At 46.0% G+C, this 71884-nt stretch overlaps 3 protein-coding genes and 1 pseudogene across 3 annotated transcripts; 2 read left to right on the top strand and 2 right to left on the bottom strand.

The window, feature by feature from the left end:
- Positions 1–10707: 10707 nt before the first annotated feature.
- On the top strand, positions 10708–13238 carry LOC136491184 (rop guanine nucleotide exchange factor 3-like). Its single transcript, XM_066487419.1, has 7 exons — positions 10708–11359; positions 11446–11562; positions 11663–11817; positions 11906–11980; positions 12086–12373; positions 12469–12801; positions 12895–13238. Exons 1-7 carry the CDS (start codon positions 11041–11043, stop codon positions 13012–13014), a joined length of 1407 nt encoding a protein of 468 aa, XP_066343516.1. The 5' UTR covers positions 10708–11040; the 3' UTR covers positions 13015–13238.
- A 290-nt stretch (positions 13239–13528) lies between these two features.
- Positions 13529–19245, bottom strand: LOC136491183 (uncharacterized). Its single transcript, XM_066487418.1, has 7 exons — positions 18325–19245; positions 17528–17711; positions 17336–17388; positions 15194–16664; positions 14820–14914; positions 14477–14726; positions 13529–14393 (listed from the first exon to the last, which is right to left on the bottom strand). Exons 2-7 carry the CDS (start codon positions 17661–17663, stop codon positions 13816–13818), a joined length of 2583 nt encoding a protein of 860 aa, XP_066343515.1. The 5' UTR covers positions 17664–17711; positions 18325–19245; the 3' UTR covers positions 13529–13815.
- A 7656-nt stretch (positions 19246–26901) lies between these two features.
- On the bottom strand, positions 26902–59646 carry LOC136492177 (branched-chain-amino-acid aminotransferase 5, chloroplastic-like; annotated as a pseudogene).
- Positions 59647–62827: 3181 nt separating this feature from the next.
- LOC136493364 (U-box domain-containing protein 70-like) lies at positions 62828–65448 on the top strand. Its single transcript, XM_066489440.1, has 2 exons — positions 62828–64197; positions 64520–65448. The coding sequence occupies exons 1-2, from the start codon at positions 62836–62838 to the stop codon at positions 64706–64708; spliced, it is 1551 nt and encodes a 516-aa protein (XP_066345537.1). The 5' UTR covers positions 62828–62835; the 3' UTR covers positions 64709–65448.
- Positions 65449–71884: the final 6436 nt, after the last annotated feature.

The following is a 71884-nucleotide window of genomic DNA, read 5'->3' as shown; positions in this document are numbered from 1 at the left end:
TGGCAGTGGCTTGGCCCCCGCTTTAGTGTGGAGTTCTCTTGAGTCTTCTGGAACCTGTTGGAGTTGATTTCACTACGGATAAGTGTAATTTTATTTGACGATTTGATCCTCCTTGATGGTTTAATTAGATTTTATAAAAAAATGTTATCAACATTTATATCCCCTAATATGGTTATTACAAAATTTTAATCTACTGTCAACATTATTACATACCACAAAATTAGTACTTTATATATATATATATATATATATATATATATATATATATATATATATATATATATTCAGCTAGCTTAAAAGAGTTTAACTTCTCAAAAAACGAGATGTACATTTATTTTGAAATGGAAGGAGTACCGTTGAAAACATAAGCACCGAAATTATCGAATTTCGTGAAATTCGGCCAAAATTTTTTTAGAGACCAGCACATGAAGTATACTTTTTTACAAAAAATAATTAGATCTAAATAAATATTAGTATGATTTCTGATTGCACATCTATTGAATAGAAAAATATGCAATATAAACAATAGAAAATATGAGTATAAAGTTATATAACAAACGTATTAGTATATTATGAAATTTCGGATTTTTCTTTCGGCCACCACCGAAATTCGTGAAATTTCGGCGAAATTTCGTCGAAATTTTGAACCCTTCTCTACGTCATATTCATAGTTCTCCTCTTTATAGTAACTCAATGTATGTCTTTAATATGTGTTTAGTTGAAAACTCAGTTTCAAGTTATATCAGGTCTTTATGGTAGCCCATGTGTTTGTGGTACATAGCTAGATTCAGTGACTACTCTAACAAGTCACCGTGTGACTAGTACTCTCTATGGCATACACCCATTCCATATCCAACGGTTCCGGCGAAACAAAGAGCAGAGGCCACCGTGCCTGCCATCGGCCTCCCGCGCCGCGCCATGGTGCTTTCCCACGCGTCGCGCCGGCCGTCCTGCCCGCAAGCCGCGCCGGCCGTCGCGCTGCCGACTGTACCGGCCGCGCGCTGCACAAGTCGTCCTAGAGGAGAGGGAGACATGCTGTCGTGCTGAGAGGATGAAGTGGCCATCACCGGTGCCAGACGATGGTGAGAAAGCCGGTGCCATGGAAGGAGGAAGTGACACAGGTCACCCGTGACCCTATCACCTCAGGTTAGTCAAGTGAGATCAGGCAACGGAATGCTAGCGGGCATCGGTAGGCGCCGCGGCCATCACGACTCACGAGCGGCTCCGGTGGCTAGCTTCGGTACCTCGCCTACTACCTGGCGACGGCCGCGTCCATCACGAGCGGCTCCGACGGGTTTTGTGGTCGTGGATAGTGTACAAATGGCAACCGGTCACGCGGTGAAGGCTCTATATCTAGCAGTTCAAATGTCCAGTGCCATGAGCTGGGGAGACTGGAATGAATCAACGATGATGATGGCAGGTCGAGGCTGAAATGCTGAATGCACTTGTCATATGATTTAGAATTGGAGCAGTGAATCGATTCAGGAATCCAGGAAATCGTTCGAGTTGAATCAGATAGGTCTAGGTGAGATTGTTACATACAAAAGGGGCTAATACCCATGGTACAATAACGCAAGCATTTGTGTCGAAAAATAAATAACGCAAGCAATTTCTATCTCGTATATACAGGTCACATAGGTCTGTCGTAGTGTATATGTTTGAATGTGCTTTTGTAATCGACTTAAGTTCTGGCTCAACTCGTGATCTAGGATTGCTAAAAAAATTTCAGTCAAAAGTCAAGGAGGTGAGCAGAGCTTCATTTTTATTTCTTCGAGAGGGTATACTTTCCGTTCTGATTGTTAGCTAAGCTGTATGTTTTCAGGGTCTCGGGTGAAATGGGCTCAGGTATGAATGACATATAAACAGCTGCAATAATGGTCATAAAAGAAACAAGCTAGCTACCTTTTGTGAGTTCCCTTCCTAAAAGCGTTCAAATTAATACAAGTTTCCACATTCTGACTACTTTTATCTACTGCTGTTCTTTTGTCAACCGAGTTTACGCTTCATTCATGCGATGATCACAAACATTACTAGTGTGATAGTGTGAGAGTGCTGTTCAATTTCTGTCATCCTTCGTTAAAATGTCGGGTTTTTTCCCCGAGAACACATCATGGCGCCGTTAAGAAGATTAAAATGCCGTCCTATTTGGCACTTAGGATTTCGGTTGTATCATTTGTTCCTGCACATGGATTATTATCTCTTGTTCGATATCTTCGACAGTAATCGAAAAATTATTATATTCGCTAAAGGAGACACCTAGAATGATGCCTTCCATTGTACAGTGCTTAAAGGGACTGTGCTCTTGCTAAGAAGAACATTATATATTACTCTCTCCGTCTCAAAAAAGTGATATTCTAGATTTTTTAAACAGATTAGTGGAACTCTCTCCGTCTCAAAAAAGTGATATTCTGGATTTTTTAAACAGATTAATGGAGACGAAAAATGTTCCTGCTACCTTTAGTATGTTACACATGATTCCCTTAAAAGAAGCGATATCGCGTGGTTTACTTCTTAATTAAGACGCGCTACAAACAAGCATGCAGAGATCGTGGGAGGCAACAAACAGTAGCATATCTCAATTGGTAATTTAGCGCCGGATCTGTTGCATATGAATGAGTCGATATATTCTTTTAATCTGTTGCATATGAATGAGTCGATATATTCTTTTAAAACTCATAACATCATTTTTTGTACAAATTTTAAATCACATAACATCACTTTTTTTGGGACGGAGGGAGTAAGAGGAAATGTATGATGCATGAGAGATTATTCAACTATTTAACATGTTCTAAACAAGCTCTCGGAATCAATATCACTATTGGATTAAGGCTACAAGCGCATGTTATTGATGATTATAGCCGCAAAACATGAATGTGCGCACGTTAAAAGGGCATCACAAGTATCATATGTGTCATGGTGTTGTTCAATTTATGTTACTATTCAAGTAGTACTCATTAAAAATCCAATTTAAAGTATTATTTGGCACCTAGGATTCCAAATTTATCGTCCATGCCTCCATGTGAATCATTTTTAGCTTGTTTTTCTAGCTGGAACAGTATTTTTCTCTCACAACAAATTAGCCGGAATAGTTTTTCGGCTTGTTTTTTTAGCCAAACGAACAGAGCCATTATGCCTTGTCCGATGTATATCTCTGTCAGACAATGCATATTATCATATTAGCTAAACCAAGATACCTATAATGATGTTCTCTAGTAGCTACCCTGCGAAGAACATTATGTTAATGAATAATAACGAGAAATGATGCATGAGGGAATTAGTTATTCAAGGTAAGCCATGTTTAACACAAGCACCTGGAATCACATCCCCACTATTGGACTTGGGTTACAAGCTGTAATTTTGTACCTTGATTTTAAAAAAAGGGGTGACATTGCCGCCACAAGACACCAATGTGCTTACATTATACTAGCAACTGAGACATCACGGTGTATATAGATAGATTTTCACTACTACAAGAAAATCTTTTGCGAGGCATTTGGGAATGGGCTTCAGAGGCGGGTAGGAATTCAACCGCCTCAGTTAATGTCTCGGATTAACCGAGGCAGTCGTTTTTTATTAACCGAGACGATTACAATCAACCGCCTCGCATCGATTTACGGAGGCGGTTACCTAAAATCTATTAACCGAGGCAGGCCTCCTCCAAAAATACCTATATTAAGGCCCGCCTCCGTTAATGTGGCCGAGGCCCAGCCAAAGCCCATAACGACCCCTCCTCTCGGGCTTATATAAATAGCAGAGTTAGGGTTTCACTCCTCACCCTCACTCCCTCTCTCCCAACCCGACAGCCGTAGCCCGACCTCCCTCGTGAAGTCGTGAGTCGCGGCGCGTCCCTCTCCATCTCCCTCCCAGGCGTCGCACTCCCTCCCCTCTCCATCTTCCTCCCAGGCGCCCTCTCCATCCCACCACGCCCCCTCCCCTCTCCGCTGCCCCACGCGGTGGCCTAGCGGCGGACGACGCGGTCGCGGGCCTGGCCGAGGCGGCGGCGGTGGCGAGCTTCTCTTCAGCGGGGCGGCAATGGCGGCGCACGCGAGCAAATCTGGCGCCCTTCGTCGGATCCGACGAGCCTCCTCAGCGGAGCGACAATGGCGGCACCGCGCGTGGGTGGAGCGGCAATGGCGGCGCACGCGAGCAGATCCAGCGCCCTTCCTCACCCCCGAGCGCAGCGAGCCACCTCGGATCTGGCGTGGGCACCTCCATGTCGGCGGATCCGTGCAGCAACAACACATGCTCCTTCCCCGGCAGCGGATCCGGCGCCACCACCTCCACGTCAGCGGTCGCGCGCATCGTCATCAACCCGTGGTGGCCGGATCTGCCGCTGGAGGCCGGATCCGCGCCCGTGGAGGCCAGATCTGGCGAGCAACGGGCGGATCCGATGAGCGGTGGCGTGACCCGTGGATGGGCTCGGTGGGCCTGTGGGTGGGCTCGCTGGGCTTAGTCCACGGGTTTTCATTTTTATTTTATTTTGTCGACACAAAATTTCGTCCCGTGCCAAGGGCACACGAGCAAGTAGGAAGGGTCCGCTCGATAGAGCTGGAGATCCGCCTAGCTTCAGCACAGGGGTGGTCGATCCTGTGCACTCCTCCTGAGACGTGCCAATCAATTTGACCCTGCAATTGATAAGGAGAGAAAGTTTATCAGTAATTTAGGGCGGAACGTGCCGGTATTGCCATACAGTCCTGAATGTGTGGCTCTGAGAGCCGATATGAAAGGAGACTGACTAAATAGTTGATTCCGACATATTCATAAGAATAAAGCAGTTAAAGTTCATGGGGTTGTGTAAGAAGAATCGGTTACCATTTAGGATGAATATCATTATTAAGACAAATATCGGTCAATGGCAAAAGGATGTCAACAATGATTAATTTATGCTAAGCCAATGACTGCAAGTAATCGAACCCTTTTATATAAAAGAAATAGCTCATCATCATTCAACCATTTAATAAAGATAAATCTAATGAACATATTAGATCTCATCTATCGCTATGACTAGTGGGGCATGAGGCAGAATCATGCAAGCCGTAGAAACAACAATAGACTCGACGACCCTAACTTATCACTAATATTAGTGGGGCATGAGGCAGAATCATGCAGGCCATACAATAATAAGATCATGGGGCTAACATATCTTTTAGCATATCCCTACTTCAACGATCTCGTGATGTGAACTGGTCGTGAAAGCGCTCGATATCAGCTAAAACAGCCGATTCAGGCATAGCGCACAGTTAAGGTCATGCCCTCTCAGGAATAGATCTACCAAATAACGATCCTCACTCCACGGTGCTAACAGTGGGGTGTGAGGCAGAATCACACAGGCCGTGATAACGGGCCATGGAACAGTTTTCGCTAGCCAATAGATCTACTCAAGATCAGACATGCCTTAACAGCATGCTATGCACGATCAAGATTGATATAAAACAGCCAATAAAACATAACTCATCGTTTAAAGTGCAGATCAGATCAGTTTAAATTAACAAACGATGGGTTAAACAAGATATAAGGCCGATCTAGATCAATCCCAATCGGACGAAGTGATATTGTTGTAATTAAATAAATAATGGAAGCAATAAGCAATATCGATAACTTGATGAATCTATTCGAAGGAACGCTACCCTTAGATAGAGCCGATAACTTGACCTTAATCTAGTTCGAGCAGTGGAGGTCGACCGGATCGATGCAGTCTTACTTGAACTAGACAAGAATCGATAACTATACCAGAGTCGCAGTAGAGGTCGACCGGATCGATACAGCCGTACGAACAAAAGTATAAGCCATGACGGTACTTACAGACAAGCAGTGGAGGTCGACCGGATCAATGCAGCCGTACTTGTTGAAGAACTCGCCGAGATATACTCTACTCCTACTTCTAAGAGTGGCCGGAGCCGAAAAAAGTAAGTAACTTGTATTGGATTGATTATGTGTCTTTTTACCATAGCTGGGGTTTGATATTTATACCCGAGACCTACGTATGACCCCTATCTAAGCACGACTCATCACAATCTTTGGCCCTAGAGAAAACATTCCTAATTTAAGATAAATTGGACTTTAATTTTTCTCTTTTTTAGAGTCCATCATGTCTTATTCCAGCGCCGATCATAGCCTTTGTCGTTATCTGCTAGCGCTATCTGAGGAAAACTGATTCCAGTGTAGCATCCGAATCAGCTGATACCGACATGTTCGTAATTGATTCCTTGATGACATGATCTTAGAGGCATTAAAGTCCTTGCGATTCTTCTTCCTAAATTTTGGTGTAAACATATCTTATTAACCGAGGCGGACATTTGAACCGCCTCGGTAAATCACTGATTTATCGTGACCTTTCGTCCGAGACGATTACAAAAACCGCCTCGGTTAACCATTTTTGTCCACCACAGTTAAGATTCGTGTAGTGTTTGTCCTATGAATATCACTGGGAAGTACATTTAAAGAGTTGATCTTGAAAAGCCATACCCCCACTTTCTGAATACTTTTTTTTTTGTTTTTTTCTATTTCAAAAACTTTATCGGTTTTTTTTTTCAAAATATTTTTTCTTTCTACTAGTTCATTATGTGAAAAGTCAAATTGTCCTTGGTTCCACTTTGCTTCCTGCAAGCTTCGTCATAGGGTGCTGAACTGCTGATACGCGTTAAACATTATTTGCAGCCAACGGGCAAAAGACTGAATACCTTATTAGAGCATTAATAAATTGGCGTTAGAAGGTAGTCATGCTGGCCACACAGAGCTCACTACTGAGACGCATGGTGGCTGCATACCTTCGTAGTAGTATCTGGCATGTCAACTGCTGCTGGTGGTGCATGGATGCAAAGAAATATTAACAAACACTGAACCTAAACGCAATCTGGATATGTAAAATAAATGACGTCTGCTGGCTTGTATCCAGCTTGTCATTCTACAGTTGGATTATTGCGTAAATTGCTCTGGTTGGGGCTGTGAATTTGAAAATGAAATAGCAGTTTATCTGAATCACTGAAAATATTGAACTAAAGATTTCAATATTACTACTCAGTTTGCTCTTCCATTCTCCCTAGTCAAACAGAAGTATAAACCCATTACTAATGATGCAGTCATATCTTATCCAGGATACTCACGGAAAAATTATTATCCAAACAAGAAAAGCTCAAGAAACTGAATCCATTGTCCATTGGTTTTTATAAACTGACGACAGAATTCAGCACCACACCAGACGGAATAGCTTATAGTGTACTAGTAATTAACAGTTTACACAAATCCATGAGCATTAACAAGCCTAAGGGCCTAGGCACGTGGCGCTATTCCGTAGGCTATCATGAGCCCACACAGCTCAATCAAAGAGTTGGCATAAGCGTGCTTCCGCTTAGGATAAACTAAAAAGAAGCCTCATCAGCTAAGCTCGCCAGACTGCTATTGTTAGTTTATTAGTTACTAGGATCGCGCGTTGCAACGGGAATAAAATAACATCACAGTAATTTTAAGCTTAATCATACATATTAGCCTGTGAGTGTTATTTCTGTATGTGATTGTAGCATTTCATCAGATTTTCTTCAACAGTCTCCATAAGGAACCTGTGTGTTATAGAGATATGATTTTCGACGTGGAAGAGTTTGTTTTCTGAAACGGTTTTTTTTTGCTGTATCTTTTTTTCGCAAACTTTTTTTTGCCGTATTTTTTTGGAAACAGGGATGCGGAAGAGTTTGATTTTTTTGGCCTTATATATGTTTTTTTGGAAACGTTTTTTTGCCGTATTTGATTTTTCGGTTTGAAAACGGGGAGGCTGGTTTTTTTACTGTTTTTTTTACTGTGGGGCGGGCGACGTAGATGATAGCTGTAGGAATTTTTTAGGTGTAGATAGATAAACAGAAGATAGCTACCTATGTGGACGTGGTGATCGTGTACACAATGATCATCTTCTTTTTTTGGGTGGTCCGATCTGGATTGCATGTGGACAAGCTAAGACTGATCCGGAATTTTTCTTCTGGCCAAGACCAATCCGGATTTTGCATGTGGGCATGCACTTGCACCGTATATCCTGGTGGGCGAGCGTCCGAAATTTTCTTTTTGGCAAGACCGATCAACGTATTTTCGGGGGGCAAGCGTTTACACTCGAGGTTTTTTAGGTGGTACTAATTGGCGGCGTGGGGTGATCGCGTAATTAATCACGATTGTTATGGGGATTGAGTTGATCACATAGAGCGAGTGCACGTTGTCTTCTTGATCTGATTGCATGGAGGGAATTGATTTTTGTCTTCCTGATTTGCTGTGGTTGTTACGGGGATTGAGCTGTTCGTATGGAGCGAGTGCACGTTGCCTTCCTGATCTGATCGCATGGAGGAAATTGATTTTTGCCTTCCTGATTTGCTGCGACTGTTATGGGGATTGAGTTATCGCATAGAGCGAGTGCACGTTGCCTTCCTGTCTGATCGCATAGAGCGGCTTTGGTGTAGCCTGTGGACGGAATAGTTATGAATGTTTTAGTTGTAGAGATAATCTTAAGCTTAATTATACATATTAGGCTATGAGTGTTATTTCTTTATGTGATTGCAATATTTCATCAGATTTCTCAGCTTTTCTTCAACAGTCTCCATAAGGGAACCTGTGCGTTGTAGAGATATGATTTTCGACGTGGAAGAGTTTGTTTCTGAAACTGTTTTTTTTTTGTTGTATCTTTTTTTCGCAAACTCTTTTTGCCGTATTTTTTTTGTGTAAGAGTTTGATTTTTTTTGCCTTGTATATGTTTTTTTGGAAACGTTTTTTTGTCGTATTTGATTTTTTTCGGTTTGAAAATGGGGAGGTTGGTTTTTTTTACTGTGTTTTTTTTTGTGGGGCGGGTCGACGCAGACAATAGCTGTAGGGATTTTTTAGGTATAGATAGATAAATAGAAGATAGCTACCTATGTGGACGTGGCGATCGCGTACACAATGATCGTCTCTCTTTTTGGGTGGTCCGATCCAGATTGCATGTGGACAGGCTAAGACTAATCCAGAATTTTTCTTTTGGCCAAGACCAATTTGGATTTTGCATGTGGGCATGCACTTGCACCGTATATCCTGGGGGCGAGCGGCCGGAATTTTCTTTTTGGTAAGACCGATCAACGTATTCTCGGAGGGCTGTTTACACTCTGAGATTTTTTAGGTGGTACTAATTGACAGCGTGGGGTGATCACGTAATTGATTATGATTATTATGGGGATTGAGCTGATCGCATGGAGCGGGTGCACGTGACTATTATAGAAATTGAGCTGATCGCATGAAGCGAATGCACGTTGTTTTTCTAATCTGATCGCATGAAACGGGTTTTTGGATAGTTGAAGAGACAAAACGCAGCCTCTCCTTTGCATGAACTCCCTTCGGCCAGCCAGTACTCTGCCCGTACTGTCACAGCTTGCGACCCGCGAGCAAATGTGGAAACCCTGAAATGCCCTTGCACCAGAGTGTACCAGTTGTCTCGTTTACAGAGTTCTACCCCTCTTTTAATGTCCGGTTCTTTTAACGTTATGATTTAAAATATTATTGGTTGATTTGCTGTGAGGAAAAAATACTGTTTATTATATGAAAAAATATGATTTATAAGCTAAGTGAACGGAACGTAAGAATTTGGGGTCCCTTTGAAGTTTTCTCAGCACAACTGGGAGTTGCATGTTGCAAGGGCTGAATGGCGAACGCAAATTGGCATGAAGAAGAAAGCGACGCCTCCTTTCGTTCCGTCCATGTCCATGGATGCCAGGGAAGGGACGAGTGCGACGAAGACGACGAGGTAAAAGACGGCACTAATTGCCCCTTTGCGTTGGCAATCCGCAGGGGGTCCCCGGCGCACGCAGACCGCCCGGTCATGATCGGCGGTCCTCCCCTTTCGCCTTTGGCGTCCGTAATGTCGCCATGATTCTGACGACCGGCATGCTTGGCATCACTTTGTGTCAGGCCTCAGAGAGGAGGCCCGCGCGACATGGCCCCCGCTGCCACATGCCCATTGGGGCTTCTTTTCTTTTTCCTGTAGCACTAGCAGTCTGTAGACCGTCGTCCAGCTCCAGCCCCCCTGCCGGGCCCGAAATGCCAGCTCGGGCAGAGCGCCCGTGGCTATTCTACTGCACTGCTGACACTGCGTCGTCAATGCCGTGCTTGATTACCGATGACAGTCACAGTCGCAGTTCGTCGTCTGATTAGCTCGGTGTAACAGTGCTGATCATGCAGAAGGCATGGAGTACTGTGACTGTGAGCCATTGGAATCCCATGGTTCGTGCGCTGTTTAAGGAGACAAATGGTGCTCTTGATCAGCCATCAGCGTGCTTAACCGCGGTGCTTTTGTGTAACGGAGCCCATGATCGTCTGTCGGCAGAGTGTGAGCCAGCCCCGGCCTGTCGCTTTGCGACTGCTAATTGTGTCAGCCTGTCAGACAATGTAGTACTGCAGACGCAGACTAATGGCAGAGTGTGTTGGATCAGCCATCAGCGTGCCTTTTTTTCACTCTCTTCACATCAAATCTTTGACACATATATTGAGTATTAAATATAGATAAAAAATAACTAATTACATAGTTTGATTATAAATTACGAGACGAATCTTTTAAGCCTAGTTAGGTCATGATTAGACAATAATTATCAAATACAAACGAAAGTGCTACAGTGTTCAATACCGATTCCTAACCTCGATCTATACGAGGCTACACGTTTCAAAGAAAATTTTGGCGGGTGGACAGAGGGAGTACTCGTGGATAAGCAGAGCGCGCGCGCAGGGAGGGGAGGGGCATCATCGGCATCGAGAAAAGCGAGGGAATCGCACGCTTCCCTTTCCTTCCAGCGTAAAGTAGAGGCCGGGCGTACCTCATCGCCGTCATCGTGGGCCTCCGCTCGCCACGGCAACTACTTCTGCTGCAACTGCTGCTGCTCATTCCATTCCATTCCCTGCGCTCACCGCTCGCTCGCCCTGCCGGCCACTCCCGCCGCGTGCTGCCTGCCCTGTCCGCCACTGCGCGAGCACAACCGCGTGCACCGGCCGGCCACCACCCGCCCACCGCACCACCGGCGCCGGTTGGTCCGGTCGGTCCATGCCAGGATGGAGACCCCGTCGTCGACGTGCGACGAGGGCTCCGAGCTCGACGTGCGCTCGCAGTCCGACTACGCCGACTTCGACGACCTGGACCGCCCGCCGCTGGGCCGCCACCGCCGGGAGCCGTCCTCCGACGTGTCCTCCGAGTGCAGCGGGGAGCCCGGGAGCCCCTACGGCCCCTCGCCGTACCCGCGCTGGCCGTTGTGCACGCTTGCCACGAGGGCGCCACCGCCGGCCGCAGTGCTGCTCAAGAGGCTCAGCACCACGCGGCGCGGCGGCGGCGGTGGCGGTGCCGGCGCGCGTGACGGGAAGCCCGGCGACGGTGGTAGGACCCTGTTTTCTGTGAATGTCTTCTGGTTCCAAGTTTTGGTGTTCGGTGAGGTGACGCGAAAAATTGCTGTGAATTCGCAGAGCTTCAGCTGATCAAGGAGAGGTTCTCCAAGCTTCTCTTGGGCGAGGACATGTCGGGGAGCGGCAAGGGGGTCTCGACCTCCGTGGCCATCTCCAACGCCATCACCAACCTCTATGGTCAGCGTGCTTACACTTGTTCCAACTTCCCAAGATCAAATCTTCAGCACGCCTAGGCTAATGCAGTAATGCTAATGCTCGTCGCCTCCTCTGCTGACAGCGACTGTCTTTGGGAGCTGCCACAGGCTGGAGCCCCTGCCGCCGGAGAAGAAGTCCATGTGGCGGCGGGAGATGGACTGCCTCCTCTCCGTCTGCGACTACATCGTCGAGTTCTTCCCTTCCAAGGAGATCTTGCACGACGGCACCACCCGAGAGGTGACAACTGAATCGCCATGGGCTGATTGTCTGAAGCATTTTGATTCTGTCCAGCCATTGGGTCACTGACGCATTTTGATTCTGTCAGGTGATGGCGACCAGACCGCGATCCGACATCTACGTCAACCTCCCCGCCCTCGAGAAACTCGACGACATGTTGCTTGTAAGATCAAAGATCCTTCGTACATTGCCATTACATGAAATTGAGCCATAAAAGTTGTTGCTTGCTCAAATTTAGTGGCTAAACTGTTCTTCTGCGCCTTCACAGGAGATTCTGGACAGCTTTCAGAAGACTGATTTCTGGTACGTCAATGACAAGGGGCAGAAAGATGATTCCGTCGCGACGCCGTGCCGTCCAGTGAGCCACCGCGGCGAGGAGAAGTGGTGGCTGCCCGTGCCGTGCGTCACCAAGCCCGGGCTGACGGAGACGGCGCGGCGAGACCTGCAGCAGAAGCGCGACTGCGCGAGCCAGATCCACAAGGCGGCCATGGCCATCAACAATGCCGTTCTTGCGGATATACGGATCCCCGACCTGTACAAGCAAGCACTACCCAAGGTACCATCAAACAAATCATTGGATCCCAAGAATTTCGAGTCATCAGCATCGCTGAATCTGAAGACGTATTCTCTAATTCTGAATTCTGATTTCAGTGCGGGCGGGCCAGCGTGGGGGACCTGATCTACCGGCACATGTCGTTCCCGGGCAAGTTCTCGCCGGAGTACCTCCTGGACTGCCTGGAGATCTCGTCGGAGCACGAGGCCCTGGAGGCGGCGGACCGCGTGGAGGCGGCGATGCACGTGTGGCGGCGGAAGGCGAGCCAGAGCCACTCGAGGTCACCATGGAGCGCGGTCAAGGACCTGATGGAATCCGACAAGAACGTGATGCTGGCGAGCCGCGCCGAGGACGTGCTGCTCTGCCTCAAGCAGCGGTTCCCTGGCCTCTCGCAGACCACGCTCGACGCCAGCAAGATCCAGTACAACAAGGTGAGCAAACCTCAATGATGCAGCAGCATCTGCATCGCCATGGGTGCGAGCTTGAAGTTTCTCATAGAGCTTGTGACGTGAATGAATCTGCAGGATGTTGGGCAAGCAATACTAGAGAGCTATTCGAGGGTGCTGGAGAGCCTGGCGTACAACATCGTAACCTGTATAGATGATGTTCTCTTCGCAGATGAAGCCGCCAAAAAGATAGCATGAGTGATCACTTGTTCATCCTTCCTGCCTGATCCGGAAACCAAAAATAAGGGGTCCATATCCATGATCCATCCACAGAATGTACATTATGCCATAGCTTGTAGCAGTAGTACCATCTATCAATGGATGATAACACGAGCAGTTAAATACAGTACTCTACTCACCTAGGCAGCCATGTCTTGGTTTTCATCACAATGGTCCCTCAGTGCCTTTGCATCCTCTTTCCTCTGTCATCACCAATTCACCATGGATGTCAGATGCCACAGCTGTGTGATTGGCTGATTGCAGTATCAGCTCAACTGAAGTAGTAGTGTCTTGTGAATCTTTTGATACAGGGCATGGGCATGTCATGACCGAGTGACCGGCACAAGTTCATAGCTGATATATTCACAAAATGTTTCAAGTAATTCTTGAATAGAGAAGCAATAGTGTATCTCATAAACAAAGGAAAACAATATTATGCTCACAATGAAAACAAAAGATTTACCATAAATACTGGGGCACTTTATATACAGCTGCACTTATTTTGATGTTTCCATACCTCTACAGAGAACAAAAGGAGCTTAAAGAAATCGAACAATTCTGAGGTTAAGATCAACATTCAATCAGGATCTGACTCACAATAGGCACAAATTCAAAAGAAAATGGAAATCAACTATATTGATGAACTGCCTAGCTCTACAATATTTGGCAACTGCCGAACTCACTTTTCCCTATCCTTTCACAAAAGGTTTCTGTATCTATTAACCCCATGTCAGTACTAGTCGAATATGCTTGCATGGATTACTACAAAGCACTACAGTATCAAAGCCACAGATCAAAAACCACTTCCTCCAGTAAGTCATCAAGCAAACCATCCCACAACTCAACTACAACACTTTCAGTATCACCTCGAAGATCCAGCCACGACCCACTGTCCAAGTCTTTCATCATCACCTGTTCTAAAGTGTTTGAAATTTTTTTACCGACAAGAGAATCGATTCCCCTAGCCACCTCTTGAACGAGCTGTCTTCCTACTGGAGCTGGTCGTACATTGTGTTTCAGAAAGTTAACCCAAGGGTCGGTACCAAAGAACTTGTCCCTTATCTTGAGAAGAACTTCTTCCACACAGTCAAACAAAAGCACTGCATCGTCTGTCAGGCAGTACAAATTTCCTACTTCAGTCAATACAGATACATCAAGCAGTGGCTCTTCTGTGTACCATCTCTGTGAATTTTCCTCGGACAGCAATTCTGAAGCTTCTAGCGCAGCCTTGATGAAGGACACCCTTGTGGCTTTGTCATCCAAAATGGCTACTTGTGGTCCATTCCACAAAGTTAGGGATGTTGAAGGAGCGTCAACCTCTTTGAACAGCACTCTGGAAGTAGGCATGGAGAATTCATCTGCAACAACATAAAGTTTTGCTCTATTATGTTCAGGTTATAAAAGGCACCAGATGAGAAATTTTTTGTTTTGAGTTCAATACCTCGATTTGGAGTTTTGTGTCTAGGACTGGTAACTTCTCCTATAATGGGATCAAGAACAGATTGTGGACTCAATTTCTCCTCTTTGTCATTAGTATTTTCCGGTGAGTATGGAAATGTCAATACAGATGGTTTGACTAATTCAACAACTTCTGATGGAATATGGTTTTCTTGTTCATTAACGGAGCCATCTGGAGAATACAGGGCCAGTTCTGGTGACAAATTCATGGATTTTGGTTCCTCCATTGAACACTTCAGCGGAGGAGGCAAAAGGAAAAAAAAAATAAACAGTGTTAAACACAGATGTCATCAGCTTTCTTGAATTTGCTACAAAGTATGTCTTACTTCGTCTGGATTTGTCTCTCCCACTCCTTCCTGCGAAGTTCCAGTCTCAGCACAGAGAGGTGAGTTCTCCATTGTATCTGGCATGATCTTAACCCCTGCGAAAAAAAATTGAATATTTTGAACAGAACAAGAAAGCTGAAAAAAAAATATCTAATATAAGCATATCTTACAGTACAATTTTTTTACAACAACAACAACAAAGCCTTTAAGTCCTAAACAAGTTGGGGTAGGCTAGAGTTGAAACCCATCAGAAGCAATCAAGGTTCAGGCACGTGGGCTCCAGCAATCAAGCCTTTAAGTCCCAATTTTTTTAGATTAGAATAAAACATTCTGGCCTCCAACTATCTTACAGTACAATAACATGAACAAATTACCTTCACGGATTAACTCCTGTGAGATAGCGCCCTCATTTTGTTGATGGCTACCATGATCTATCGTGGGCTCAATCAACATTTCTGTACCTAAGCTGTTAGTGTTGGCTGATTCTGACTCCTGGTACAGCCTTGTTGAGTAAGGGCTTGCTGAACCATCCTCTTGCTCAATAGTATTCAAGTTCAACGATTCTGTAGCTTCATGTGCCATGCTAATTTTCTCCTCTTGAGGGCAATCACTTGGAGAAAATCTATCATTCTCGGGCAGTGAAATTAATCTCTCAAAAGATTCAGATTTCTGTACAATTTGATAACTTTCTTCGCCTTGATCATTTAATCTCTCAATTATATACATGTTAGCTTTTTCATAGGAGAAAGAGCTGAAACCGACACCATGAGCAACATCATTTCTCATCCCACTTACACTATCTTCCGTGACTGTTTTCTTGTCAACAATAGATGGTTCCTTAGCCCTGTCAGAAGAATCTGTACTTGCCAGACTCTCCGTCTCCGACATACTTGCGACTGGAAGCAGTTTGCCAGAATCAGCCTCAGCTTTATGAAAATTACTACTCGTGGAGTTTAACTGGTGATCCTTCCGATTATCGCTAATAGCAAGCCTTAGCCTCCTTTTAAGCTCTCTAAGTGAGAAATGACAATCAGGTTTATCACTGGCTTCTTGAACTTGCAAATCAATATGATTTGATAGTGGTGACGAAGTTGCGCTACCTGAGATAAGACTGCTATGACCTCTTGCAGGACTTGGCTTCAAGATTACTATTCTGCTAAGACCACGATAACTATCATTTAACTTTGGTGGTTTCCTCATTACCAACCTATCCTCCTTCAAGAAAGAATTATGCCTTCTTTGAACCTTACTTGGAGAAGTCACTGACTGCTCTAGACAATTTGCCATACCTTGCAACTCAGTTTCTTCGTCATATTCTTCAGAGTCTAACTTACTTCCTAGTGACATGTAAAGGTTTTGGAGACATTCTAACAACCTAGAGCTTGGGTCTTGCATAAGCATCAGAAATAATTCCTTGTCTGAGCTCAGTAGCTGTAGGGCATCAACGAATTCTCTGGACCTAGTTTCATTACCGCTGTTTATGTATTTTTTGTTTGCAGATTGATGTCTTATAACTGCTTCAGCAACATCTTCTAGAGCTCTCTGGATACTAGATGGGATCTGATAGAGATGATCAGGAGGGTCAGTATTGTTCTCTTTGTCAGTCGAAATGGAACGGCGACCTGACTCGATTGAATTCCTGATTTCTTGTCCTTCAGTACGAGACCTGTAGATTTCCATTAGACTTGCAGCCAAGTTTAGATCAATATCTTCAGAGCATATACCAGTTACATTGCTTTGTGCTTGCTTCAAGGGCTGTGTGTTGCTGGACATCTCTTCTTCCATCAAAGTTCTAATACTTGATCTACCAGCATAAATCAATTCAACCCTGTGGTCTTTTCCATTCTGAGAAAAAAAACAATAAATTCGAGTTTATATTGCTGCACTCATCAGCTCGAACAAAGGTTTGAAAAGCTTATGTTATCTTGCATGCCATACTCAAATATTATGTAGCATCATAACTTTATTACTTCATATTTGGCATTAAAAACTTTCCGATTCTACTTAATTTTTTCGTAGAGAGGTGTCTTCAATTTGAAAAGCCTATAAAAAAAATCCTAAACTTCCATATCCGGATACTCGTAGTACTATTTTTTTCTTGAATGTGTTGCGAATCATTGCATTAAGGAGGAGGCTTGTAATACTATATACTGTTATTTACTAGGAATATTTGTGTTTTAGGAAAATACATATCAATTGTTTTATAAATCACAGTTCAGAATCAACAGGACAGTTAGTGTTGGTCAACATTATCTAAAAATGTTAGCCTAAGACAAAATTATGCTGACAGAAGCACACATTATACCAGTCTGAGCTTTGTAGTACAAGCAGCAGCATGATCAGCTTTATAAATGGAAAAAGGTTTTCAGCTCAATACATGCCCTAGAAGGTTAGATATGTAATGAGCTTGCAACTTCTTTTTCATTATCAGTTGTTAGTTGAGTGAGCAGAAGAATTTTGTAGGTACTATAAGAAATACTAGATACAATAGTTTTGGTTTTATCTTGAAAACTTACAATAGCAGATTTGTTTCCATGGACATCTTCAAAACCTTTTGGATCTCTTTTGACTGCATGAAGCACAGAAATCACTGTTAGAGAAATCATGAATCTCATATTATTTCAATTAAAATTAGCTCATACTGCTATATTGCAGTTAACATCTTCATCTTGTTCACATAAAAACTGAATGTTGGTGAATGCCCTCACCTGTCCCATCTGAAAGAAGTTTTGGACTGCGACGGAAGTCAAGCATGCGAATCAGCCCAGACATACAGCCCACCTGGATTTTCTCAGATTTGGAATGCTGTTTGTAACTCTTCTTTGCCATGATAGCTGAGAACATGGTCAGATAACTTTCCTTCTAAGGGCTTGCTTTAGACAAGCTTATAATCTGAAAGCAAGATGCATGAAGCGAGTAAGAATAAAGTTGTAGTAGTATGAACGATGTAAAATTAGAAATACAGACGCAAAAAAGTTTCCCATTTTCTGCACTAACAAGTTCATATTTGCTCATATCTTCCAAGCTCCAATGAATGGTTTCAAACTCTAGTTTCATAAAGTACAGTTGTCTATGAAGAAAACAAACATGGAAGAGACAAGAAAACCAGTTGGACCCCACTTATGCAAATGCTAATTTGGACATACTCATGTCACATGCATTTTTTGTACTTAAAGTACGTTCTACCCGCATGATTTTCCTTTGTGTAAACATATGAGACAAGATGTCATAAGAACTGTAAACACCAACTAAAATTAGATAAATGGAACAATTCGGAGCATCCAAAGGGACCAATTTGATGAAAAATCTTTACCCCTCGAATTCCTGTTGCACTAAAAAAATCTGGAATACGCAGAGAACTGATAAGAACAAATTTAAGTGTATCATTAAGCCTGAAACGGATTAAGCATTTCCTACATTGACAAAGTAAAATATCGACCATTCAGATGAATGAATCGTCCAAATTGGCGAGCACCTTTTACCAGTACTTGATCAGAGAACTCACCAAGCATAACAGCAGAGGCGGTCCTGCTACACTTCACAGACAGTGCCCAAAACGCCAAAAACCACCAAAGGAAGATTTGGTTTCAGAGATCACTCAATCCAATCTTTGAGTCTTCAGAACAAAAAAAATTCAGGCAGGAACAGGTTAGGATGTTCTGATAGCCCCAAGCAAACGAAGGACCTTGAAATTGCCGTGCTTCCTCGGTTTACACGAGATGCCGATACCAAGTCGGAAACAAAGAAACTCTGAAGCGGCAGGAAGGGATATCTCAAAAGGATCAGAACACGCAAAAGAAAGGAAGCGGAATTTTTTTCTTCCTTTATTTTATTCCAGCTAGTCGTCTTCACCAAAACAAACACGCAGAGCACACCAACCTCTCTACCTTCATTCTTCAGCAACTGCAGAATCTGATGGGCAAGACAGACCCCTGCCTCAGAACAATATCAGAATTCAGAACCCAAAACCAAGGAAAACCGACGAGAAACCCACTTTTTCCCCTTCTGATCCTCTGGTTCTTCACAGGAACCCCTCAAAACACTGAGGCCAGCGCGAAGATCAAACTTTCGGCCTTCAAAACTGAGAATGGACCCAATAAATAAATAGCAAACCAGCGGATACTCACAGCCAAAAAACCAGCCTTTTTTTTTACAGAATCATATGAATGCAACTGAATCGTAGTTGCCCTTTCCGATCCTCCCTTCCTTGAAATCCTTCATTCAAGACGCGGAAGCAGAACCATGCCCGGCAACAGCGCATGCAGCGCTCCTCGCCGACGGAGGCTTTGCCACTGTGGCCGCGCCAACCTCTGCCGCTGCCCGGCTGCCGCTACCTTGTCTCTCTCATTCTCGGCATTCGCGACTCCTCTCTAATGGCGGAGCGGATGGAGAAGGTAGGAATGTAGGATTTGGAGGGTGGCCGGGCCTGTACTTTTGGTTTTGTAGATTACTTCTGTGGCTCGTCGTAAATAATTATAAATTTTTAGTTAAAATAGTATTTTTTTCATATAAATTAGTCAATAATATTTTTTTTACGAACTAGCAACCATACGAACCCGTAAACCAAACAAACTGTATATTGCAAAGAGGGAATTCGGATTTATCTTTTGTATCTACTGTGGCCTCCGCCTCTTTTTCTAAGTCAACAGGTGCGCGATCCAGATCAAGATCAGCGCATGGTGGCATCTGTTCTCGTCCTATTTGGTTTATAAATTATAATAGTTAATAAATAATATTTTTTATATCAAACCAACTCATCGTACTTTTAGTTATGACTTATACGTCAAACAACCCTAAACACACCAGACGAAAAAATGGGAGATGAGAACAAGAACGGACAGCGCTATGTCATTCGCTCGGCAAATCGACATATATACAATACAACCTTGAAAATTTTACAATTAATTAATGCTTGTGCCAGTTGGGTGGCCTGAATTGGAAATACAGATAAAAAGGATCTCTTGATTTTTAAAATATTTTTAAAAGCCTCAAGAAAAATAAAATGGATATACTGATATCTTCTTTTCCAAGTATAATAATGTAAACGTGCATAGAAACCGCCACGTGTGCACGAGGGAGAGGGTGTGTCACGAACACTCAGCTGAATACTCCATGTATGCAAAATAGATTGAGTATCCAAATCAAATGTGTCTATATATTCTCAAGTTCTGATGACAGTGCATTGGTGCTAGTTTCTAGAGGATTATTAAGTTGAGGGAGTGTTCGGCTGAGGTGGATTATTACTGTTCATGCTGGGAAACACTGTTTATGCTAGAATGTTGTGAGAGAAAAACATTGTTCCGGTTGAAAAAAATAAGCCGAACAAGCTGGCTTAAAGTGCAGCCAAACACTCCTAGTCAGGGCAAACGTTTCTCTCAATCTTTCTGACTTTCTTTTTTAACTTTCAGATCGTTTCGGCTGTCTCCATTGAATTGCGACCGCCAGGGCTGCAGCTCGTGAGGCCAGACTCTGAATATGGTGCCTGACAATTGGTTTACCAGAAGTGAAAAGGATTGCAAGACACCACAAAGAAGCGCAGCAGTATTTTTTTAGGCTAAAATGCTTGATACACTTCATTATTCATGGAACAATTTCTAATCAACCCGGCAGAAGAATAAAGGGCGAATTAATTGCGATATCCCCTATGTTACTCTGTACATATATAGTAGTGCACGCGCTGATCCACTGAAAGCCTCAACAGTTAGCAACAGTCGTCGTCAAATTCTTTAATTAAATGCCAGGATCGATGTGACAAACCAACTAATTGAAAAGATTCGCCAGAAATCAGTTGGATTAGGATGCATAACAAACCATTAAATAATTCCCCTGGTCTTTACGCTTTTCGTCACAAACTAATCTCAGTAATAGTACGGTATCCAAGAATTATAAATTATTCTTGAACATTTCCGATTATAATAATACCTCACCTAGACAGCAGAGAGATGTTTTATACGCACTTTTCAGCTAGCTTTCTTGGAAGGAACTACGGTCGTTGCAGTATATATGTACGGGCAAGTTACGTAGACGCTACAGTCATCTGAGTACACACATATACGGACATCTTTTTTTTTTTTTGGAAAACCACACACATACTGACATACTCCTAGCTAGGGGCCTATGTACCTGACACGTCATTATCTAAAACAAGTACCTGATACGGACAAAATCTGCATGCCGAATATACATCACCCATACACGGCTATACCGCTATACGTAGAATGTATGCAGTCCCAGGTACACGTGGGTGCTTCCAGAGCCGTCCGATCAAGAATCAAGCGACATTATAGTTTCCTCCAGCATTTGGCCATCAGGTAGGGAAAGGTGCTCATGTATCCCACGTACTTGCGGACGCCGGATCGGAGGGCGACGTCGCCCTTCGGAGCTGTCGGCCGCCGGTCCAAACGTGGGAGAAGTAGTCGTTTTCGTCATTTCGTGTGTGTCGGCTGGTGGTTCTCCCAAGTTTCTCAAGAAAAAAAAAACTCTCAAGATCGAGGTAAGTAGCTTTGTATGGATACATACATACAGTCTGTTCCTTTTAGATTATTTACTGCTGGCTGATTTGGTGGGAAAGAAAAATATTTTTCTAGCTTATAATCCACGATCGTATACGGTCATCAGCAAAATTGTATGCCTCATGAGCGGTATGCCCGACAAGGATCGCTGATTCTACACACTCTGCATAACCTGAAGGGGAATTTGAAACCAAAACAGTCTCATCGTTTTCAAGCCCTTTCCTTGAATTGAAATCGATGCTGCTATTGATTTCTTTGAGCCCTGCAACTCCGTCGTCCTGAAACTTTAGTACGGCGGCTTTGTCGATCATCCTTGTTGCCTCCTCGACGGACCTGGGCGCGATCTTAACGTCGTCGTTTCCACCTGCATCCGCTTCGTCATCGGCCCTGCCTGCACCTGTAACACAATCACGTACTTGATGCCTACCACGCTGCAATCCTAGCAGGTTTTTCCACACAAGAGGCTAGTGATTTCGTCCGCGAACAGAGATTTGGCAAAGCCACTCTGTTATCAATGGTGAAAGTTCCTAGTTCCGACAACGATATGCGCGAAAAATTCTGGATTGACATTGGTTTTCCTAAAGAAACAAGATGGTGGGAAATTGAACATCAACCATCGGTACAGAATGAAAATTCTTCAGCCATTGAGGACATGGCCATGCCACCTCAACCTGAACCCAAGAATCAAACTTCAGCAAGACCTCTTGGACGAACGGTTCCAAAACGCGGAATCGCGATCCGTCCATGGAAGGGCCGTTTGCCGAGGCCACGTTCGTCGGCGGCGGTAACGTTGGCAGCTTTCATGCCACCGGAGGGGAACAACAGACCACAAGCTAATTTACGGCATGATCAGCAGACGTTTCAAAATTCAAAAGCTATCTCTAAACGCCAGAGTAAATCAGTTTTAATCGAACGTGCAAAACATTACGGCCGTTCCTGGTGGGACCTATTGCCTCGTGGGCCCAGCGATCAGCTAAGGAATCGTGTGGCTTCCAAATACGATGCAACCTTCCCTCCGATCGGCAAGATCGCATCGACACCTCTCTTGCATGCAGCCTCGCGCCCTGATCCAATTGCCGTCGCCGCCACACACCCCTCGTACGCCGACATGGCTGGACGACAGCCACCCGCCAATCGCCACAACTCCAGTGGGTTCAACTTCAATCGCGAGCCTCCGAGGGACCGGATCAATGACCGCTTTCGTCATGATGGGCGGGGTCTAGGTCCGAGCAGAGGCCGTGGTGACCATGGAGGACCAGGTCGAGGATGTGGAGACGGTCACAGTCATGGTCGTGGCAATGGAAGGGGTGGGCCGGGGCATGGTCCCACCGCACCTCAACGGGAGACACAACAACAACAGCGCTATCAGCCGATTGCAGGGCCACCACGTCACAACGTCGGTGCTGATGCCGCTGAATCGAGTCTGTAGGGTGTGGTTCGAAACCAGCAACATCAACAACCTCAGCCTACAGAATCTGGTATGGCAAAAAAGAAAAGACCTTACTGCTGGAGATGCAAATGTAGTGGACATTCTAATGAGGAGTGCAGAGCTGACCTTGATTGCATCATATGTAATAAGAAGAACTCGCATCTATCATGGAAATGTCCAATTTTGAAGATGCCAAAACCACATGCTAATTTTTTTTTTTGGCTCCGGTAAGAAGGAATTTGGTTTCTTGCGGATCCCTGATATTGACTACAAATTAGAGACACCTGATCTGGCTCCTACAGCATTGGTCAAGGTGACAGGTAGTAAACTATCAGTAGCCGTGGTTCAGTCTGAATTGGCGAAAATCTCACGGACGGATTGGACGTGGGAGGCCTTGCCCCATGAGGAGGATTTATTCCTTGTGGCCTTTCCGTCAGATGAGAAGATACAGCGGATGGCATCCATTGATTATCATCTAAAGAATCATGGTGTCACGATAACAATTTCAGCATGGCAAAGCTCTAGTGATGTGAAACCTACTTTTGTAAGGCTGTGTGTATCCTTGTTATACAAAGACCGGAAGTGTTGCAAGGTCTTTGTATCATCTTGATGTAACGCTCTTGAAATTAATAAAGCTTTCCTTATCGAAAAAAATACGAGCAAGCGAACATGACATTTCAACCTCCCGTTTCTCAACCGCGTAGTTCGCTTTCATAATTTTCGACAGATTTAGTCAGCGATGCATGAGTGGTGCATGCAATACTTTTCACACGAATGGATTTTAGAATTGGTGACGATTTATGTGGTAGTAACCGTCCACACGCTTCGTGAAGGGCTAGTTTCAGCTGCTGCTAGTTGAGGTGTCGTATTCAAGTCGTCTGAGAATCAGACAACCAGACCTGAATAAATAACAAAAACAGAAAACAATAAAATACTCCATCCGTAAAAAAATATATAATTCTAGCTCCGATCTGCACACGACGTGGATAGAGAGAGTAAAAAATATGCATACGAATATATATGGTAAAGGAAATAGCCTGAACAAATAAAGCTAATTAAGATATTCTACCGGCTATGACAAGGATACAGACGCCATGATTCGTGAGCTTCTGGATAGTGCGAAGGCACCCGAAATATACCTTTAAGTCATTTTTTTTAATAATCCTAACTTTTACTAGTATATAGCTGAGCTTTTAACATGGATAAAATATGTGCAAGAACTTAACTCTTATTAAGAGCTAGTTTTTTTTTTCTTTTCTATTGAAATATAAGAAAAATGCTTAGCTTAAAAGCTAATTTTATGGAGCTGGCAGCCGCGTCACGTACCACGTCACGTCGCCTGTTCCCTCTCGCCGCTGCCGGGAGCGCCATACCATACGAGCGGCAATTCTGCCGGCATATATCAGGGGGTGTTACCTGCTTCTAAATTTCATATCACATCGAAGGTTTAAATATTAATAAAAAATATTAAATATAGATTAATTATAAAATCAATTACATAGATAAAAGTTAATTTGTGGGATAATTTTTTAAAGCCTAATTAATCTATCGTTAGCGCATGTTTACTGTAGCACCATATTGTCAAATCATGGACTAATTAGGCTTAAAAGATTCGTCTCGTAAATTAGTCGCAAGTTATGTAATTAGTTTCGTAATTAGTCTATATTTAATACTTCATGCATGTATCTAAATATTTAATGTGATAGGAATTTTAGGAGCGCATATAGAAACCAAACATGGTCTTAGATTGGATAGGGTCTGTCATGTTGCATTGATAGATGTGATTCCATGGACGATGCCAAAGGCTGCGTCGATAGCAACCTGTTCATTTCGTTGTAAAGGATAATGAATTATATACTGCTGGTTAATTTAATATGAAAAAAAAATAATATCTCAATTTATAATTCACAATTATATACGAGCAAACGAATAGATCTTTGCTTTGCTCGCCACCAACTACCCAGAAAAACTCTATTGTTTCATGCATGGATCGTCACCGATCACTTACCCTTTGGTTTTAGTGCTAGTAGTCAGTAGCCACCATGTACTAGTACGTATTACTGGCCACATCTCTGAACCACTGACGCGGTTCTTGTTTGGTTGTCAGAAGATTCTTACTTAGGGCGTGTTTAGTTCCGAAATTTTTTGGCTTTTGGCTACTGTAGCACTTTCGTTTGTATTTAGAAAAAATTATCCAATTATGGACTATTTAGGCTTAAAAGATTCGTCTCGCCAATTACAGGTAAACTGTGCAATTAGTTATTCTTTTTACCTACATTTAATGCTCCATGCATGTGCCGCAAGATTTGATGTGACGGGGAATCTTGAAAATTTTTGGTTTTTGGGTGGGATCTAAACAGGGCCTTACTCCAACGTGTCGTCAAGGATAAAATACGGAGGAATCCAGCTGGTGCAGAGAAGGTTGCAGTGAAAACCTCACCGATCGGCTAAAAAACACATGACATGCGCCAAGTTCGTTTAAGCTTTTAGAAGCCGTATTTTTTTAGTCAATAAATAATATTTTTCTCTTACATTGAAATGGTTCTCAGTACTTTTAGTCATGGCTTATCAGTTCAAACAAACCCAAACGAATAGGGTAGGCGAATACTTCATGGTAGTAACTGTAGTGCCACGGATGGAACTGTCGCCTTCCGTGCTTGGAAGAATAAGAACTGATTGTTAAGATGTTGATGTCGCACTAACTAGTCCAATCTCCATGCAACTGCTAATCTCCTTTCACATGTCAGAAACAGTAGCAGGTAAGCTAAGCTTTGCTCTCATGGCGTGATGCGTCCTCGCCAACAATTCGACAGGTGGTGGTTTGTCCAGGAAACGCACAAGAGAGAAATAAGGCCCCGTTTAGTTCCCAAAAAATTTTACATAGTAACCATCCCATCAAATCTTGCGGCACATGCATGGAGTACTAAATGTAGACGAAAAAAAACTAATTACACAGTTGGTCAAGAAATCGCGAGACAAAACTTTTGAACCTAATTAGTCCATAATTAGACACTAATTACCAAATACAAACGAAATGTTACAGTGAGCCAAAATCCAAAAAATTTTGGATCTAAACGCACCCTAAATTAAAGCTGCTAGTGCTAGGCCGCCTCTGACCAGCTGTTCATGGTGACATAATGGAGCTGCCGATTAAGGTTCCTGATGAATTGACAATGTGCGCCATCACGCGCTGATGATGCTCCTGTGGTTGTACTTTAGAGACCAGATGGCCCCAGGTGTACGTACAAGTGAAGTGCAGGGCTCTCTGTTCACTGTTCTGCCTCCTGTAGCCATTATTGGCAACATGCTCTCATGTCTGCCGTGTTGCAACTTGCAACCTGACGAAATGTAATAACCAGGCATGATCCTGAATGCACGCCCCGTAGCCATGCCTATGCCCCAGCAATCCAAATGTCAATAATTTACACGCCACTACATCAGAGAGCCACATATGTACACAGTGTTTATGGCACGACCTGTTCGTTTGGGCCGGTTTGGCTTATAAGCCATGGCTGAAGGTACGGTTGTCTGGTTTGGTATAAGAGAAAAATATTGTTCATTGACTGATAAATCATGACTTATAAGCCAAATACGACCGACGAATATAGTTTGGGACACGGCTACACAGGCAAGATAGATCCACTTTATTTACACACTAACAGTGTGCCCAATACCTCTGATCCCAGAGTAATGATATGATGTGCGCGCGCGCTGCACGACAAATGGCTGTTGATAGAATTGAGATTTGTTTAGGAAACGGAAATAAGAGTTGTAGAGCTGAATCAGCATGTGATAGAAGCTGCTAAGGGAGTGTTTGGTTTTTTTAGTGGCTCCTAAAATCCATATCACATTGAATATTTAGATATCAATAAAGAGTATTAAATATAGATTAATTACAAAACCAATTACATAAATGGAGGCTAATTTGCGAGATGATTTTTTAAGTCTAATTAATATGTCATTAGCACATGTTACTGTAGCAATCCGTTGTCAAATCATGAACTAATTAGGCTTAAAAGATTCGTCTAGTAAATTAGTCGTAATTTATATAATTAGTTTCATAATTAGTCTATATTTAATATTTTATACGTGTATCTAAATATTCCATACTACAGGAATTTTAGAAGACCCTGAACATCCTCTAAGTTAGGTGAAACGTCCATCCCATGCTGTCCTCGTGAGACCTTTTCTGGATAGCTGTGAATGCAGCGTAGAGTCGCTGAGACACGACCCCGGCCTCCTGCTTCTTCCCATACTCCACTCTGCAATGGACAGGGAATCAATAAACAATGAGCATTTATTGGTTTCAGGTTTCATGAAAGCGCAACAATTATTTGATTGAATTAAGGAGCACATTTCTTTTTGTTAGTAACTCTTTTTCATAGGATTCACTTAGACGAGTTAGTTGCTTTGTCATTCAGTTAGTTCTGCATGCACACGAGCACTTATTTGTGGTCGCCGTGCACATAGGAGATAGTGGCATCGAGAATAGCTCGCGCATGTACCTAGGCGATTGGTTCTAGATGAACATCACGGACGTGGGGATGGACACGTCGTGAGCATGGTGTGCGGCCAGCCACCAAGAGCTTTGCTCTTTGTATTGCACAATAAAAAGGAGAAACGAAGATCAGAAAACATTGCGGTTTTTTGGCAACACCAAATCTGAGTTCCAAGCGTTCTTGAGTTTGAGTGTTTCTATGTTCCTGCGATTGTCATCGCGAGCTCGCCGGTCATCAGGAACGTTGGTTCAGAGCTAACAATTGGCATCGGAGCTGTGAGAGAGGGCCTAGCGCGCCGCCATGACGTCGCCGAAGGGTCGAGGCCGTTCGCCACCGGCGGCGGGCACGAAGGAGAAGGGTAGTGGCTCCGGCAGCAAAACTCCACCACGCATGCCATCTTCAAGCCGCTCGTCGTTGCGACGTTCGCGGACCCGCGACGCCCGCCGTTCGCGAACGCACCGTCCACGCAAGGTCGTGATCGAGCGCGTGATCCGCGAGACCAACGGGTCCAGCAACTGGACGCAGCACACCAAGACCAACTACGACTCATGGTCGTCGTTGATGAAGCTGAAGCTCCAGGCGCGTCACTTGTGGGACATCATCGAGTCCGGTGACGGCGAGTTCCTCGATGACCGAACCGCGCTGGAGGCGATCTGCTCTGGCGTGCCCCCAGAGATGGTGCCCACCCTGGCGACCAAGCCGTCAGCCAAGGAGGCATGGGAGGCGATCCGTTCGATGCGCATCGATGACGAGTGCGTGAGAAAGTGGACGACGTAGAGTCTCCGTGCTGAGTACGAGCAGATCACGTTCCACGATGAGGAGTCCATCGAGGACTTTGCCCTACGCCTCTCCAACATCGTGCAGAGGCTGGCGATCCTCGGTGACCCAGAGTCGGAGCCGAAGGTGGTGGCCATGTACCTCCGCGTCGCTTGACCAAGGTACAAGTAACTCGTAATTTCCATCGAGACCCTCCTCGACATCGACACACTCTCCGTCGAGGAGGTCACTAGGCGGCTCAAGGCGGCGACCGATGACGAACTGTCGCTGGCCCAGGACATCACCGGCAAACTATTGCTCATGGAGGAGCAGTGGCTAGAGCGCTACAAGAAGCGGGACAAGGACTCTGGCTGCGGCGGATCGAGCTCCGGTGGCCACAGCAAACGTCGGGGAAGAGGCCGTGGTCGCGGCAGCGACTCACGGGTTGGCTCGAACTCGAGCCAAACCATCCCCGACGACGCGTGCAAGGCCTGCGGGAAGAAAGGCCATTGGGCCAAGGACTGTCGAAGCAAGAAGAAGGTAGAGCAGGCCCATGTGACCTAGGATGATGAGCCCACTCTACTCCTTGCAGTTGGCTGTGAGCAGGAGGACAGGATTTATCCCCAAATCAAGCCGCCGACGCTGGAGACAAGTACGGCGACCCTGCTGCTAATCTGTCATGACAACCAGCTCCACTTCACCGAGAGCAAGGTGTCCGCTGCCTTCGATGAATTTGGCGACCGGGACCTAAAGTGATGGGTCCTGGACACGGGCGCGTCGAACCACATGTCCAGGGCGTGGGCGGCTTTCTCTAGCATCGACACCGGCGTCATCGGCTCCGTTTGGCTTAGGGATGGATCCATCGCCCGCATCGAGGGGATCGGCACCGTCCTACTGTCCTGCAAGAACGGTGAGCACCGCGCCATCACCAACGTCTACTACCTGCCCCGCCTCACCACCAACATCATCTTTGTCGGCCAACTCGATGAGATTGGGTACCAAGTGCTGGTAGAAGATGGCGTGATGCAGGTTTGTGACGAGGAGCGGTGTCTCCTTGCCAAGATTCACCGCAACCCAGGGCGGCTCTACGTGCTCGACGTCGACATCGCACGGCCGGTCTGCCTAGCGGCGCGGGGCGACGAGGAAGCCTGGGTGTGGCACGCCCGCTTCAGCCACCTCCACTTCGCCGTGCTGCGCAAGATGGGCAGGGATGGCCTTGTCCATGGACTGCCCCTGCTTACCCAGGTGGAGCAGGTGTGCGAAGCCTGCCTAGCTGGCAAGCACCGGTGGTCCCCGTTCCTGTAGCGCGCCCTTGGGCGCTCATCGGAGGTGTTGCAGCTGCTCCACGCGCGACCTCTGTGGACCTATCACGCTGCCGACACCGAGTGGAAATCAGTACTTTCTCCTACTCGTCGATGACTGCTCTCGGTACATGTGGCTGTCTCTGCTTCCCAGCAAGGATGCTGTGCCCGTGGTGATCAAGCGCATCTAGGTAGTCGTGGAACGCAAGTCGGGCAAGCTGGTTCGTGCACTCCGCACAGATAGAGGAGGAGAATTCCTAGCGAAAGACTTCGAGCAGTACTAAGTTGAGCTAGGACTTTATCGCAAGTTGATGGTGCCATACTCCCCTCAACAAAACAGCGTCATCGAGCACCGCAACCAGTCCATGGTCGGGACCGCCTGGAGCATGCTAAAGGCAAAGGGGCTCCTAGGCAAATTCTAGGGCGAGGCGGTCACCACGGCCATCTATCTGCTCAATCGATCCTCATCCAAGAGCATGGGTGGCAAGACCCCTATGAGCTCTAGACCGGCAGCGTCCCTAGCGTTCAACACCTACGCACGTTTGGTTGCATCGCACACATGAAGGTAACAATGCCAAACGTGAAGAAGCTCAACGACAGGAGCAGGCGCACCATCTTCGTTGGCTATGAACCTGGCTCCAAGGCGTATCGGGTGTATGGCCCAGTGACCCGACGTGTGCATGTCAGCCACGACCTGGTGTTCGAGGAGGCGACGCAGTGGCTCTAGACCTAGGGCCAGCTGAAAGGTCCTAATATGGCTAGAGGGGGGGGGGTGAATAGCCTATTTAAAAACTACAAATCAACTAGAGCAATTTGATTAGTAAGACAAATAGCGAAATGCAAACTTGCTCTTGCTCTACAAGGGTTGCAAGCCACCTATCCAATAATTCTAGTTGCAATGATCAATTGGCACACAATCTACTTGACCACTACTCACTAAGAGCTCTCACAAATGCTACACTAAAGAGGTCCACTAGATATGTTTAAAGCACAAGGCAAGCTCTCAATTCTAATTACACTAAAGAGCTTGCTATATCTAGTTTGTGGAAATGTAAATGAGTAAGTGATACGATTATACCGCCAGGTCGTGGAGTGAACCAATCACAAGATGAAGATTGAGCCAATCACCGGGAGAATGCAAATGACAAGAGATAACCGATTTTTCTCCCGAGGTTCACGTGCTTGCCAACACGCTAATCCTCGTTGTGTCGACCAACACTTGGTGGTTTGGCGGCTAAGAGGTGTTTCACAAACCTCATCCACACGATAGGACACCACAAGAACCGACCCACAAGTGAGGTAACTCAATGACACGAGCAATTTACTAGAGTTACCTTTCGGTGCTCCGCCGGGAAAGGTACATCTCCCCTCACAATCACCGAAGGCGGCCACGAACAATCACCAACTCGTGCCGATCCTTCACCGCTGCTCCAACCGTCTAGGTGGTGGCAACCACCAAGAGAAACAAGCGAAATCCGCAGCGCAACATGAATACCAAGTGCCACTAGATGCAATCACTCAAGTAGTGCACTTGGATTCTCTCTCAGTCTCACAAAGATGATGAATCAATGATGGAGATGAGTGGGAGGGCTTTGGCTAAGCTCACAAGGTTGTTATGTCAATGAAAATGTGCAAGAGTTCTCCCTTGAGCCGGCCATGGGGTTATAAATAGAGCCCCCATCAAATAGAGCCATTATACCCCTTCACTGGGCAAAACGCGCTCTGACCGGACGCTCCGGTCATACTGACTGGATGCTGGCCCTCAGCGTCCGGTCGCCCGATGGATGCCACGCGTCACCAGCTTCAAACGCTGTTCGTCAGATTTCAACGGCTACGAAGCTGACCGGACGCTCCGGTCAGAACTGACCGGACGCTGAAGCCCCAGCGTCCGGTCGTTTCTAGTAAGCTCCCCGAGGCATGTTTTTTCGACCGGATGCGTCCGGTCCACCTTGACCGGACACAGACCAGCGTCCGGTGCTCAACCCTACCCACTGTGCCGTCTGACAGCTTGACCGGACGCAGCCTTTCAGCGTCTGGTCGCTGAGTGACCTAGCGTCCGGTCAGTAGACAGACACCAGCATCATTTCGACCAACTCCATTTCAACTCTAACTTCTTCACCCTTGCTTAAATGTGCCAACCACCAAGAATTTTGCATCCGGCGTAAAAGAAAATAGACATTTCATTTTTCTGAAAGCGCCAAATATTATCAAGGGTGTTAGCATTCCACTAGATCCTAAATGCATATACAATGAGTTAGAGCATCTAGTGGCACTTTGATAACCGCATTCCGATACGAGTTTCACCCCTCTTAATAGTACGGCTATCAATCCTAAATGTGATCACACTCACTAAGTGTCTTGATCACTAAAACAAAATGGCTCCTACATTTTATACCTTTGCCTTGAGCCTTTTGTTTTTCTCTTTCTTCTTTTCCAAGTTTAAGCATTTGACCATCACCATGCCATCACCATTGTCATGATCTTCGCCATTGCTTCATCACTTGGAGTAGTGCTACCTATCTCATAATCATCTTGATAAACTAGGTTAGCACTTAGGGTTTCATCAATTAACCAAAACCAAACTAGAGCTTTCACCAGCGTAGTGAGGTGGATGACTTTGTCGTTGAACACCTGCCACTGCTCGAATCGACCACCACGACAACGACATTGAGCACGACTTCATTGGCAGGAGCTGCTGCTACACCTTTGGCCTCGCCGACATCATCAGTCCATGCTTCATTGGCTCATGGCATAGGGAACATGGCACTTGGAGCATCGTCAGCCCATGCCTCACTAGTGCAAGGTACTAGAGCACAACACCAGGAACACCCCCACTGCAGGACGTGGACTCGGTGGAGTTCGTGTCACTACTAGGTGCCGACGCGTCGTAGCTACTGGATGCGGACCACGATGATGACGCCCCACTTTGGTACCACATCATCGACAATGTGCTCAAGCCAGCCACACCGTCGGGTTTCGCCGCACGGCAGATGGAGGAGCAGTTGCTATTGGCAAGCGAGGCTAAGCCGGCATCGTTCAAGGAGGCGCTGGAACATAAGAACTAGCGCCACGCCATGCTTGACAAGTTCACCTCTATTGAGGCGAACGACACTTGGAGGCTCATTGACCCACCACTAGGGGTGTGTCCAATCGGCCTCAAGTGGGTCTACAACACGAAGCGGGATGAAGCTAGGCTCGTCACCAAGTTCAAAGCCTGACTCATCGCCATGGGGTACATCCAGCGCCAGGGCATCGACTTCAACAAAGTATTTGCCCCGGTGGCACGCCTAGAGTCCATGAGGCTGCTGCTAGCGTTCGTTGCAAGCGAAGGGTGGGTTGTCCACCATATGGACGTCAAGTCCGCTTTTTTGAATAGTGAGCTTCTGGAGGATGTCTACGTCGAGCAGCCATCGGGGTTCATGCTAAAGGGCCAAGAAATGAAGGTGCACCACCTGATCAAGGCCCTCTACGGACTCCGTCAAGCCCCACAAGCATGGTACTCCAAGCTCGATGAGTCCCTGATGAAGCTCGAGTTCCGACGGAGCACGTCGGAGCATGTTGTCTACCTCCACGGTGTGGGCGCATGCCGCCTCATCGTGGGTGTCTATGTGGATGATCTGGTATCACCGGAGGGGATCCACGAGACATCAGCACCTTCAAGGAGGAAATGAAGGTGACATTCAAGATGAGCGACCTCGGGCTTCTGTGCTACTACCACGGGCTGGAGGTGACGCAGATGGGGAGCAACAGCACAGTCTATCAAAGCGCCTATGCTGCAAAGATTCTAGAAGGCGCTGGCCTGACTGGATGCAATCCAAGTCAAACCCCATGGAGTCCAGACTTAAGCTCAATAAGTCCAGCTTTGCTCTTGCTGTTGATGCCACAAAGTATAGGAGCATTGTGGGTTCCCTCCGTTACTGGTACACTCAAGACCGGACCTGGCGTACTCGGTGGGGTACATCAGTCGGTTCATGGAGAACCCGACTACAGAACACATGGTGGCCGTGAAGAGGGTGCTGAGGTACATTGCTGGAACCTTGCACTTCAGCTGTCATTACCAGAGGGGGTGTAGCACCATCGGTGTTATATTGTACTATTTTGCTAAAACACTACATGAGCATCATACTTGTTTGTACATGTGTGTAATTTGGAGTATAAATCAAATATGACACTTGAAATGTTTATCCGAAACGTGAAACAAATGTAACATTTCATGTCGCTTTACATCGTTAGTATGCTAAGCAAATTGTTATCGGATAAAAATGCTGTAGAACGTTTATGCGAGCTTTAATAAAATTTGTGGTACGTGCTTTGTAGTCAATGATGGTGTGGTCGAGGATGAGGATAGCTAGCTAGTACATCTAGTAGGTCAGGATTGGAATTCGAAGCGAAACCGTTCGAAGTTTAAGTCGTTTTGTGAAGTTTGTAAAGGGGTCGACGAAGCCATGTTTGGTAAGCTTTGTAGGGAAATCGGCTTAAGAAGTAGCATGATGTCGTGGCATGGGTTGGTAGCCTTACGTACCCTCTTACGTCTAAAAGAATTGGTTTGGTGTTTGGACCATTGGTTAGGATTTTGCGACAGCTTTAAAAACTGTGCATGTCACCTATTTCAAATGGTGCTGCGTTGGCCGCGGTCACCACTACTGCCTCGGCTGCCTGCCACTGCATGCAAGCGCACTATGCACAGGTCTTGTTAGCTCTGCCTCGCCATCATATCGCATGGTACCTTGGTCGCGCTACACGCCACCCATCGCCACGCCTGGCACTGGTCCTGTTGACTCGCCGCGGCTGCACTCGCGTGGTACGACCGCCTGCTGCCACCGTCACTTCGGTGTCGCATCGCGCTCTGGTTCCTTACCGGCACCGTCCGTGGTGACGTAGGCCTGAGCTTCGTTGCCTTGTGGGTCGACCGTGTAGACAGCCACCTGGAGCATACCTCGCTGTCCTTGTCGTTCGTGGGCGTTGGTACTTGGCATTGACAGCTCCGTGTGTGCCGAGCCAAGCCGTTCCAAAGCCCCTGTCTCCGCTGTCGCCATGACTAGTGGGACCTCCTTCCTTCAATTCACAGTGACCGCAGCACTTTAATAAAATTCGTCGCATCCTTGGCTCCGCTAGGTAGCTAGCCACGCAACCGTCCCCACCTCGCTGCACAGACTACTGCACAGAGCTTCAAATTGAAATCACCACTCTGCCTGCTCCATAAGACCAGGGTGGTCTGCGCCGTCCACAAGCCACGGAACCAGAGTTTGCCATTCCAATTCAGTGCACTGCTAGCCTCTCCTCCATCTGCTTATCGCTTTGCTCACCTCTTTCGAAGCTCTACCGCCCTATAGCGACCTCTCCACGGCCGACGGAACCACGCCCGAGCAGAGCAGAGCAGCCGGCGATGCGTTGTTGCTGTTATTAGCTTGTTGACATCAGCATGACGTCATCCCTGCGTCATATGTGTTTTAGGGCCATTTTCTTGTAGAAAAATAATTCGGTGGATACACTGAAATACGCAGCCGAGCCGCAGCCGCCTAGGCCAGCTTCCCGTGCTCGTCGCGCTTGCATCCGCACTTGGCCACCTGGGCCAGCTCGCGCTAGTGCCGCGCCCCGCCATGGGCCGGCCTGCCACGCGCGTTCGCGTCCGTGCCCGCGTGCTCGCGCCACTCGCTCACGCCCGCTGCGCCCGCACGCTCGCGTGGTGTGCGCCTGCCGCTCGCTGGGCCGAGCCGCGTAGATTGTAAATGTTTATTCAATATAGTTTTTAGCTGAACTTTGATAAATTATAGTAAATTGTGTAGTTGTCTAAAAATAGTGAAACTAAGTTTATTAGGTTTACAAAAATACCATCTATCTGTTAGTGTAGTTAGTTCACAGTTAGATGTTATGATCATAGGCTCATAAATTCTAATTAGAAAACTTAGTATTATGTAGATTAATATTTGTAGGAATTCTTGTAGCAAATCGGTAATAGTTTTAGCTTTGAAAATTTTACAGTAGGTTCCCTAGGATATTATGTACTTACTGTAAATTTTGTAGCCTTAGAACGAGTTACTAAATAAAATAGTTATTACCCTTACTTTATCGTATATAGCGTAAATCAGCATTAGGAGTACGAATATCTGTAGTTGCTATAATAATAATGAATATCATATTTCAAACTTGTTATCAGATAGTTTAGCACCATGGTCGGTAGCACTAGCTTAGTAGTTAAATCGATGTACTGTTGTTTTAAGAGTTGCTGTTGTTATATTACTAAGCATTACATCGTTATTTCATTCATGTAGATCACGAGCTGATAGACTTCGTGCCCGTCAGCGAGCTGGAGTACGATGAGGTGATCGAGGAGTACGAGGAGGATATCCTCGTGCAGGAGAAAGCCTAGGAGCCTGTTGGTGCTGACCCTGCTGACCCAGTGCCTGCCCAAGGCAAGCCCCGGAACATAACCCATATTTTTATGATCACTGAATATATATATGTGATGTGCATTTAAGTTATAGGCATTTTATGGAAACTACCTGTATAAACATACTTACCCATGAGTCCTACTAGTACAGGCCGAGTAGCTGCTATACTCAGAATACCGGTAGCGTGAGTAACCTACCGTTACTCGCAAATAGATAATAAAATATGAACACTCATGATAAAATAGTGGAGAAAAATAGTGACCGGACAGGGATATGGATTGGGTACTGGTGGGTGTAAGGGGTTGTGTTCTGCGGCTAACATGGCATGACTTGGTTACACTTTTCCCTATCCGTGTCGATTAAGGACCGGTCGTTGCATATGACTCTAGGCAAGTCACAGATTTATTGTCCCTAGCGACGCATACTTGGGTATGGGCGTAGGGAAGACTTGTTGCTCTCTTATCGTTGATCTAGCTCTTTCCGGACCGATTGATTAGAGGTGGGGATGGTGGAGGTCCTTACACCACACGGAGTCTGGGACTCAGGAGTGGGGGCTTGGAGTCCATGTTTGGACGAGGACTTAGACTCTCGGGATAGGAGAGTGATTGGTTAGTCCTGCTTATGCCTGGGGTACAAGCGGGTCGTGTGTTTCAGGACACCCAGCTGGGCACATTGATTCGTGAATCGTCAAGAAATCCGGTACGGCTTGTCTAGGGTTTAGCACCATAGTAAGAACTGAAAGTTGAAAGGAGAAGAATGGAACTGATTGCTCAACTCTTGCTTGAAAATAGAACAGGTGCTTATATAGACTGGCTAGATGATAACTTAATACGGCTAATAATAAGACATCAATAAGGACTTACTACTAGTGTTGCTTTCTGCTAAAGAAAACCAGCAAACCATAAAGCCTATCATATTCCTTGGAGTCGAAAAATTATTCCCACTAGTTGGATAAGTCTTGTGAGTATATTATGTACTCAGGGTTTATTTACCCCTGTTGCAGGTGATGCTTGAGAAGTACCTTGTGTGGAGGATCCTTCTGGTGGGCTCAGACGGAATCCTCGTCCCTATCGCTAGATGTATATTTTTAAATTCCGCTGTTTATCATTCTACACTCTAGTATTTGGTATTGTAATAATGTACTTTTTAAGAAACTCTAATGTATAAAATGGACTTCTATTATAACTCATTCCCATTATTGGATCCTTGGGGAAAATGTGGATCTTTCGGGTTCTCCTTCAGGGTGTGCCCGACGAACACCGCTCGATGTAGCTTGCTTTCGGGGTGCTTAGTGTCTGGTGGAAGACGAGCGCCTCCGTAGGTATGCTATTTTGGGCGGTTCTGCCATTGTTGGTACCAGAGCCAATAATGGTTACGAGTTCATCACCCTTTTTCAAAAAACTTAAAAATTTGATCAACAAAAGTTTTGCGAAAAGTAGGATGTGATTATATTAGGTAAATAAGTATAAGCCCTAGCAATATGGTCTATCTAGGATAGCGGCACTGGTTTTATCTAATCAATCTCTACAGGTACACTGACTTACATTGCGTAAGAAATCGCTTAGTATACAGAAAGTGAGTGTGCGATGTGTCAAAAATTTTACGAATGCCGCTATATTCCGGCTTGGGTGAACGTATAGGTCGAAGCATGCATCATGATTATAGCATCTTACTTCAACTAAAATCCCCCTTCACGTATAATTGAATTAGTAAATTGATAGGACTAACTAACAAAATGCTTTAATAAATGTGCTGTCATCCCTCTGATTCCTTGGTTCTGATCGGGAAGGGTGTTCTAATGGATGGTTCATCTCTCTTATAGATGAATCTAAGGTCTGGACGTGGGAGCACCAGTTTTGGGGTGGCCCATGAGGGCCAAGGTGACAGTGGCTAGGCCATTGAGCGTGCCAGTGGGGGAGGTCAGGAGGTTCCACCTCTGGCTCCTCATCCTTTCCCGTTGTTGCCACCGCCTCTACCGATGACTCCCACAGAGATAATGGTGGAGCTGTTGGCTGCGCGCCAGGAGTCAGCTGCTGCTCGCTAGGAAACAGCTCGTGCCATGGACATTATGGCACAGGCTATCGTGGGCCTCGCTCATGGAGGCCACATGGCAACGGCGGGAATGGGGGTGGTGCCCGCCATCCTGAAGGACCGTCCTCCTACTAGGACTTCTTCAAGACTTACCCACCCACTTTCACCCCATCTAATGAGCCTCTGGAGGCGGAGCACTGGCTTCGCACTATGGAACAAAAGTTTTGACTCCTCGGAGTGGCCAACGAGCAGAAGGTGCGCTTTGCAGCGCAGCAGCTTTTGGGGTTCGTAGGTGCATGGTGGGACACCTTCCAGGCCATGGAACAGCTGGATCATTTGGCAACATGGCTGGAGTTCTCCACCACATTCCGAGAGTTCTTTATCCCTACTGGTGTCATCAACCAGAAGGTGACTGAGTTCCTAGAGCCGCGCCAGGGGAACAGGACGGTGATGGAATATGTGAACAAGTTTAATCACTTGGCTCAGTATGCTGGCAGTCAGGTGGATACTGTTGACAAGAAGAGGGAACGCTTCTTTCATGGTCTAGCTCCCCTCCTTCAGGAAAAGCTCTACACGGCGAACTATCTGACCTTTGGGGCTCTGATGAACGCCGCCGTTGCTATGGAGGGTTTTCAGCAGGAGTCTCAGGCTGATTGGAAGAGAAAGCAGGTGGCAGCTAGATCCTCTAGCCACCCTCACACACAGAAGATACTGGTTGTCCGGTGGGGGCCCTATCAACCATCCGGTGAGCCTTTATTTCGGCAACCCCAGCAGACTTCGCAAGCTTCCTCTACACAGTACCGTGCACCACCGCAGCAGGTGTAGCCGCAGCAGTCTTAGGGATAGTAGGTCCCACCTCATCAAGGGTTTGGGAACAGGCTAGGAGCTTGCTTCAAGTGTGGCAAGGATGGCCACTATGCCCGGGCCTATCCCTAGAACCAACCAGCTTAGTCAGCTCAACCGTCCGTAAATTCTAGGCTTGTCAAGAGGACCATCATTAAGAAGAAAGTGCCCAACAGGTCTGGCCAGGTGCACTTCACAGATGCTGCGTAGGTTTTGCTGTAGTAGCCGATGATGGCTGATATGTTTACCATCGACTCCCATCTAGCTTTGGTGTTGTTCGATTCTAGTGCACCACATTCCTTTATGAGCATGGGGTTTGTAGAGCGGCACAACTTACCACTTATGGCTATACCATATGCCTATAAGATCCATAGTGTGGGTTCACAATTGTTCATCAATACCCGCATGAATACAATAAGTTTGGTATTAGCCACCCACACTTACCGTCTACAATTTATAGTCATGCCTGGGCAAGGCATTGATGTTATTCTTGGGATGAACTAATTGTGGGTGTATCAGGTAGTATTGGATATGCAGCGGAGAAGTGTGGAGTTACGGCTTCCTTCTTCTAAGGATAGGATATCTCTTATTGTACCCTTAGATCTAGTCTTACCTGTTGCTTCCCATGCTGAAGCCGCTCCTGATCTTACCTCCATTCCGGTAGTATGTGAGTTCCCGAATGTTTTCCCTAAAAATCTTTCTGGGTTACCACCGGACCATGAGGTAGAATTCTCTATTGAGCTTGAGCCTAGTACTACTCCCATCACTATACGCCCGTACTGCATGGCTCCAAGAGAATTAGCTGAAATGAAGAAGCAGCTGGAAGAGTTAATGGACAAATGTTTCATTCGTCCTAGTTCTTCACCATGGGGTTGCCCGGCTATTTTTGTGAAGAAGAAGGATGGTCCCTTGTGGATGTGTGTGAATTACCACCCCCTTAATGTGGTAACCATTAAGAACAAGTATCATTTGCCCCGTATAGATACTTTGTTCGACCAATTAGCTGGTGCTAAGGTGTTCTCGAAGATAGATCTCCGATCAGGCTATCATCAGATCAAGATCAGGCCACATGATATATCAAAGACAGCTTTCTCTACTAGGTATGGGCTATATGAGTACCTAGTGATGTCTTCTAGTCTCACTAATGCTCCTGTCTTCTTTATGTACCTAATGAATTCAGTTTTCATGCCGGAGCTAGATAAGTTTGTGGTGGTTTTCATTGATGACATCCTGATCTATTCCAAAAATGATGAAGAGCATGCCCGACACCTTCGGATAGTACTGACTCGACTAAGGGAGCATAAGCTGTATGCTAAATTCAGCAAGTGCGAGTTTTGGTTAGATCGAGTGCAGTTTTTAGGGCATGTGTTGACACCTGAAGGCGTTTCTGTAGATCTCAGCAAGGTGCAAGATGTATTGGATTGGAAGTCTCCTAAATCTGTGCATCAAATTCGTCAGTTCCTAGGTCTAGCTGGGTACTATCGGTGTTTCATTCCTATTTTCTCCAAGATAGCCCAGCCCATGACCAAGCTACTCCAGAAAGAAGCTAAGTTTGATTAGAGCCCAGCTTGTGAAGAAGCTTTTCAATCTCAGAAGACTTTTCTGACCACTGCTCCTGTGTTGGCTCAACTAGATATTGATAGGCCCTTTGATGTATACTGTGATGCCTCGAAGATGGGGTTAGGGTGTGTGCTTATGCAAGATGGGCGTGTGATAGCTTATGCTTCGCGCCAACTGAAGAAGCACGAGGTGAATTACCCCACTCATGACTTAGAGCTGGCCGTTGTGGTCCACGCTCTAAAGATTTGGAGGCACTATCTGTTGGGCAACAAAGTAAATATTTTCACTAATCACAAGAGCCTCAAGTATATTTTTACTCAGTCTGAGCTGAACATGAGGCAAAGGAGATGGTTAGAGTTGATAAAAGATTATAATTTGGAAGTCCATTATCATCCAGGAAAGGCCAATGTTGTTGCAGCTGCTTTGAGCCATAAGTCACATCAGGTTGAGGAAATACCTTTGTCTCTCAACCACATAGAGGCGCTAGCTCATATTGCATTGACCTCAGAATTGCTGGAGCAGATTATTCAGGAACAGAAGGAAGACCTCGAAGAGATTCCTCACATCGGGAAATTGATGGCTGAAAGTTATGGCCCTCACTTTAGCATTGATGAGCAGGGGGTGGTGAGATACAAGGATAGACTGGTGGTTCCATCCAATGAAGAGCTAAAAAGAAAAATTTTGAATGAAGCTCACCATTCAAAGTTGTCTATTCATCCTGGCAGTAACAAGATGTATCATGATCTACGCCACTTGTACTGGTGGTCTAACATAAAGCAGGACATCACCCGGCATGTCGCGGAGTGTGACACTTGTGGCAGGGTTAAAGCAGATCATATGCGTACCCCTGGATATCTGTAACCCTTGTCCATTCCTATTTGGAAATGGGAGGATATTTCCATGGATTTCATTGTGGGTTTACCCTGCACGTCCAGAGGCTACAATTCTATCTGGGTCATTGTGGATCGTCTCACCAAGTCTGCTCACTTTATCCTAGTGGACACTAAATATACTGCTAAGAAGTATGCTGAGATATATTTCAATCAGATTGTGAACCTACATGGAGTTCCTCTTACTATCGTTTCTTATAGAGGGTCAGTTTTTGTCTCTCGTTTTTTGGAGCAACTGCAGCACTGTCTGGGTACTCATCTTCTTAGAAGCTCAGCATACCACCCAGAAACTGATGGTCAAACTGAAAGGGTGAACCAGGTGCTCGAGGATATATTGAGGGCTTGTACCATTTATTTTCCTAAGAAGTGGGATAAGTGTTTGAAGTTAGCTGAATTTTCATATAATAACAGCTATTAGGAAAGCATCCGCATGGCACCATTTGAAGCTCTATACGGAAGGAAGTGTAGGACGCCACTCAACAAGGTTGAAGTGGGAGACCACAGATACTTTGGGCCTGAGCTCATCCAAGTGGCTCGGGATCAAGTGAGCATTATTCGGAGGCACTTGAAGGTAGCTCAAAGCCGACAGAAAGCTTATGTTGATAAGCGGAGAAGGCCCTTGGAGTTTGCAGCTAGAGATTATGTATATCTCAAGGTGTCTCCTATGAGAGGGGTGCATCGATTTGGCATTCATGGCAAGCTAGCCCCTCGATATGTGGGTCCATATCAGGTGTTGGAGCAATGTAGTCTAGTTGCTTACCGTATACAACTTCTAGATATTCTATCTGCAGTACATAATGTGTTCCATGTATCACAACTGAAGAAGTGTTTGCGGGTTCCTGATGAAGCGGTGGAAATGGAAGGACTTCCTCTCCAGCCAGATTTAACGTATGTGGAGCACCCTACCAAAATCTTGGATGAGAAGGAGAGAGTGACCAGGAACAGAGTGGTAAAATTCTACAAGGTGCAGTGACAAAATCATTCAGAGGCTGAAGCCACTTAGGAACAAGAGAGTTACCTATTGCAGCATTACCCTCACCTTCTCACCGACTCCGATAGTTAGTTGTTGCGCCAATAATGTACCCCCTATCTCTTTCTCACACTAGGCACATGAAATCTCGGGTCGAGATTTTATTTTAGGGGGTAGATTTGTAGCACCCTTGGTGTTACATTGTACTGTTTTGCTAAAACACTGCATGAGCATCATACTTGTTTGTACATGTGTGTAATTTGGAGTATAAATCAAATATGGCACTTGAAATGTTTATCCAAAACGTGAAACAAATGTAACATTTCATGTCGCTTTACATCGTTAGTATGCTAAGCAAATTGTTATCGGATAAAAATGTTATAGAACGTTTATGCGAGCTTTAATAAAATTTGTGGTACGTGCTTCGTAGTCGATGATGGTGTGGTCGAGGACGAGGATAGCTAGCTAGTACAACTAGTAGGCCGGGATTGGAATTCGACGCGACACCGTTCGAAGTTTAAGTCGTTTCGTTGACGAAGCCATGTTTGGCAAGCTTTATAGGGAAATCGGCTTAAGTAGCATGATGTCGTGGCATGGGTCGGTAACCTTACGTACCCTCTTGCGTCTAAAAGAATTGGTTAGGATTTTGCGATAGCTTTAAAAACCGTGCACGTCACCTATTTCGAACGGTGTTGCGCTGGCCGCGGTCACCACTACTGCCTCGGCTGCCTACCACCGCACGCAAGCACACTACGCACGGGTCCTGTCAGCTCTGCCTCGCTGTCGTGTCGCGCGGTACCTTAGTCGCGCTATACGCCACCCATCGCCGCGCCCGGCACTGGTCCCGTTGACTCGCCGCGACTGCACTCACGTGGGACGACCACCTGCTGCCACCGTCACTTCGGCGTCGTGTCACACTCTGGTTCCTTGTCCGGTGCTGTCCACGGTGACGTAGGCCCGAGCTTCATCGCCTTGCGGGTCGGCCGTGCGGACAGCCGCCTAGAGTGTACCTCGCTGTCCTTGTTGTTCATGGGCGTTGGTACTTGGCGTTGACAGCTCCGTGTGTGCCAAGCCAAGCCGTGCCAAAGCCCCTGTCTCCGCTGTCGTCATGACCGGTGGGACCTCCTTCCTTCAATTCACAGTGACCGCAGCACTTTAATCAAATTTGTCGCATCCTCGGCTCCGCTAGGTAGCTGGCCATGCAACCATCCCCACCTCGCTGCACAGACCGCCGCACAAAGCTTCAAATTGAAATCACCGCTCCGCCTGCTCCATAAGACCAGGGTGGTCTGTGCCGTCCACAAGGCACGGAACCAGAGCTTGTCATTCCAATTTAGTGCACTGCTAGCCTCTCCTCCAGCTGCTTATTGCCTTGCTCACCTCTTTCGAAGCTCTACCGCCCTACAGCGTCCTCTCCACGGCCGACGGAACTATGCCCGAGCAGAGCAGCCGGCGATGTGTTGCTGCTGTTATTAGCTTGTTGACGTCACCATGACGTCATTCCTACGTCACACGTGTTTTAGGGCCATTTTCTTGTAGAAAAATAATTCGGTGAATACACTAAAATACGCAGCCGAGCCGCAGCCACCTGGGATAGCTTCCCATGCTCGCCATGCTTGCATCCATGCCTGGCTGCCTGGGCCAGCTCGCGCTAGCGCCGCGCCCCGCCATGGGCCGACCTGCCGCGCGCGTTTACGTCCACGCCCGCGCGCTCGAGCTACTCGCGCACGCCCGCCGCTACTGGGCCGCGCTGCCGCTGCTAGGCCACGCTGCCACGCTAGGCCGTGTCTGCGCGCTCGCATCACGCGTGCCTGCCGCTTGCTGGGCCGAGCCGCGTGCGGGTTGGGCCACGCTGGGGATTGAGTTTATCAAATTTCCAGTAGATTATAAATGTTTATTCAATATAGTTTTTAGCTGAACTTTGATAAATTATAATAAATTGTGTAGTTATCCAAAAATAGTGAAACTAAGTTTGTTAGGTTCACAAAAATACCATCTATCTGTTAGTGTAGTTAGTTCACAGTTAGCTGTTATGATCATAGGCTCATAAATTCTAATTAGAAAGCTTAGTATTATGTAGATTAATATTTGTAGGAATTCTTGTGGAAAATCGGTAATAGTTTTAGCTTTGAAAATTTTACAGTAGGTTTCCTAAGATATTATGTACTTGCTGTAAATTTTGTAGCCTTAGAACGAGTTGCTAAATAAAATAGTTATTACCATTGCTTTATCGTATATAGCGTAAATTAGCATTTGGAGTAAGAATATCTGTAGTTGCTATAATAATAATGAATGTCATATTTCAAACTTATTATCATATAGCTTAGCACCGTGGTCGGTAGCACTAGCTTAGTAGTTAAATCGATGTACTGTTATTTTAAGAGTTGCTGTTGTTATATTCCTAAGCATTGCATCGTCATTTCATGCATGTAGATCACGAGCTGGTAGACTTCGTGCTCGTCGGCGAGCCAGAGTACGACGAGGTGATCGAGGAGTAGGAGGAGGAGATCCTCGTGCTAGAGGAAGCCCAGAAGCCTGTTGGTACTGACCCTGCTGACCCGACGCCTGCCCAAAGCAAGCCCCGGAGCATAACCCATATTTTTATGATCACTATATATATATATATATATATATATATATATATATATATATGTGTGTGTGTGTGTGTGTGTGTGATGTGCATTTAAATTACAGGCATTTTATAGAAACTACCTGTATAAACATACTTACCCATGAGTCCTACTAGTACAGGCCGAGTAGCTGCTATGCTCAGGATACCGATAGCGTGAGTAACATGCCGTTACTCGCAAATAGATAATAAAATATGAACACTCATGATAAAATGGTGGAAAGAAAAATGGTGACCGGACAGGGATATAGATTGGGTACTGGTGGGTGTAAGGGGTTGTGTCCTGTGGCCAACAGGGCATGACTTGGTTACACTTTTCCCTGTCCGTGTCGATTAAGGACCGGTCGTTGCATATGACTCTAGGCAAGTCACATATTTATTATCCCTAGCGCATACTTGGGTATAGGCGTGGGGAAGACTTGTTGCTCTCTTGTCGTGGATCCGGCTCTTTTCGGATCGCCTGATTGGAGACAGGGATGGTGGAGGTCCTTGCACCACATAGAATCTGGGACTCAGGAGTGGGGGCTTAGATTCCAAGTTTGGACGAGAACCTAGACATCCGGGACAGGAGAGTGATGGGTTAGTCCTGCTTGTGCCTGGGGTACAAGCGAGTCGTGTGTTTCGGGGCACCTAGCTGAGCACATTGATTCGCGAATCGTCGGAAAATCTAGTACGGCTTGTCTGCGATTTAGCACCGTAGTAAGAACTGAAAGTTGAAAGGAGAAGAATAGAACTGATTGCTCAACTTTTGCTTGAAAATAGAACATGTGCTTATATAGACTGGCTAGATGATAACTTAATACGGCTAATAATAAGACATCAATAAGGACTCACTACTAGTGTTGCTTTCTGCTAAAGAAAACCAGCAAACCATAAAGCCTATCATATTCTTTGGAGTCAGAAAATTATTCCCACTAGTCGGATAAGTCTTGCGAGTATATTGTGTACTTAGTGTTTGTTTACCCCTGTTGCAGGTGATGCTTGAGAAGTACCTTGATTGGAGGATCCTTCTGGTGGGCTCAGACAGAATCCTCGTCCCTATCGCTAGATGTATATTTTTAAATTCCGCTGATTATCATTCCGCACTCTAGTATTTGATATTGTAATAATATACTTTTTAAGAAACTCTGATGTATAAAATGGACTTGTATTGTAACTCATTCTTATTATTGGATCCTTTGGAAAAATGTGAATCTTTTGGGTTCTCCCTCGGGGTGTGCCCGACGGATACTGCTCGCTGTAGCTTGCTTTCGGGGTGCTTAGTGTCTGGTGGAAGACGAACGCCTCCGTAAGTATGCTATTTCGGACGGTTCTGCCATAAGGGGAAGGAGGCACAACTCACTGGCTACAGCGACAGTGATCTGGCCGGTGATGTTGATGCAAGGAAAAGCACCATAGGAGTTCTCTTCTTCCTCAGCTCTAGCATCATCACATGGCAGTCCCAGAAGCAAAAAGTGGTGGCCTTATCTTCCTGCGAAGCAGAATACATCGCAGCCACTACTGCAGCCTGCCAGGGTGTTTGGTTGGCTTGACTTCTTGCTGAGTTCAAAGGCGAGAAGAGCAGGGCCATCACACTGAAGATCGACAGCGAGTCTGCAATTCAGCTGAGTAAGAACCCAGTTTTCCATGACCGTAGTAAGCATATAGACGTGAGGTACCATTATATATGGGAATGTGTCGAGGAGAACAGGGTGAAGCTTGAGTCCGTTGGGACAGTTGAAGAGCTTGCAGACATTCTAACAAATGCATTGAGGCGAGAAAAGTTCTGTGAACTGCGCTCCAAAATCAGCGTCATTGATGTACAGACCATGAACAAGACTTAGGAGGAGATTTGTTAGTAACTCTTGTTCATAGGATTCACTTAGTTCAGTTAATTGCTTTGTCATTCAGTTAGTTCTGCATGCGCACGAGCACTGATTTGTGGTCGCCGTGCACATAGGAGGTAGTGACAGCGAGAATAGCTCACGCACATACCTGGGCGATTGGTTCTGGATGAACATCGCGGACGTGGAGATGGACACGTCGTGAGCGTGGTGTGCGGCCAGACACCCAGAGCTTTGCTCTTTGTATTGCACAATAAAAAGGAGAAACGAAGATCAGAAAACGCTGTGGTTTTTGGGCAGCACCAAATCTGAGTTCCAAGCGTTCTTGAGTTTGAGTGTTTATGTGTTCCTGCGATTGTCATCGCGAGCTCGCCAGGCGTCAGGAACGCCGGTTCAGAGCTAACACTTTTTCTTTAGTGTTGAATTAGGCTAGCAACTAGGTTTTTATATGAAAACGGATCAACGATAACCATAGTGGTCAGATAATTAGAACACATATGTCTGTACCAACTATTTAGTGAAAATGAAGGTCCATAATGCTCTTGTGTCTCTTCAAATGTTGCTTGTAGGCACTTATAACTCAGACTAGTACTTAAGTGGAGTGTCAGCATTTCCTCGTACACTCAAATAGCACAACTACTGCAAAACTAGTTGGCTGAAGTACTTACCTTCTTTCACGGTAAGTGATGCTCCCAACAGGTGACACTACAACAGCTGTTCCTGTACAAAAGACTTCATCAGCCCCAAGCAGTTCATCTATTGTGATTGGACGCTCCTCAACCTGAAAAATATTTGTAACAAACAGTGAGAGAAAAAGGAAAAGACTTTTAGATGTCAAATGCCATCAATACAAATTCAGCATGAGCAGAAGGATGCCTATGCCTGTTGAGTTACCTGAAATCCAAGATTTTGATAAATTTCAATCACACTTCTCCTTGTGACTCCAGGAAGAATTGTTCCCGTTAACAGTGGAGTAGAAATAACATTGTCCTGCCAGGAAAAAGTGATGACAGCTCTAATACCATCTATGCATTTTGTAGAAATTCTGAACTGATAGCTAATTTTTTTTGAAACAATGGCAGGAGCTCTGTTTTTCAATTAAGACGAATGAAGTTTATATACAAGTAAAGGTAGCCAAGCGTGGCGCCAAACACCACGATAGGTTACCCACCCACGCAACGCGACAGAGTACACACTACCATGAGTCATCGTTGCCGAGCATAGTTGCAAAGCAGCCAGCAGCTCCGACTTCCCATGGCAAAACACCGACGACCCATCCTAAGATGTCAGACCAACGGGCCCGAAGCAGGAGGCTACAACAGGTCATCGTTGCCGAGCTCAACGGCTCCACGAAGAGCAGCTCCGACTTCCTGCCACGATCCCACGCCTCGCCCACGGCGATTGCCGAGCCTCTAAAGCTGAGAACCCAGCCGTCGGAGAAGGAGGGTTCGACATGCGTCATCGTTGCCGAGCTACATCCCCTGATGCAGCAGCTCCGACTTCACGATGCGGAACTCGCCGTCTCGCATCAACCGAGCACCGAGAGACGGAGGACATCCGCCGAATGAGACATCACGGCCGAGACGAAATTCCACAGCGACGCCTTCAGGAAGGTTACGACGCCGATTGCGTCGCCGTCGCTTGTCCAGGAATGGGCTGGGTTTTCACCCGTGGAAGACATGGTTGGGGGCACAAAAACACAACGCCCCCAACAAGGAAAACAGTGCCCACAGGCGTCGCCGTCGCCAAGGCTTTCGCCTGAGGTGCCCCTAGCACATGCGCCTAGCCAAGATGCTGGACCGTAGCCTGTCGCCACCGTTGTCGTCACTGCCATCCCACAGAAGCTTCTCTAGAGGGGCATCGATGCGCCAACTGCTCACAGCAGCCGCATAGCTGCGTCGGCCGCCACCCCCTCCGATCGGGCGACATACAGAACTAGACTTACCGTGCCACGCGCGTCACCCTGTCGCACGCCGAAGCCGTCGCCAGCTCAAGCACCCGCCGTCGACGCTGTCGACCTCCGCCAGCCACTGTCAGGCACATGCCCCACCACGGACGCCGCCCCCTACCCCAGGGGCATCGGATGTGGCCGTGGCGCTAGACCCAGTGACCCCAGCAGTCGCCGCCGCCTCCACGCAAGGTCGAGGAGGGAGGGGGGAAGCGGGGAGGAAAAAGGAGCCCCCGCCACCGCCCGGCGCCTGCACAGGCACTAGCCAGCGCCGCCGCAGCCGTAGCAGGTTGCCCCACCGAGCCCCACGTGGCTCGCGCGAGGGCACGCCCCACCGCCCCGCTACAGCGCACGCCGCCGACACTACCGAGCGCGAGGAAGAGGAGGAGGCCTGCCCTAGGACGACACAGCCGCCACCATGCGCGCCCCTGGGCGCAGCGGCCCGCACCACGGGCACCAAACCCCGTGGATCCGGCGACAATGCGGTGCCTAGATAGGAGCCGCCGCCACCGTCTCCCAGCGCCCGCCCAGGCGCTGCCCGTCGGAGATCCACGCGGATCCGGTCGCCGAAGCGAGGAGACCACCGCCGAAGATGCCGGCGCCGCCACCAGCCTCAGTCACCTCACCGAGCCCCAGGAAGCCGCACGCGAGCTTGTCCTCGACCGTTGTAGCTTCCACCGTGAAGAAGAGCCTCGCCGCCGCCCTCCCGGCAAGCCGCACGGCCATGCCGGCGGCCCGCTCCGGCGATGGCACGGCTGGAGAGGGAGGGAATGAAGAGAGGCGCTAGGGTTTGGGTCGCCGCCTGTGTCGCCTGCGTGGGGGCGACGCGGGGGCGGGCTGATCTTCCAACTATGCTAATTTATTTAATTATTGTAGACAACTTAATAGAGTGCTAACTGTTGAGGATAGTATGCATAGGACGTTTTCCAATTTGCTCACAGAACACCACCAAAATGCTCACTGTATCATTGTCCAAGACATGACTAGTAAATTACACAGATATACTTAGAATCAAGTGGCAACTTCATTGTTAAGACTCCACAATTAAACTCCCTCCAAAATATTATCATGAGATTGGTCGAATGTGCTTTATGCCCTCATTGTCCTAGATGCAGCTGCAAAGATGAGCCACCTAAACAAAGTTTAGCATACATACCTTCACCATGAATATATTACAAGAAGAAACTTCCTCAACAAACTTATTATGGATCGGATCTAAGTATAGAACATCAGAATGGCCTTTCTCTGAGCACTGACAACCTGGACACGTGCATCACTTATCAAGAACCGCACATAAATGTGCTAATGTTTCTCAAGACGAAAGGTTGCATTACGCAATACAAGTTTATTTGTTATATGTGTATCCTATAACCAGAGAAACCAAGTTATACATTTATATACACAAGGGAAACCTAATTAATGTCAAGAAGGTTGCATTAAACAGCACAGCGCTAGCATTATATAAATTGAGGGTTGAGGCAAACATAAATAAATAGGACAAACAGTGGAAAGCCAAATCATATGTAGAAAACCAAAATCAAAATGTGTCATCTAGGACAGTGTTCTTGAACTAGCTCTCTAGGTTCAAGTTTATAGCAAAAAACTGGATTTAAATGGGCTAAAAAAGGTTTTAAAATTCCAAATGTGTTTCAGATTCAAAACACAGCAACCTGAAGAGATGATGTTCATTATCAGATTTCTTTATAAGAAAAACACTGGTTTTCTTAACCCTGTTCTAGGGTACTAAAATTTAAGTAAAATGAGGAACCAGGAGAACGCTTTGAAAAATCACATTTGCGCATTACGAGGCATAATTCTCTATAGGCCCTGTTCGTTTGTCTTATAATTCGTACTTTTTGGCTTGTCTTTTCAGCCATAATAGTGTTTTATCTCACAACAAATCAGCCGGAACAGTGTTTCAGCTTGTTTTTTCAGCGAAGCGAATGGGGCCTTATATCACCAGTTCCACCAGGTGCAGCATGGTGGTATTCTTCCTCGGTTAACAAGCTGATTGGAGATAGACCATCCTGAAAGTAAACAAGACAGTTCTTACAAATCTAGTAAAATACAACACCAATTGTAAGTAGAAAAGAAACAAGATAAGATCACTGACCTTGAAATAATGCCCAACTGGGCAAACATACACTATAAATGTGTACTGTGGGGCAGGTGCCACACCAAGGATAGCCCCACTTCCAATTACCTGTGGTCTGATATACAAAGAACCTTTACCAAAAGGCGGCACCTGTAATGGAGAACATGATGGGTGAGACATGAGAGATGCATCACATATAGTTATTCAACAAGAGATGTCCAACGTCCTCACCCAATGCTTGTTTGCCAGAACAGTTAGCTTCACAGCTTCTAGGAATTGCTCTACACTTGGTGCAGGCATGCATAACCGCTCTGCACCAATTTTCATCCGCAGTGCATTTTCATGTGGACGGAAAAGGATTGATCCATCCACTTTTCTATGTGCTCGTAGACCTTCAAGCAATCCCTACAGAAGTTTCATAACCATATTAGAGCGTATCAACATAATGTTGAAAAAGGACAATGGTTCTTGAACTGATATGCAGAGTTGTCAAACCTGACCATAATTCAACACTGCGGCTGCTGGATTCAGCTCAATTGGCCCATATGGCACCAATTTACCATTCATGAACACCCCATCTGAAGAACAGCTCATTAAATACATGAAGTCCGTTGGGGCCAGTTGAAACCCAAGAGCATCCCAATTGAAGTCAGCTTGGTCCGAGGGCCCTGTGCTAAAACATGCAACCCCCATGAACAAATGAACCCATAATGAAGCTGAAACATCAACGGGATAATAAGTATTGCAGCTGTTTGTAACTGCGAGTCTGCGAATACTGAGTACTATAACAACTTCTAGTCACTAAGTTGATTCTTCATTTCTTTCCTTAATAAGCCTAACATGCTTATGATCTATGCTGACAATTTGTGTACCTCATCATAGAAAATGGATTGTAAACCACATGTTCCGCAGAACTCTGTTTTTCCCACCTAGTTTTACCTTATGTAATTTAGCGTAGTACTGATACATCATGAATGGATCCCCCCTTAACATTGCAACCGTAAATGTTGGGATTCTCAAATTTACCATTGGAGTACTGGACCCATAACCAGCGTCTCATTCACTCAGTGGCAGTCATAACCAAGGGGCAAACGTTAGCGGCAAATTTCCAATTGTATCACCATTGCAAAACTAAAATATTATTCACTCCTTTTTGCTAGTTAATACTAGGCCTAGTGCATTATCCCAAAGCAAAAGGTACACAATTAAAAAAAAACCCCAGAAATGTCGCATCATACTTGTATGCAGTCAATCATCAGAGTAGAGAATCGACTCCTAGCAACAGGGCTTGATTGTGTGGAGGAGACAGTGCAGTGTGCGGATCGGCTCCAAATCTGCAGGATTAACGTTGTCGCGTCAGAACCGGCCGGCCGCGCAGATGATACGGGGAGCGGACGCGTGTGATAGGATTTGAAGGACCTACACGTGCAGATCTAGCTAGTAAATACTTAACTTAGACTGGGAACTTGATGATGTACCTCGTCTAGTGACGTCACGGCTATGGTGCCGGCGAGGAAGTAGCAGTAACTTGACACGCCCGCTAGAGTCTCGAAGAAGGTAGGAGTGCAGGCGCGGCCTGGAGGCAGCGGTGGAGGCGGTGCGGCTTCCCGTCGATCATAGCGCACCCTCACGATCGAACTAGGGTTAGAACATGGTGGGGCGTTGACGGCTGCGGTGAACCTCGTAACTCGAGCCCCAGCTCCCACCTCCTATTAATAGCGCTGCGTAATTGGGGCCCATCAGTCAGGAGACCGGCTGGACGCCCCCGATCAGGACGTGGATTAAGGGCCTAATTGGTCGTTGTGCCAACTTGGTGGAGATCTACCTAACATTATCCCCCTATCTCACCTTATGACTTAAACTTAACTTACTTTATTTTTTTTCCCATTCCATCACAGGTCAGTGCAAAGAGCGTGCCTCATCATCATGGTCAGTTGTCATTTGATTAACAGCTACAATGCACCTCTATATTTTGAAACAGATTCTCAACTAGGCCCTCAGTATCTAGAAATCATAGGCTTTTCCATAAACCCATGTCGACTGTGTGTTCTCTGAACGTACTGGGTGGTTAGCCTTTGGTAAGCGGATCCGCAAGTACTTGCTTGGTACTTATATGCTCAATGCTTTCAAAATGATTCTGAATTTTCTCCTTTACAACATATAACTTAATGTCAATGTGTTTGACAGCACACTTGACCTGTTGTTTTAGAAGTTAACTACTTAAAATGGTTATTGCTGTTGACTAGCATTGTTAAATCCAGGTACATATTCCCTTAACCACTTTTGCCTATTTCTGAAGCCTCATGACAAGCTATACTATGGTATGCATCATTGATGACACCACAACTATTTTATTAGAGCTTTTCCACAATAATACTTCAACTGCGAGTGTTAGCAACTACTGTGGATTTTACTACACATCTCACCAAAACTTAACATTTATACCCACAACTATTTGAGAGTACTTGTTCTTTTTTACTCAGCATGAGGCCTATGGTACTTTGCAAAAATTGCAAGACATTCTTAACCTCATTCCAGTGATCTATATCTAGATAGGACTTCTGCCAAAATATCCCAGATACATAAGCAACATCAGGGTAAGTTTTTACGTGTATATTTATTAAGCTTCTAACAGCTAAAGCATATGGAACCATGTTCATTTGATCGGTCTCGTATCGGTTTCTAGAACACTGAAAGTTACCAAAACTATTACGCTTAACTATAGGAGTAAGTGTAGGTTTACTCGCATGCATACTTTATTTCTTTAAAATCTTTTCTAAGTATGCCTTTGCGATAGTCCTAATACCACTTTTTTCTTCTAACTCGGTAAATTTTAATTCCTAGAACTAATGACGCTTCACCAAAATCATTCATGTTGAAACTTGATGACAAGAACTTCTTCTCCAATGGCAGATTAACATCACTACTAGTGAGTAGGATATCATCTATACACAGGATGCGGAAAAAGATTTTTTTCATTCTTGAACTTCGCATAAACGCTATTGTCCTTCTCATTTTCTTTAAACCCCAAACTTTCTCTTTGTTTCATTAACTTCATATACTACTGTATAGAGACTTGTTTTAACCCATAAATGAATTCTACAGGCGGCATCTCATATGTTCTTTTGCTTCCACGACAAAACTTTTGGGTTGTGCCATGTAAACGTTTTTATACAAATCCCCATTGAGAAATATCTGTCTTTACATCCATCTGGTGTAACTCTAAATCATAATATCCTAATAAGACTATTATGATTATAAAGAATCTTTGCATGAGACTAGAGAGAAAACTCTCATCGTAATTTATTCATTCTCTTTGCGTAAAGCCTTTTGGTACAATTCATGCTTTATATCTTTGCACATTCCCTTTAGAGTCACATTTTATCTTATAGACCTATTTATAGTCTACTGTTTTAGCTCCATTAGGAATTTCTTCTAAGTCCCAAACATCGTTGGCATTCATCGAATTTATTTCAACTTCCATAGCTTCTTGTCATTTAGACGAGTAAACGTTTCTTATGGCTTCTTTAAATGAGGTGGGATCACCATCCATTTGAATTTCATCACTAACATAGACTTCATAGTCATCAAAAAATTTGTTTACTAATTCTTTGAGACCTTCTGGGGCCTTAGCTACTAGCACTTTCATGTGGGTCTGTTGCTGCTCTTTATTGTCAAGAGGTAATTGATTCTACAGGCTCCTATATTACAAGATCCTTGTTTACATTATTCATCTTCTTTGAAGAGCCAACAATAGGTGTTGTATAAGTCATACAACATCAATAGGTATCGAGAAATTTATTGTTTTGAATCACTGAAGTTGGCACACAGTCCCGCTTCTCTTCAAGTCATAGGTCTCTACATACCGTGTTGTCCCAGATCATCCCATCTTTTATAAAGATAGTGTATCTTCTAATTTTTTATTTAGGTTCAATCTATTAAAATCTTATGTGGCGCTTTAAACACCGCTTTAATATCTTTGATGATGACTACTCTATCTTCCTATCGGAACTTTAAAAAATCTAGGAATTTAGCTGTTGTTTGCTTAGGGGTATCGTTATTGTGACCATTGTACTCCTTCGACGGTCATATTCATCTTAATTAATCTTTATCTCACTCTTAATGAAGAGTATCTTTCTTAATTGATCTTACTATTCCTCCCACTTGAAATATGGCATAAACTTTACTGCCATAATTTTGAGAACTATTTAGAAAAACTATGAACGAGAAGACACTTATAACTTACTTTATTCACATGATTACGTCGTGCAAACAAAGTTATTTCTTGATCCATATAGGAGTACACTTTCTTCATTTCACTTCAAGAACTTATCGAGATCTTTTATTAGCAGTACTTTTGCAAGTCACCCTTGCATCTTTTTCTTATCCTTTAGTTAGTATTGACCATGAAGGTACATTTCTATTGTGCCATAGTCAATACTAGGATAGCATAAGAGCTACCCAAACTTCTCTCGCTATACGGGATACAATAACATATGTCATCACAAAAACTTCTCCTGCCATGCAGGATAGACTAGCATAAGTACTATGCCAAACTTCTCACCATGCGGGATAAATCTATATACAAACACGCATGCTTAATCCAACGTTGGTCAAATTAGACATGCATGTTACTTATTGTAACTCTTATCATAAAACATTCACTTATACTTTATTTTCTAATTAAATCTTTCCGTTGATTTTAATTTAATCAGAAAATTAGTATACTAACAACCCAAAAACAGTCCTGAACAGGCTTAACTCAAGTCTTTTCATTCACATAGCCCAGCATTGTAGCCGAGTGATCTCGATTAAAATTAAAACACACAAGGTACTTCTACATCAATTCTATATCACCGTTGGGCAGAAAATAGAATTAATACATAAAACCCATAAATTAACTTGAAAGACATATAACTACTCTTTAAAATTAAATTCTTTCGTTGGTTCGAATTTAATTAGAAGATAATCAACTTTATTGCAACGAAAACACGATAATAAAATACATTCTATTAGTTCAGAAGCATTTCTTGGTCTTTGTCTACTCTCTGAAAATTGACCATATTGGTGTAAAATTTATCAGAGATTTAAACTTCAACTTTAAACTCATTATAATATTATTATCATCAACGTTGGTCAGAAAAAATAAAAATACCATAATTTAACATAAACAAATCGGACTACTCCTTTAATTTAATTTTTTTCGTTGGTTCTAATTTAATTAGAGGGTAAACATAATCATAATTTACTGAATAAATATAACTGCTCTTCAAATTAAATTCGTTGGTTTAAATTTAATTAGAAGATAATAAACATTAAACTTTGCAGCGGAAACATAGAAAATTTCTTTATCTACTTTTTAGAAGCATTTTACTGTACTCATCTACTCTCCAAAAAATTATCCTATTAGTTCAAATTTTGATAGAGATTTAAACTAGATAAAAATCATCAAAAAATTTGCTTCTAAAAATATAAAACTGAAGCTTTGCTACAGTTCTGCGTTATCAGCGAAAATTGGCCCAACGGCCCATTCGCCAGCCCACCCACGTGCGCATGGCCTAGTGCGCTCCCGCCCTCTACCGTGGCCCAGCATCGCAACCTAGGCCTGGGCTAGGATTCTTCCAACCCGCTTGGGCCGAAAGTAGCTCGTGCATTCATAGCCGTTCATCATGATCGACGGCTATCTGCCCAGATCGAAAGAACAAAAACGCCATCCACTGCTCCCCCGAACCCTAGAGCTCATTCTCTTCTCCTGCCTCTCTCTCTCTCTTCGCCATGCTGCTCTCTATCTCCCTTCTCTCTGAAAAACCATGACAGTCAGAGATGACGGCGCCGCCGCCGATCCCCTCGTCGGTGCACGCGCCCACCGTAAGGTGAGCACGCCGCCGCCGAGTGGTCTAGCAACGGTGCCCTTAGCACGTGTGCGTGGTTCAATGGAGGCTCGGATGATCTTCCCATGCTATGGTGGTGGAAAAGCGGCGCTGCCGTGGGGCCCCTCGCCGGTGCGCGCTCTCGTCGGAGGTTGAGCGCGTCGCCGTCGAGCGGCCCTTAGGTGGTGCCCTTGGCCCGAGCCCAAGGCGAAGACCGCACGACGGTGAGTCCTCATGCCCGCGGTGGCTCGGGGTGACTTCCCACGCGGCATCGAGGTGACGTCCGGCGGTGGTGATGTTGTGGGCGGTTCCCAGGTAGGAAAACCCCTTCCTTTCCTTTCTCATCATCTAGGGTAAGGGTTTAACTTGACTGGATTTGTTCGTTCTGATTCATCTTCTTCTAAATGCTAAAATTTAGACTACCCAAAATAGATCCGCACACCAACCTGGCTCTGATACCATTGATAGGATTTGAAGGACCTCTAGGTGCAGATTTAGCGGGTAAAGACTTAACTTAGATAGGAAACTTGATGATGTACCTCGTCCAGTAAAGTCGTGGCCATGGCGCCGGCGAGGAAGTAGCAATAGCTTGACGCGCCCTCTAGGGTCTCGAAGAAGGCAGGAGTGTAGGCGCAGTCTGGAGGCAGCGGTAAAGGTGATGGAGCTTTTCGTCGCTCACAGCACTGAAAGCTCTAGTTTGGTTTTGGTAAATTGATGAAACCATAAGTGCTAACCTAGTTTATCAAAGTGATTATAAGATAGGTGGCACATTTCAAGTGGTGAAGCAAATGAAGATCATGACATGATGATGGTGATGGCATGGTGATGATCAAATGCTTAGACTTGGAAAAGAAGAAAGAAAAATAAAAAGCTCAAGGCAAAGGTAAAATTGTTAGAAGCTTTTTGGTTTAGTGATCGAGACACTTAGAGAGTGTTATCATATTTAGGATTGATAGCCGTACTATTAAGAGAGGTGAAACTCGTATCGAAATTTGGTTATCAAAGTGCCACTAGATGCTCTAACTCATTGCATATGCATTTAGAGTCTAGTGGAGTGCTAACATCCTTGAAAATATTTGTGAAAATATACTAACACACATGTACAAAGGTGATACACATTGTGTTTAGCACTTAGGAGCAAGGGTTCAAAACTTCACCAACGGAGTGTCCGCCCATAGAGTGTGGATAGTTCGACGGTGCCACCGACGCTCTATACAGAAAAGATAGGGTTTCACAGGGTGCACTAGACGTTGGTCACACAGTGACCGGACGCTGGGGTCTATGTTCGGTCAGTGGCGCACAGTGAAGGCCGCCCCTCGATCTTTTGACCGAATGCAGGTGACCGAACGCAGGCTGAACACTGTTCAGCATTCAATCATGCTGATGTGGCGGTGCACAGAGAAGAGAGAGAATGACCGGATGCTGAGTGAGTCCGATCGGTGGTCATCGGACGCGTCCGATCATGAGTAGAACCTTACTGAAAATGACCGGACGTTGGGGTCCTACGTCCGGTCACTTTTAAGCAACGCGTCTGGTCACAACTTAAATGCACTGATGACCGTTGAGATCGGGCGATCAGTGTTTGAAGCAGGGGACACGTGGCGTACATCGTGCGACCGGACGTTGGGGTCCTGCATCCGATCGATCTGACCGGCATGTCCACTCGCTCCGAATTTTCAATGAACAGAGAGCCAACGACTCTATTCATGGGGGCTCTCTATTTAAGCCCCATGGCTGGCTCAAGCTCATTCTCTTAGCCATTTGTATTGACATAGCAACCTTGTGAGCTTAGTCAAAGCCCTCCCACTTATCTCCATCATTGATTCATCATCTTTGTGATATTGGGAGAGAATCCAAGTGCAATGCTTGAGTGATTGCATCTAGATGCACTTGGTGTTCATATTTTGCTGTGGGATTCGCTTTGTTGCGCTTGGTGGTTGCCACCACCTAGACGCCTTGGTGCAGTGGAGGAGAATTGGCACGAGTTGATGATTATTCGTGGCCATCTCCCGGTGATTGTGAGAGGACGTGTGCCTTCCTCGGTGGAGCACCGAAAGGTAATCCTAGTGGATTGCTCGTGTCATTGAGTTACCTCACTTGTGGGTAGGTTCTTGCGGTGTCCAATTGTGTGGATGAGGTTCGTGCAACACCTCTTAGCCACCGAACCACCAAGTGTTTGACGACACAACATGATGTAGCGTGTTGGCAAGCACGTGAACCTTAGGAAAAAATTGGTTGTCTCTTGCCCTTTCGTATTCTCCCGGTGATTGAGTTAGTATTCATCTTGTGATTGGTTCACTCCTCTACGTGGCAGTATAATTTCCTTACTCATTTACATACCCGCAAACTAGTTGTAGTAAACTCTTTAGTGTAGCTAGAATTGAGAGCTTGCTTTGTAGCTTAGTTCATTTAGTTGAGCTCTTTAGTGTAACAAGTGTGAGGGCTCTTAGTGAGTAGTGACTTAGTAAATTATGTGTCTAGTGATCATAATAACTAAAATTGTTGGATATGTGGATTGCAACCCTTGTAGAGCTAAAGCAAGTTTATTTTTCGCTATTTGTCATACTAATCAAATTACTCTAATTGATTTGTAAATTTTTTAAATAGGCAATTCACCCCCTCTAGCCATATTAGAACCTTTCAAGCGCACCCTCACGATCATACTAAGGTTAGGACATGGTGGGACGCTGGCGGCTGCGGTAAACCTCGTAACTCGAGCCCTAGTCCCCACCTTCTATTAATAGCACTGCGCGACGGGAGGCATCAACCAGGAGACCGGTTGTACGTCTCCGATCAAGGTGGAGATCAACCTAACCGCGTGCAGCCAAAAACTCATGATCTTAAGCAAAGTAACTCACATGACGGGAGAGGAGGTGTTGGGGATGGCACCGCGCCGTGGCCAGAAGAGGGGGACACAGAACTGCGGGCCGCGCAGGTGTGGAGCTCCATTTGTAGCCTGGGCGGAGACCCGAGGCCGGCGACCAGGGGTCGGTAGGTTTGCAGTTCACTGGCAGGTTCGGTGGGGATGACCGGATGGCAAAGTAGACTCGCGCGGCGCGCGCAGCCACGGCGGCTGTTGGGAGTTGGAATCGCGTGATTGCCTGAATTGTTCGACGCCGTCGAGCCGCCGGCGCGTTGCCATTGGTGATTGGTCGCCTGCGTCTGCGTCTATTGCCGATTTGCCGAGTCGTACTCTCCGACGCCGAGGAGACCGGAGGCCGGGCCTACGCTAGCGTCCAGTGCATGAAGAGTGGGGCACGGGGCACTCGGGTCCACCATGTCGGTGACGGTGGGTACGGTGTGTAATTTGAACGAGAGCATATGCAAAACCGGCGGCGGGGGCGGCGGCCATTGTGTTCACTGAACGGAACGGTTCTGTGGGCCACGGCACGGACTGGAAGGTGGTCCATGCAAGGGAATGGGCCTCACATCCAGCATGGGCTTGAGTTGTGACCTGGGCCGGCCTAGCAAGAGAAGTGGGCCTAGGCAAGGTTCATGCCTCTTGCTACCGGTTCCATGTCAGACTGGCCTCCTTTTTAGATGAATTTCAGGCAGACCTGATAAAAAAGAAACGACCAAGAATCTCGTGATTGTTCAAGTTTTTGATATATAAAAAGTTACAGCAGAGGAAGGAGCAGCCGGAGCAAATGCAACCTCAGAATATGCTGAGCATTTTTACATCGAAACAATCGCGTTAGACGACAACTTCTAGAAGAGTACTCGGTGGTTTCACCTATGCACGTTCCCAGTAGTTTCACTTCGCAGCCAGAAGAGTGTACCAAAGGCCATGAATATCCGGTCATCGAGGAAGATACGGTCACCAAGATACCAAAGTGATCTCTTTTGACAGAAGATTTTTAGTGATGCTACAACCTCGCCTTTGTTTGTAACGTCCGAGTCTTCGCAGTGAATTTAATTTCGGGCCCTGGAGAGCAGCATTATAATCCATGCAGCGCACCGCGTGACTGCAAACCTTTCCTGCTCAGAGCAAGCTCCGAAATGGAGAATGCCAGGACCGGGAGGGGACAGACGACACCGGAGAGGGCACATCAGCACAGGTTCAGCACGGCGGCGAGCAGATTTGCGTGCAACACCGGCGAGGCCGCGGAGAGCCCGCCTGTCGCAGTCGAGGACAAGATTTTCGTTGCTCTCCCCCAAGAACTCAAGCACGGCAAGAGCAACTTGGTGTGGGCGCTGCAGAACTTGGCCAGGGACGCCTCCAGGTCCCGGATTGTCATTGCTCACGTCCACGTTCCTGCCCAAATGATAACCAGTAAGTATCTGAACTAGGAACGTCGCCCAAAGTAAACGGCGAATTCTCCAGCTTATTTTGAAAGTGCCTTAATTCATCTTGTGCTTCTTTTTCTCACTCGGGCCTTGGCCTCATGTAACTGCCCTGTAAATACTTCCTCCCTACTCTATGAAACGCCAAAACACCTTCAAGTAAAAAAAAAAACACCTTCCTACACTAAAGCTTTTTTTTTCATGGTTGATAGAACTTTCATAGTCTATTATTATTGCAATACTTCATATATTTCCTGCTTAAACATATTTCACGTTTTTCCAGTGGGGCTAGGGGCAAGTGTTCATTACAGCACAATGAGACCACAAGAACTCCGTGAATACAGACAGCATGAGAGAGAAAAGATGGAGAAAAAACTAAACGAATATGTTTTGATGTGCAGGCGATTGGAGGTGTTTGTTTACGTTCTCTTATTTGTCATTGTTAACTGAATCTAAATTCTTTTTTTTTCTTTTTTGAGAACAAGAACCGGAATGGAATCTTAAGAGCTGAGGAACATATTGCATAATGCTCATAAAAATTTTCCTGTACCAGGTTAATTGCGACATAGTAGCTATTCAAAATGATGACATAGCTAATGGGGTCATCGAGCTTATTTCTTTACATGGGATCAAAAAGCTTGTCGTCGGAGCCGCATCAGACAAAAAATATTCAAAGTAAGGCTCAAGCATCTGTAGTGTCTCAAATTTTTAGTTCCATCAGTTCTAGCATCTGCCATTTGTCCACAATAGAGGACTCTAGCCATTAAAGGATCCGGGTATGATGTTTATCCAAATTATGATAAGCTTCTTAAAATCTAGCAGTTGAGTAACCAAAACTGCAAGAGTAGCTTCCCATCTAGTAAAGAACGATTTGTCAACTATAGAAATGTGGATGGGCAGGCAGTTCCCTGATAGCTCATAGTTTAAAATCTAGCATTTAATGTACTCCAAAAGTTCTATGGATACAAAAGCTGAAAACTGATGTGCAGGTTCCCATTTGTTTTAAAAACCCATCTTATGAACTTTGAGTGCAAAGAATAAGAAAAGGTTCGCTAAGAGATTATAGTTCCTTTAATTGCCAACCTAACAAATGTTATCTAATCCTAGGACAATGAAAGCACCAACATCCAAAGCAGCACTGAAGATAATGGAGAGAGCAGATTCACCATGCAAGATATGGTTTACTTGCAAAGGATCTCTAATTGTTATCAGGTAAGGTTGAGATGGGTTGGTAGTAAGCCACCTAAATTAAGTTACTCTTTATCTCTTGTGCTGTCTATCTGTGTCTAGCCGTTTAGGATATATATAGTGATTCATCATTAATCTACATCAGCATATTACAGTGTGCTATCAACTCTCTTTTTCAGACAAGTATAGTACCTCGTTGTTATTGTTAACTGTCAATTTGACAGGGGCAGCAATGCAGACACACCTGCAGCACCAGCATCACAAAACACAGCACCACTACCAGTATTCAACATTTCTAGCCAAATGAGATCAATGATGATCCACGATTCAAAGAACAAAGCGTCAAGCTCAAATGTAAGTATGGCGAATGATATGAGAGGATCAAGAACAGATATACCTTGCTCTCTATCCGAAAAAACTGGTGATACACTGCTTCAATCATTTGAAGATGTTGAGTCCACTTTCAATGGCAAGCCAAGGAGACCATGGAGTTTAGAGGACTTCTCTGTTGACTCAGGCAGATCGCAGAACTCTGATCCCAGTTCTTCACCAAATGATGGGACATCCAGTATCTCTAGAACAGCAGTGGTTGATGACGATGACATAAGTGAAGTTGGATCAAATATGCATCTTTCAACTGACAACTCATACGACCATATTTCACCAACACCACATGACCTGGTATGTTCTGTGTGCTACTGTTGAGATATAAAGTGGGGGTTATCTCATAGTCCTAAATGGCATATAGGTTCTGATACATCAAATTTAATGGCCCAGGATAAACTTAAGGAAACTCTCACTGAAATACAGCTTTTGAAAAAAGAAGTGCAAGAAGAATGCAATAAACGGCGAAATGCTGAAAGAGAACTGCAATCAGCTCTTCAAAAGGTACAGGCTTTGCTCATTCACTATGCTAGTCCAGAATCCAGATTGAATGTTTGTTTATTAATGAAATAATATGTGTTCTTGCAGACCAAAGAATTGGAAAAATCTTATATGAATGAATTAAGGCAGCAGAAGGCACTCAAGGAAATGCATGAAAGACAGAGGCAAGAAATTGATGTAATGAGAAGACAGCAAGAAGAAGCATATGCTGCGCTATACAATGCAAATGAACAGAAGGTCACACTAGAACAACAAATAAGTGAGATCGAGCTATATGTTAAAGATAATGAAGATAAGCTAGCAAGAAACAAACACCAACTAGAAGCGCTCCAAGCAGATTGTGACAGGATACAACAGGAAAGAGATGTTGCCATAAGGGAAGCCGCTGAACTACATGAAAAGAATCGGCAGGGAGTTTTTGCACCATCTGAAGCACTAAACACCAAGTTCTCTCTTATTGAGCTGCAGCAAGCAACACAAGACTTCGATCCAATGCTCAAGGTTGGTGAAGGTGGTTTTGGAAGTGTCTATAAAGGTTTCCTCCGCAATACAACAGTAGCTATAAAGTTGCTACATCCAGAAAGCATGCAGGGGCAATCAGAATTCCATCAAGAGGTAAGTAATCATTTTTGTATGAAAACTACATTTTCTGTTACAAGGAAGTGTGACTTGCATTGGTATGATAATCTTCTAACTGATTCCTTGCAGGCTTCTGTTCTCAGCACAGTAAGGCATCCAAACCTTGTCACGCTGATTGGTACATGCCCAGAAGCTTTTGGTCTAGTATATGAGTTCTTTCCAAATGGAAGCCTTGAAGATTGCTTAGCATGCAAGAACAACACGCCACCACTCACATGGCAGACCCGCACTCGAATAATTGGAGAGATGTGTTCTGCTCTCATTTTCCTTCATTCAAACAAACCTCACGCTGTGGTTCACGGTGACCTAAAGCCAGACAACATTCTTCTTGATGCCAATTATTCCAGCAAATTAGGAGATTTTGGAATTTCTCGACTGTTGATACAGACAAACACCTGCAGCACAACTCTTTACCGAACAACAAACCCAAGAGGAACCTTCTCTTATATGGATCCTGAATTTCTGACCACTGGTGAACTCACACCACTATCTGATGTGTACTCCCTTGGCATTATCATCATGCGTCTATTGACAGGGAAACAACCTCAAAGGATTGCCGAAATAGTGGAAGATGCCATTGAGAAAGAAAACCTGCATTCCATCATTGATACTACTGCTGGAAGTTGGCCTTTCATACAAGCTAACCAACTTGCGCATATTGCCTTGAGATGTGCTGAGTTAAGTAGGAGGCGAAGGCCAAATCTAACAGTGGATGTGTGGAAAGTGGTTGAGCCCCTAATGAAGGCAGCTTCAATGACAGCACGACCACTGTCATGCACAGCTCCATCAGATGACACTTGCATCCCATCATACTTCATATGTCCAATCTTGCAGGTAAACAATAGGCATAACATATCTTCAACCGATATCCAATCACCAAGTATCAAATGCATGATCTGTTGACCATATGGTCCATGAAAATACTTTAGTCATCCTATAGCATATACTAGTTTTAGTGTTAGCTAATTAAACTATAAAAAAAGAAGCAAAAGATTAACAATTAAATATACTGAATTGGAAACATTGCACGGTTGCGGTGTCAAAATTGTGATGCTTTCAATGCATGTCCTTTTAAATATAAAGAATTGTCATTGCCACATAGTAACACTTAAAACGAAATGGCTAAACTTACCAGCTGTAATGTGATTGTGGCCAGGAGACCATGAACGATCCTTACATTGCCGCAGATGGATTCACTTATGAGGGTGAAGCTATTAGAGGCTGGCTTGACAGTGGGCATAGCACATCACCTATGACGAACCTCAAGCTCGAGCACAGCCTTCTCGTGCCGAACAGGGCCCTTCGTTCAGCGATACTTGAGTGGAACCAGCGGGAGATGCAATGACAACGATCCATGCCTCGATGCAGATGTTATTTTGCTATCGTGTGATTGTAAGTTACTAAGTTGTGTGCACGGAGTTAGAGATAAGAGATCTAATGTAAAGCACAAAAAATTGCTGGTGGAAAAATATATGTTGTTTACAGTGTACCTGAAGGTCTATTCAGAATGGTTATCGTCCCACTTTCGTAAAAAACTGAAGTTCTCTAGGGTTTATAAAGGGTTTTATACTTTTATGTATATATACCCATATCGTCAATTGGGATATGATATCACAATAAGGACGATTTCCGCAGAAGACACTTGATTCGCAGTTCCCCACAAGGCCACAACTGCAAATTACGCATTTCAGCAGCCACTGAGAAAATGGACGCAATGTGTGGCTAGCAATTACTACAGTTTACCGCGCTAGGCGCTAATCAGATTCAGTGCATTTCAAGCAGGCGCCGGCCGCCTCGGCATACATTGGCTCCAGAACCCTAACCTCGACGTCACGATCAAGCGATTAACAAGAGAAAAACTAGTTGAACAACGTGAGAGCACACGAGGTGACGAGGGATCGGAAGTCGGAACAGCTAGGTCGCGAGAAGACGGTGGCGAGCCAGCTCAAGAAGACGAGGAGACAGTACAGCGCACCTGCCGGCGGCGGCGCGTAGCTCGTGGGCATGGCCCGAGTGGCTAGCGGCGCCGGGAGAGGACGAACCGGCGAAGGACCGCCGCTGCGCCGGTCGCGGGCAAGTGCAAGACACCAGGAGCCCAGGACAGCTTTGCTCGTGCAGAGCAGCTTACTAGAAGTCGGCCCATACTAGGCCTAGCCCATAAGGTAACAGCAAATCAAACTTATCCAATCGGGTTTTGTGGGCCGGGTCGTCTATGGTACCTAAGCGACAGGACAAAAGGATATATTAAAAAAGTACTACCTCTGTTCTTGGATTTCAAGGAGTCAACTTTAACAAAATTTATATAAAAAAAGTACAAATATTCATGATACAAAATAAACGTCATTAGATTAGTTATATAATATATTTTTATAATAAATTTATTTAGAGATATAAATGTTAATAATATTTACTATAAATTTGATCAAAGTTGAGCATCATTGATATCATAATTGTAATTTTTTTTACAGAGGGAGTACTCAATGCCGTAAAAAGAATTCCCATTTTTTTTTGGAGCTGCGACGCCACGTGCGCGGCACGCACAGACAAAAGATACAGATGTCAGGTCGAAAAACCACTGCATGACTGCACGGGAATCAATCAAGGAAGTAAACAAAGGAACCGGTAAACCTCAGTCACACACTCGTGCCGTCGTGCGCGCGCTCCTGCGGATGGCCGTGCTCGTAAACACGCCAGCCGTACCCTCTTCACACGCGATGGTTGGTTTGCGTCGTGACTCGCGTGCCTCGTGAAGAAGCCAGCCAAGAGAAGGCTCGAGAGGCGGGCAAACGTCAAGGGAGGAACTATAGCATGGATAGGTACGTACTGTACGTGTGCTCCATCTCCATTGGGATTTTTCAATTCCAAAAAAAGCGCGTGGTAGTACGTGTGTTCTCCGGTTAGTTGCTCCTAACTCCCAACTTTGACACTATGTAAAAAGAAGATTCTCCGTCACATCAAATTTATGATACATGCATGGAGTACTAAATATAGACGAAATCAAAAACTAATTATATAGTTAGGTTGTACTTTGCAAGTCGAACGTTTTGAACATAATTAGTCAACGATTGAACAATTATTACCGAATACAAACGAAATGCTACAGTGCGCAACAGTGACGCGCAGTGAATCCAGCGGCGCCGAATTCGGCCAAAAACGTGGCCCAGCCCCGGCCGGCCAGCACGTACGTACTGGTGCTCGATGGCAGCGCCCGCCGCCCTCGCCGTGCCGTGCCGCAGAGCTTTGAAAAAACGGGCGCCCGTGCGGCGCGCTCTGCTGCTGGTGGTGGCGGAGGAATGGTCCGTCCGCGGACACGACCACACGAGCGACGCATCACGTATGGGCGGTGGTGCGTCCAGTCGCGTTGTTGTACCGTTTGTGCGCAGCACCTCCCCGCCGAAAGGTCGGTCCATGTCGTCGGTGGAGTCCACCGGTATATCAGTCATCAGTGCCACGCTTCGCTTTCATCGCAGCTTGCTCTCCTTTTTACCACCACTAGTGTGCTGTTTCTGGTTTTGTCTACTGCCAGTGGCACACTTGCCTGCTAGCGCGGTAGCTAGCGCCGGCTGAACACTGTCAAATTCTTCTGAACCTGGCGATTAACCCATCACCCATGCATGTCTCTCGTTTCTCGTCGTGCGCGACAGGTCGAAAGAGAGGGATGAGAGGACGACGAGACCGAGAGGGGCCGGCGCCGAGGCAGCGCTGAGTTCTCGTCCGCACATGCTCCATGATTCGCAGTATCCGGATAAGGACGACGTGCCGTATCATATCATATCATATCACGGCACAGGCTGTGCAGACGAGGCTAGTTCCTTGTGCATCAAACCGCGATGGGTGATTCCGCATAAATTCAGATAGAGTAGCTGCGTTGCGTGGTCGAACAAGGAGCGGAGTGACGCTGACGCCGGCCCATCACCAACCTCGCGACTGCTTCATTATGCACGACGACATTCCTTCTCACGAGCTGCTAGCATCATTGAATACTCGACGAGATTCTTCAGTTCAGCAATAGCCTATCGTCCCAGCTCAAAAGAAGAAGAAGAAGAAGAAACCAGAAAGAAAGAAAAACAGAGAGAAAAGATTGATTAACAAGCTCCGAAGTCTTCGCCCTGGCAGTGGTTGCAGCGATGCTCGCCCATATATCAATCGTTTCGGATAGCTTTGTTTACGAGCTCGGTCGCTCGCAATCCTCCGCTAAGCTCCCTAACCGACCAATCATTCGGCGATTAGGTCACACATGCTCATTTAGAGAAACACATCAATTGTCGTCGCGAACTCGCCAGCATCGGCCGCCGGAAAGCAACGTTTGTCTGGCGCAAACTAGAACGGAGGACGCCGGAGGACCCCAGAACCAGAAGCGGAGGCCGCCCGTTTACGTAGGCCGCCGGCCGCGCGCGCCGACCCGGCCTGTTGGCCTCTCGGCTCGGTCGGTAGAATGATGAGCTGGAGAGAGGGACGTGGCTGAATTGTGCTGCAACTTGTGGCCCGGATGAGATGGCCGGCGCGCGGGGTGACGCGCGGGATACGGACGGACGGTTCGGACGACCGTTGGCTGGCGAGACGGCGTTGAAAAAACGAAGATCCGCACGGTCCTGTACTGCTGTACTGTAAACAGTACCAAGGCCAAGGACGTTTGCAGCTTCCTCTGCCACGGTTACTTTACTTTTCCTTGGCTATCTCAACGACCCGATCCAAAATACAAGACTCATTCGTTCTTTGATAACGCTATAGATAAAAGGGTTCAATATGTCGTCTCTAACAACCAGACCTAAAAAACAACCTTTTTGTAAATGGGTCTTCAGGAGAGATGATACTTAAATTTGGGTTATGCCTCTCCTGGCAGTTAAAATAGGTCTTCTATATAGGTACTCTGTTGGAGGCTATAAATATTGTGTTGGAGATCCATTTTAGGTTTGGGTTTTGCAATGGGTCTCCGGTTGAAGACAGACACACTCCCGGTGGATACGGGGTACCGCTCCCACCGTCTCCAAAATAAAAGAAAATCCCATTTTAGTGAATCAACTATAAATTTGATTAGGTTTATAAAAAATAGTATCAACCCTTATATCTTTAAGTTTTATTATAAAAATTACGTTTCAAGCTTGACCTAATTATAACTTGTGATGGAGGTCCGATAAATTTCTACTCTCGCTTCTCCATATATTGTACTTATATATAGCAAGAAATTACTTTTAACTGTCTTCTAAAATGAACTAGAAACTAAAAAAGCCACTATTTCTATTCTTACCGGCTCCAGCTTTTGCACACACTATAGTAAGACTGTCTCCAACGGCGTGACCTAAACGCAAAAATGCGTGACGCACAGTGTTTTGGGTCCCAAAACACTCCTCCAACAGAAGACCGAAAGCAGCTACGCATTCTGCGTCCTCGGCGAGTTGGAAGGCAATTATGCGTCCTCGAAGAGAGCCGACCTAAACCTGCAGTGGTGGGACCATAGGAGCCATTGGGGCAGGGCGCGGCCGGCGGGGCGAGGCGGGCTCGAGGACCCTCGTCTAGGAGCAAGGCTGCTCGCGTCTGGGAGCGCCCTACCCCGTGCTTCCCCCGGCGCGGCGAGCTTCCCCACCGGAGCGAGCGGCGAGCTTCCCCCGGCGCGACGAGCCCTGCCCCGCGCTGCGGCCCACCTCCCTGCCGGCGCGCGCGGCAAGCTTGCTCCAGCGTGACGAGCCCTGCCCCGGCGCGCGGCCCGCCTCCACCTCGGCCACGCCATCCTCCTCACCTCCGCCATCTCCCTCCTCCGCACGGGATCGAGCGCGGGCGCCACCGGCCGGATCCGAGAGAGGGAGGGTCGGGGAAGAAGAAGGGGAGGGAGGGGGGCCGGATCCGGCCGGGAGAGGGAGGGAAGAAGGCAGGCCACGTCCGCGGCGGGCGCCGCTTGCTCCGAGTACCGCGCCGAGGGGCGTCGTGGCCCCGCTGCCGCCGCTGGCGAGGTGCTGCTGCCGCCTGGGGTGGGAAGAGAGTGAGGGAGCGTGGGGATTTGGGGCTCATCGTTGGAGAGGTCAAGAATGGGGTGCGTCGGATATTTTACTGTGCGTTACCTAAACGGTCAAATGGGTATCCGATTTAGGTGACGCCGTTGGAGTCCGTCTAAGGAGTCTAAGCAAGTAGCCAGATGAAACAGTACCAAACATGCCCTTGTTATGTACGTATCATAAAAATTAATATCTTTTTATATACTTAGTGGAATTTTAAATTGATGACTCTTCCAAAAGCAATATATACATTACTTTTAGGATGGGTGGAAGACAAGTAGTAACAACGCGACCCGCCAAGATACACAAACGTTTTGTGCATGTCTTTTACAGGCACTCCTTTTCATCAAAAAAAAGGTACTCCCTTCGTTTCAAATTATAAGTCACTTTAATATTTTGGATTCATCAATTTACTATGTATCTAGACATAATATTATGGCCCTGTTTATTTTCTTTGGCAAAACTTTTGCCCAGCACTTTTTGTAACACCCTCGGTGTTACCCCGTTAATCATCTACTAAAACATGTCATGAGCATCATACTTGTTTGTTAATGCATGTGGTGAAGTGGGTAGATAATGCATTGCAACTAAAACGATCCACAAAAATACGAAACGAAAGTTGCTCCACGATTCGTGCAGTTAACAAGTAGGGGTGTAAACTAATTTTTATTGAACAAAAATACTATAGAACATGTGTGTGATACTTAAATAAAGTTGAAAGTGCAAACGTTGTAGATGACAATGAAATACTTATTGTTGAAAAAGAATATTGCTAAGTAATATTTTTCAGTATCTTAGAAATGCAATATGAAATTAAAATTAGCTCAAACGCTTAGAAAATTTCAAGTCTGTGGACAGCTAGACGCTGCTATGTTTAGCAATTTATTTGGAGAGATTGAGTTAAGGAGTGGTGTAGTGCTATGATTCGATTTAGTAGTTCCATATGCCATCTTGAGTGTAGTGAAGCCGGTTTAGGTTTAGGAGCAACGGTTTAGTCGTGATCAGCGCTTTAAAACTCGTGCACGTCACAGCTTTGTGCTGTCTGGCGTCGTGCACGTGGTCGCCGCGTGGTTGTGCCGTGCGCGCATGTGGCCGCGCACCGGCTGGCTGTGGCTGCCGTGGCCTTGCCGCGGCTTGGCCCCTCTAGCCGCACTGCTAGGCCGCCAGTCCGCTCGACGCCCGACCGCCCTTTGCCACCGTGGCTGCCGCTGGTGCTGCTGCTGCCTCCACGCCCACGACGCGACGACGTCGCTGCCGCCACCGTCGCATCACCACGTTGCGTGCCTGCAACTACGCTGCGCCGCTGGCCTGCCTTGACACTGCACGCACGTGGCCGTGTCGCCGTCACCTTACCATTGATGGCACTGCGGACTACGTCAGTCGCGCCAACCACGTCCCGCCAAGGCACACCCTTGCCCACGCCCTTGCCGAGTCGCTGGTTGCCCCTCCCCCACTGCTCCCTCGCTCTCTCTCTCTCTGTTCTCGTCTCCCTACCGCCGTCGAATCGCACCGGTGCCGCAGCTGCGAGGGGTCACCTCTCATCAATCCCTCTTGTCCGCGCCTCCGCCCACACGTCCCCTCTCCAGCCGCCCCACCCCGCTTTGATTGCGGCTCAACCGAGCCTCAATTTTGAAGCTTCGCCCCGCCACCGCGCCGTTAAGACCCATCACCGCCCGTTCTTTGGCCAGCCTCCACCACTTCACCCCGCGCAATTTTCTCTGCACTACTAGCCCACCTTGGCTCCCTCTCCACCATGCGCACGCCAGTGGGAGCGCTACCACCTCCCCACCACCACTGACACGGCCGTGTCCGCCGTGTCTCGTCGTCGTGCTCGTCGCGCGCACGCGGCCAGCCCTACTCAGGTAGTCACCGGTCGACCCACCACTTTGGCCAGGTTCGCGGTGTGCCCCTAGTGCTTATCCCCTATCTCTACCGTCGTGTTAGCGCTGTAGCTCGCCGAGATGACTACGGCGCCGTCGCGGGTGACCGCGCGTGGTGGTAGCTCGCTCCAGTGAGCCCTGTTGCTCCGTATCACTACGTAGGGTAGGCGTTAGGGTCGTAGATGGGGTTCGGCTCGTTGGTTGGGTCAATGCGAGCCTTGAGTGGCCGGTGTACCGCCTAGTGCCACCGTCCGCCGCGCCGGCGAGCGTGGGGCGTCTTGGGACCTCTCCGGTGCGAAGGTGAAAAGATACGAGGGCTTCGTTGCAAAGTCATTGTCTACAGAAATAGTACGTGTAGTGTTCGCACTATTGTCTGATAACGCGAGGGCATTTTTGCAAGAGTGCCAATGCGCGCACGGGCTCCCGCCGTGGGCCGCGTTGGACCGAAATTTGTTTATTTTTTTCGTGCAAAATAGAAATAGCTTTTAATTTTAATTCTGAGCTGAACTTTGATAATTAATATAAAATAATATAGATATCTAAAAATTATGAAACTAATTTTGTTAGGTTCCCAAAAACATTGTCCACTTATTAGTATAGTTGGTTCATACATATCTATGTGGTTGCTAAGGAGCATTAAAATAGTTGAGA

The sequence above is a fragment of the Miscanthus floridulus genome, chromosome 11 (genome assembly GCF_019320115.1).
Source record: "Miscanthus floridulus cultivar M001 chromosome 11, ASM1932011v1, whole genome shotgun sequence".
Classification (NCBI taxonomy): domain Eukaryota; kingdom Viridiplantae; phylum Streptophyta; class Magnoliopsida; order Poales; family Poaceae; genus Miscanthus; species Miscanthus floridulus.
The sequence above is the reverse complement of the archived record's forward strand: the minus strand, read 5'-3'. Positions and strand labels throughout refer to the sequence as shown.

Excerpts from the sequence above, each read along its gene's own strand:
- LOC136493364 (XM_066489440.1), top strand. The coding sequence starts at position 62,836 with ATGAATGAATTAAGGCAGCAGAAGGCACTCAAGGAAATGCATGAAAGA. Across the intron at positions 64,198-64,519 it reads TCATATGTCCAATCTTGCAG|GAGACCATGAACGATCCTTA; the intron begins GTAAACAATAGG and ends GATTGTGGCCAG.
- LOC136491184 (XM_066487419.1), top strand. The coding sequence starts at position 11,041 with ATGGAGACCCCGTCGTCGACGTGCGACGAGGGCTCCGAGCTCGACGTG. Across the intron at positions 11,563-11,662 it reads CGCCATCACCAACCTCTATG|CGACTGTCTTTGGGAGCTGC; the intron begins GTCAGCGTGCTT and ends CTCTGCTGACAG. Across the intron at positions 11,981-12,085 it reads AACTCGACGACATGTTGCTT|GAGATTCTGGACAGCTTTCA; the intron begins GTAAGATCAAAG and ends GCGCCTTCACAG.
- LOC136491183 (XM_066487418.1), bottom strand. The coding sequence starts at position 17,663 with ATGTTCTCAGCTATCATGGCAAAGAAGAGTTACAAACAGCATTCCAAA. Across the intron at positions 17,389-17,527 it reads ACTTCTTTCAGATGGGACAG|TCAAAAGAGATCCAAAAGGT; the intron begins GTGAGGGCATTC and ends TGCTTCATGCAG. Across the intron at positions 14,394-14,476 it reads ACACAAAACTCCAAATCGAG|ATGAATTCTCCATGCCTACT; the intron begins GTATTGAACTCA and ends ATGTTGTTGCAG.